The sequence below is a fragment of the Medicago sativa genome, chromosome 4 (assembly GCF_051527215.1).
Source record: "Medicago sativa cultivar Bolivia chromosome 4, Bolivia_mono, whole genome shotgun sequence".
Classification (NCBI taxonomy): Eukaryota; Viridiplantae; Streptophyta; class Magnoliopsida; order Fabales; family Fabaceae; genus Medicago; species Medicago sativa.
This window is the reverse complement of record NC_140752.1, coordinates 82,725,870-82,786,817: the sequence shown is the minus strand read 5'-3', so window position 1 is coordinate 82,786,817 and position 60,948 is coordinate 82,725,870. Positions and strand designations below refer to the sequence as shown.

At 34.2% G+C, this 60,948-nt stretch overlaps 5 protein-coding genes, 1 long non-coding RNA gene and 2 pseudogenes across 26 annotated transcripts; 3 read left to right on the top strand and 5 right to left on the bottom strand.

Moving 5' to 3' along the window:
* The first annotated feature begins 7,710 nt into the window (after nt 1–7,710).
* ATSLY1 (Sec1/munc18-like (SM) proteins superfamily) lies at nt 7,711–10,077 on the top strand. The gene is made up of 2 exons (XM_085704497.1): nt 7,711–7,795; nt 7,872–10,077. Exons 1-2 carry the CDS (start codon nt 7,765–7,767, stop codon nt 9,701–9,703), a joined length of 1,863 nt encoding a protein of 620 aa, XP_085560623.1. The 5' UTR covers nt 7,711–7,764; the 3' UTR covers nt 9,704–10,077.
* A 2,870-nt stretch (nt 10,078–12,947) lies between these two features.
* Nucleotides 12,948–16,497, bottom strand: MEF9 (mitochondrial editing factor 9). Of its 19 annotated transcripts, none has more exons than XM_085704492.1 (5): nt 14,376–16,497; nt 14,238–14,293; nt 13,792–13,955; nt 13,603–13,668; nt 12,948–13,515 (listed from the first exon to the last, which is right to left on the bottom strand). In XM_085704492.1, exon 1 carries the CDS (start codon nt 16,474–16,476, stop codon nt 14,512–14,514), a length of 1,965 nt encoding a protein of 654 aa, XP_085560618.1. In that variant the 5' UTR covers nt 16,477–16,497; the 3' UTR covers nt 12,948–13,515; nt 13,603–13,668; nt 13,792–13,955; nt 14,238–14,293; nt 14,376–14,511. The 19 variants fall into 19 exon arrangements, with proteins under 19 accessions (XP_085560618.1, XP_085560616.1, XP_085560622.1 ...); XM_085704490.1 differs by having other exon boundaries at nt 12,948–13,512; XM_085704496.1 differs by having other exon boundaries at nt 12,948–13,512; nt 13,755–13,955; nt 14,238–14,280.
* A 2,440-nt stretch (nt 16,498–18,937) lies between these two features.
* Nucleotides 18,938–37,996, bottom strand: LOC146932750 (F-box only protein 8-like). 2 transcript variants are annotated; one of them, XM_085704473.1, is made up of 3 exons: nt 34,872–37,996; nt 33,677–33,886; nt 18,938–19,277 (listed from the first exon to the last, which is right to left on the bottom strand). In XM_085704473.1, exons 1-2 carry the CDS (start codon nt 36,180–36,182, stop codon nt 33,875–33,877), a joined length of 1,323 nt encoding a protein of 440 aa, XP_085560599.1. In that variant the 5' UTR covers nt 36,183–37,996; the 3' UTR covers nt 18,938–19,277; nt 33,677–33,874. The 2 variants fall into 2 exon arrangements, 1 of the variants encoding a protein (XP_085560599.1); XR_015007240.1 differs by lacking the exons at nt 33,677–33,886; nt 34,872–37,996 and adding an exon at nt 19,655–19,793.
* On the bottom strand, nt 29,897–32,092 carry LOC146932751 (F-box protein CPR1-like). The gene is made up of 2 exons (XM_085704474.1): nt 31,763–32,092; nt 29,897–30,937 (listed from the first exon to the last, which is right to left on the bottom strand). Exons 1-2 carry the CDS (start codon nt 32,090–32,092, stop codon nt 30,035–30,037), a joined length of 1,233 nt encoding a protein of 410 aa, XP_085560600.1. The 3' UTR covers nt 29,897–30,034.
* A 3,354-nt stretch (nt 37,997–41,350) lies between the features above and the next one.
* LOC146932749 (uncharacterized) lies at nt 41,351–42,282 on the bottom strand (annotated as a pseudogene).
* A 1,128-nt stretch (nt 42,283–43,410) lies between these two features.
* Nucleotides 43,411–47,589, bottom strand: LOC146932748 (large ribosomal subunit protein uL3). The gene is made up of 6 exons (XM_085704475.1): nt 47,541–47,589; nt 47,317–47,416; nt 45,186–45,296; nt 44,757–45,061; nt 43,998–44,407; nt 43,411–43,871 (listed from the first exon to the last, which is right to left on the bottom strand). Exons 2-6 carry the CDS (start codon nt 47,399–47,401, stop codon nt 43,613–43,615), a joined length of 1,170 nt encoding a protein of 389 aa, XP_085560601.1. The 5' UTR covers nt 47,402–47,416; nt 47,541–47,589; the 3' UTR covers nt 43,411–43,612.
* A 496-nt stretch (nt 47,590–48,085) lies between these two features.
* On the top strand, nt 48,086–49,079 carry LOC146932747 (uncharacterized). Its single transcript, XR_015007239.1, has 2 exons — nt 48,086–48,208; nt 48,746–49,079. It is a non-coding gene; the product is annotated as an uncharacterized LOC146932747 (long non-coding RNA).
* A 6,094-nt stretch (nt 49,080–55,173) lies between these two features.
* On the top strand, nt 55,174–57,961 carry LOC146932746 (bZIP transcription factor 12-like; annotated as a pseudogene). The gene is made up of 4 exons (XR_015008404.1): nt 55,174–55,929; nt 56,054–56,125; nt 56,420–56,449; nt 57,492–57,961. The product of XR_015008404.1 is annotated as a bZIP transcription factor 12-like (transcript).
* Nucleotides 57,962–60,948: the final 2,987 nt, after the last annotated feature.

Sequence of the window (60,948 nt, the reverse complement as noted above, 5' to 3'; positions counted from 1 at the left end):
AACACAAAAAGAAGAAATAATAAGGATGCATGATGTTTGTAAAATAAGAGGATGCATGATGTAAGAACCGATCGAATACTTACCTAACTACCGTGCTTTGAACTTTTTCTCTGGGGTTTGGTTCTTGGTTCAAGTAGGATTTCAGTGTAGAGCTACTGTGGAAGAAAAGAAAGAAAAAAAGATATAATATCCTAGCACTATCTCGATATTTATTGTACGTGGGGAGAGAAAAGGGAATAAAATTTGATTTTTTTTTTTAGAGAGGGAATAAAATTTGATTGTATAATTCCTTCAAAAAAAAATGATTGTATAATTAATTACCATTAATTTGATTATCATTAATTTTTTAATTTATTAATTTTTTAACCCTTTTATCGATTATTTCCTTTTTTAGAAATATTGTTTCCTTTTTTACGCCTACAACTAGATTTAGGGTTTCAATTTGTTAAGAAAACATGGTGGTTGTCCCGTGCTCCAAGAACAATATATTGTTATATGCAGGGGGTAGGAGTTCGAACCCCGAACACCCCACTTATTCACTTTAAAAAGTGAATTCTAGTCACTATTCTACTTGAAAAATAAAACGTGGTGGTTGGAGTTCCAAACTATGAGTATTTGCGATGTGGTTTAGATCGGTTATGAGATAAAAAAAATTATCTAATTCAAAAATCTAAGTACTTGCGGTTCAATTTGGATGATGACTTCAGAAATTTTTTGATATGATTCGATTCAATTTTAAGGGGTTTAGTATAGATCGGTTTTTGGATATGCAATTTTGTGAAAATATCTCTATTAAAATTAATATTAGGGAAAATTACACTCACCTCCCTTGAGGTTTACTTAAAAAACACTAACACTCCCTCTAATTTTCAATTAAACACTAACCTCCCTTAAATTTTATCTAAAGTGACAAACACATCCCTTTTGATTAACACCATTACTTATCTGTTACTTAACCCTTCTACTTTCATTCACATATACACCGTAATTGTCTCTTATTAAATCCCCTTCATTCTCTTTTGCTTTTGCAATTTGGGAAATATTTGATTTCTTTCTCTTGCATTCCCTTGTCCCTTAAAAAATTTAGGGGGAGATTGTTCATCAACAACTTCAAACTGTGAACCTTTATCATCACTTTCAATCTCATTTTTCAAATCCAACATTTTTTGAAGCTCCTCGTCAAGCTGGTTCAAAAGATTGAAATATGAGGTTCAATGTAAAAACCAATAAAATGTAGGATGAAGTTGCCAATTGAAACAGAAATCGAGAGCTAAAGAATGATGATGATGACCGAAGAGGTATATGTGACATTTTGTACACCAACACTCCAACACTTAATAAACAAAGTTCATCTCTTGATTAATAACCGTTCTTTTGCTTATTTTTATTAATTAAATTAATAATATTCTTGGATAATAGTTTGTATCACTTTTTAACATTTAATGTAATGAAGGATGATTCATGATGAGAGTAAAAAAATCATAACAGCCATGACGGTGGAAGTGAATGACAGAGAGTGTATGAAGGTGAATAGAAGTGAAAGGGTTAAGCAATAGATAACTAACGGTGATGTAACAGTGTTAATTCAAAGGGAGATGTTTGTCAATTAGAATAAAATTTGAGGGAGGTTAGTGTATAATTGAAAACTAGAGGGGGTGTTAGTGCTTTTTAAGTAAACTTCGGGGGAGGTGAATGCAATTTTCCCTTAATATTATAAAGACACGGTAAAATCATATGTTTGATGCAAAATATAACATATAATATACTAAAAATTATACTAATAAGTATAATTACAAAAAAAAAAAAAAAATAGAATCCAAAATCTGATCTGAGCAGTTGAAACAAAAGCACATCGAAACATATCCAATAAATTTCAATTTTGTGTGATTTTCAGTTTTTTTATTGGGTGGCAGTTCATTTTGGAACAGTTTGGATGTGAATACCTCTGTCCCCGACTACCCTTTTTCTGTTTTTTTTTTTTGTTGTAGTTTTGTTATTCTTATTTTTGAATTTTGATTTTATAGTTTGCAACTCAAAGGATATCCAATGGAAGATGTTTTGACTAATATATAAGATGTTAGGGATGACAATTGGATCCATACCTAATAGATACCCGCCAAAAATATCCACACCAGATAGAGTAAAAACTTGCATTATGGGCACGGACACGGGTATACCACAAAAACTAATGGGTATAGCCTATGGGTGTGGGGTACGGGCATCTTATTACCCACCCGCGCCCCTATATTAACTCAGTTAAGACGACTATTTTTTTTTTTAGAAAGAAATTCATTGCATTCTATTAGCGTACAATTGTCAGATACATGACGGTACATCAGAATAAATGTGGGGCTAGGATTATATGCGGCTATCTGAGCTAACTTGTGAGCGACCTTTTCTTTTATTTTTTATCAAAGCACTAAAATATAAAAGACAAGAGATGCCTGAACTAATACAAGAGTATTAATTTAATGAAAGTTTAACTATTAACGTTTTATCCAAACAAAGTAATGAATAACCATGGTATGTACTTTGTAATAGTCTTCATACATGGGAGATTATGTTAATTTAAGTGCACTATTCCATGTATATAGCAACCCAAGTCTTCATTGTTTATAGATCATATTTATATCTATTTATCTATATAACATACGTGATTGGACTATCTATTTCTTAGTTGTTCGTTTCTGCATATTAAGGATAGAGTCGGTTTCAAAATTAATTAATTTCCAGTTTAGCAGAAGAAAATGAAGTCTGCATTAATTAATTTCCAGAAATTAAAATTTTATAAATGCTGAGCAAGCAGTGGAAACTGACCAAACTCATACCTAAATTAACCTCAGATGGCTTCAGCCGACACTACTATTTTGTTTCGACGATTTTAACCTCAATCCCAACTTTAACGCACTAGATCGGTGTTAGCGTGACGTGGATTTTCGGCCGACTCTATACATTTATTTTTCTAGTAGTATCTATTGCATAATTTATGATCTAGCAAATTAATTGTTGTTTAAATGTAATAATGTAAGTTTATTAGTGGGACTCGTTTATTAACTTTTAGGAGTTATTCTTCTTCAAAAAAACTTTTTGGAGTTATTATTAGGTTTGAGTGGGGTGAAGATTCTCTCCATTTCTAATTTGTTCCATTTGTTGCAATTTGGAGAGAGATAGACACAAAAAAATTAATGATGGTGGGATCCACTTAGAGATAGGACCCACCACTTACTTTTTTGTGTCTATCTCTCTCCAAATTGCAACAAATGGAACAAATTAGAAATGGAGAGGATCTTAACCCGTTTGAGTGAATGAGTGCTTATTATATATTATGATTAAGAAATATATGAACAAGTGGCGTGTACGTGTGAGGGCCACTTGTTAAGGTTATCTCTTAATAAGAGCATCATTGGAGACGCTCTTAACAGATTTAACTCATTAAATGTGTTAGCTTAACCAAACGAGCTACCCATCCCTCATCACAATTATTATTTAGCATCCTTTTATTTAAAAATATATAAAAATATGATTAAAAAAATTGTGGTAACAAATTGAGGTACAACACTGATAACTCCTCGTCATATCATGTATTTTAGTGTCTCATCGAATCTTTTTGATATTTTCTTCTTGGATTTAGAACATTTTAGAGTGAGTTACTGATAGTTTGAGAAAAATATATCTTTTTTTTTTGACAGAAAAAAATATATCTTATATTGAAAATAGTCCTTGTGAGTCATTGTATTTTCCTAACCAGCGAACTTTATAGGATGTCGGTGTATTTTTGGTGTTAATCGTCAAGTTAATTAGTTCGATCAGATGGTGATTTGTAGGTGTTAGAGGGGTATACAAATTTAGTTACATTGAAGAATTAAAGTTTAGAGTTTATTCGGGGGAATTTTGTCTCAAACCCAAATCCCAAGCCAAATTAGAGGTGAAGTTATTTGGAAGGTGCGAAATTGAAGATCCAAGAGTCCAACTTTCATCAGCACATGTGCCACGCATGGAGCAAGGTGTTGAGGCAAAATCCCAAATTAATTTTAAAGATAATAAACTATAATGATTAAGGACTAAATGGACTTTGATTAATTCTTTGGTATTTAACTTGTGCTCTTGAGTGTTTTACTAAGACAGGAACAAGGTTTAAATCATACCAAAATACAAGAAATCAAAGGACATTGAATTCATGAACCAAATCTGAAGTTCAGAAAGTTAGTTCAGAATGTTGATCAGTGAGTTGATCAGAACGTTCTGATAGAAGTTCAGAAGGGTGTTCATAAGCAAACCTAGATTCATCAAGAACGTGAAGAACATGCAAGTACACTTGACATGAATAAAAGGTCCAGAAAAATACATCTGCATGGATCTATCAACAATAATGGCATGGACAAGGAACTACTCCCTCTGATCACTATTATAAGCAAAATTTGACTTTTTAGATACATTGAATAATTAATGTATCTAGTCTATAATAAAGTCTAGATACATTAATTATTCAATGTATCTAAAAACTAAAATTTTGCTTATAATAGTGACAGGAGGGAGTATGTCAAAAGGATCTTTAATGTTCATCTAAGACTATGAACATTAAAGTACTAGGAATATTCCAATGAGAATATTATCTTAGATGTTGCATTCACTCCACTTTAGTTGTGTCTTTACTATTAGGATTGATTACATCAAAAGTTAAGTCTTACAAATCAACCTAAAGTAAGAACAAAAGAAACATTCTGATGGTCAGAATGTTCATCTCTGCACATGCTTCCAGCTATGAACAGTGTAGTTGGTGGAAAGATAAAAAAGGTAGCAAAAGGAGATCTTGCATCAGAGATAACTTGTCCTCTGATTTGAATCAAGCAAATCTCCTAGAAGCATGGGCCTGAAGCTGCGGATTCACTATCCTTTCTCTCTCTCCTGCACAATGTCCAAGACAGATTTGGTAACTTTATCCTACTTTATCTAGTAACTTTTGATGCATATGGAGAAGTAACTTTTTAAGGATAAAACCTGAACAAATCTTATGTTATGCATTGAACAAACCAAGAAACTCATCAGACATTCATCATTGATGAACCCAGATGAAGAACATCATGAATATCAACATTCTGATGAAGAACACAACAACATTCATGATGTTCATCCTGGAAACACAACAACATTCTGATGGTCAAAATGTTCACCCAGATTTTCAAGTAAAAGTTAGTGGGGCCCAGGACACATGGCATAACACCATTGGACACCTTACAACGGCTATATGAGCCTAAAAACTCTATAAATAGAGATCAAAGGTTCAACATTACTTGCAGCATTGCAAAGCATACAAGAAAACAACTAAAATTGTTTGAAGCTCTTGCAATTAAAATTGATCATCGTTGAAGGCTCTTTTTACCTTCTTTGTAGTGTAAATCAATTCTCTTTGTTATCTCTTTCAAAGATAACTTCTTCTTCCCCCTCTTCTGTTTGATTCTCAAACATTCAAACTTCTCATAAATTGTAATCAAGTCTCATCTAGCTTTAGGGGTACTAAAGTGTTAGTTTGCGCAAAGGTTGTAAAAGTCTAAGTGGTAAACTTAGCAACAAGGTGCAAGCCTGCTGAGGCTTAGAGAATACAGAGTTGTAAGTGTTCAGGTGAGCACAGATTGTAAGGTGCAGGATTTGAGAGGTTATCTCAAGCATCTTAGTGGAAACTCTCACAAGATTGTGAGGAGTGGACTAACCCTCATTGGGGGAACCACTATAAATCTTTGTGTGTTTATTCTCTCTTCCATATACTCTTTATTTACTGCAAACACAAACACACACATACACATTTATCTTGTTAAACTGTTTCTGCACTCAGACATCAGAACGTTTTGAAGTCTATTATTAACTTAACCATTCCAAGTTTCAGCTTGAGAATTACTTTTTAAGTTATAGGATAATTTTTAAAGGGTCACAATTCAAACCCTCCCTTCCTTGTGACTATTTTATCTACTTCACTAGGCAAGGTGCACGTATCACATATGATAACCCTAAACCTCTCGTTAAGAAGTGTGGTGTTCGTGGAGCTAGGATGGTGTGCATCACTAGAAAAACATAGTAGGTCAACACATTAATGAAGATCATGTGTGGCGCTCATTCTCTGAATTTTGACAACTCTGGAGCGAGAAGTGTGATCTCGCAGTCTGAAGATGTTTTTTCAACCCTTGGCAACAACAATGAAGACCTATTTCACGTTTTTGAAATACCTTGTTAACTTTTAAGGGACCAAATTCGCACTTTTATTGTTTTTGTTGATCATCTTCTTCGATCGAAACAGTCGTTGTCGGTGCTAATACTCTTCGAAAACAGAAGCAAGAAACAAAAGATTGTGCATTTAGAGTTTTCAATTTTTCAACTCATTAACTGTTTTTGTGTTAAACAGTTCATTTATTTTATTTGTGCGTTAAACACAACCATTCATTTTCTTAATGTAAAACCGTTCAATTTCTTGCTTATTTTGTTTTCTTTTTTAAATGAGTGATTAATTTGTCCCTTAAAAATTATTTTAATACTACGTTGACATTTAACTGACACTGTTAACACCACTGGTCAATTCAACAATATATGTCATAGATTCAACGAAAGAAATTGATTTAAATATTAAACTGTCTCGGTTTAATTTTGTAAGGGAGTAAAGAATGTCTTTTTATTTGCCGAGGACTAATTTGACTCCAACACATTTTGTGAGGAATCAAAATGAATCTTCACTTCAATTTGTTTGAATTGATTCATATATGTCACCAAAATTTACACACTAATATGTATTCACTTGTTCAAATCTTGCAAATTAATCTCTATAAGTTTTTTAAAAATTCCAATTTTGTTGATATAAAGTTATGAAAAATTACAAATTAAACTCTATAAATTTTGAAAAGTTAGGCAGTTGTACCCTAAGTTTTTGCAAATGATTATTCCATCCAACCACACTCTTAACAAACACTCGAGAATATTTGAATGATATGATAAATGATCTTTTCAACTTAACTAACAATCTTGAGTTTGAATCCAGACAACTAATGAAGTTCTATCTATCTAAAGTTTGAATCCAGACAACAAATGAAGTTCTATCTATTTAAATGGATCAGACTCTGCAATTGCGTGCAGAATATATTCAGAGAGAAACAATCATTTTGGTTTCTGGATGTGTAACAAGTAGTCAAAATGGTCTTTTAATGTATCAAAATTCCGAAATAGTCCTGATTATGCAACGCAGACATTAAAATGGTTTCTGACTTAAAACACAATGTTGGTATTGTCATATAAGTTCTTCAATATACTTATTTAGTGTCATATACACTATAAATACTTACTTTCATGTCATATACTGTCATCATTGACAGACTGTTTATTTTATTTTTTGACGAAATCATTAAATACTTACTTTCATGTCATATACTGTCATCATTGACAGACTGTTTATTTTATTTTTGACGAAATCATTAAAAGACTTTTTTTTTTTTTTTGATGTTATTAAAAGACTATTATGGCTAACAAAATACGCTAATTAAAATCTATTTTTGAATTTCGATTCATTGAATAATTATTGGGACCAAATGACTATTTTGTCGTACATTGTTAACAAACTTTTGTAAATTATTAGTGAAAATAAAGGATTAATTAAAATTTCATCTTTAACCAAAGTAATTATTCTCCCACACATGTAATAAGTGTAAGAAGAGTATAGATCTGAAAACCCCCATCCCAACTCACTCTGCATCATCAGAAGAACGAAACTGCAAGCAAAGCAAAACCATGTCTCTCAATCTTCGTCAGAAACAAACAGGTAAGTAATTCTCAATTCCCTCAATTCCATTTTCAATCTCTTCATCATTTTCACAATTCCATTTTCAAATTTTCAGAATGCATCGCACGAATGTTAAACCTAAACCAACCAATAACAGGAACAACAACAACGAATGAAGAAGCATACAAGATCCTTATCTACGACAAATTCTGTCAAAACATTCTCTCACCGTTAATTCATGTCAAAGATCTTCGTAAACACGGTGTCACTCTCTATTTCCTCATCGACAAAGATCGTAAACCCGTTCACGATGTTCCCGCCGTTTATTTCGTTCAACCAATTCAATCCAACGTTCAGCGAATCATCGCAGATGCCTCACGATCGCTTTATCAATCATTCCATCTCAATTTCTCAACATCGATTCCTCGTCCGATGCTTGAAGATCTTGCTTCGGGGACCATAGCTTCGGATTCGATTCAGCGAATTTCGAAGGTTCATGATCAGTATCTTGAGTTTGTTACTCTTGAGGATAATTTGTTTTCGTTGGCTCAGAAATCTTGTTTTTTGAATCTTAATGATCCGTCTGCTGGTGACCGTGAAATTGAGGAGATTGTTGAGAGGATTGTTAATGGGTTGTTTTGTGTTTTGGCGACGCTTGGTGTTGTTCCGGTTATTAGGTGTCCGCGTGGTGGGCCGGCTGAGATGGTGGCTACCGCGTTGGATCAAAGGATCAGGGATCATTTGTTGTCAAAGAATAATTTGTTTACTGAAGGTGGGAATTTTGTTAGTTCGTTTCAGAGGCCGGTTTTGTGTGTTTTTGATAGGAATTTCGAGCTGCCGGTTGCGATTCAGCATGACTTTAGGTATAGGCCGTTGGTTCATGATGTGCTTGGGTTGAAGTTGAATAGGTTGAGTGTTCAAGGGGAGAAAGGTGGGATGAGATCTTATGAGTTGGATAGTGCTGATTCGTTTTGGGTTGCAAATGGTGGGTTGGAGTTTCCTGAGGTTGCGGTGGAGATTGAGACTCAGCTGAATAAGTATAAGAATGATGTTGATGAGGTCAATAAGAGGACTGGAGGGAATCACGGTGCGGAGTTTGATGGGACGGATTTGATTGGTAACACGAAGCATTTGATGAATGCGGTGAACTCGTTACCTGAGCTGACTGAGAGGAAGCAAGTGATTGATAAGCATACTAACATTGCTACTGTGTTGTTGGGTGAGATCAAGGAGAGGTCGCTTGATTCATATGCTAAGAAGGAGAATGACATGATGGTTAGAGGGAGTATTGAAAGGAGTGAACTTCTCGGTGTGCTGAGAGGGAAGGGAACCAAGATGGATAAGCTTCGGTTTGCCATCATGTATCTGATTTCATCGGAAACTATTAATCCGACTGAAGTGGAGGCTGTGGAAACGGCGCTGAGAGAGTGTGAGGTTGATACTGCTGCTTTTCAGTATGTGAAAAAGATTAAGTCTCTGAATGTTTCGTTGGCTAATGCAAATTCTGCTAGCAGAAGTAATATTGTTGACTGGGCCGAGAAGCTCTATGGACAGTCAATAAGTGCAGTGACTGCTGGTGTCAAAAATCTGTTATCTAGTGACAGACAGCTAGCTTTGGCGAGGACTGTTGAAGCCTTGATTGAAGGGAGACCAAATCCTGAGACAGATATGTACCTCGCTTTTGATCCCCGTGCTCCTAAGTCTGGTTCAGGAGCAAGTGGCAACCATTTAAAAGGTCCATTTAAGGAAGCAATTGTTTTCATGATTGGTGGTGGTAATTATGTTGAATATTGTAGTCTGCAAGAGCTTGCTCAAAATCAGCAGCCTCCCAAGCATATTATATATGGAACGACAGAACTTTTGACTGGAATGGACTTTGTAGAGCAGCTTACGTTGTTGGGGAAGAAGATGGGTTTGGGTAATGCTGGTTCTGCCCCACCTCAGTAGTTCAGATGTGAATGTATCCACAATTCAGCTTGCCAAATTATTCTTTAGTATACAGAAGAAAAGTCTCAGACATTGCGAGGTAAAACAGGAAAACTAAATCTGCTTTTGATGTTCATTGTCTAAAAATGATGAAGGATTTTGTGCTTTACCAGTGCCTTCTTGATTATAAAGCAAGAGGATCACTCCTTTGTAGTTTTTTGTAGCATAGTCAATTATGTTTTATCTTCATTGCAGTGAAAAGTTTTTTTTATTGACAAGCACGACGTGCCGTTGATGTTCTGTTTTCACTCTACAAGTGAGATGTTATTGTTGAAAATCATCATGTATTAATTAGCGCATTCGTCTAATTGGAAATATTTTGCTGTTCTTCCCAACGATTCTTGAAGCATCTTGTTTATATTTGATCTGTTTAGGGTTTGAGCATCCTGTTTAGATTGATCTGATTGTCAGATTTGTGAGTATTACTTACAACCTAAATATTATTTGTATCCAATCAAGTCTATGGCCATTTACATCTTTTGTCCGGCTGATGTTTTAGTTTAATTATTATTTCCTTTTTCCTGTTGAACCCAGCATCAAGTCAAAATGAATGTATCTCATTTGCATTCTGAGGTGTTATCCTATAAGTCTAATGACAATTGTTCAACTCTGGAATGTAATTCTTTATTCATCATTTCAAACTATTGTTTATGGCATTCAGGATATTTTCATTTCAAGCTAAGCTACTATCGTTCATGATTTGAAATTACATCACAGCCACCTGCTTTTTTCATAATTGCATCAGTAATTCTGCATTCAGCTAACCTGTATTTGGTGCTAGCTGCCAAATAGATGTGCAATCATGATGGTGTTAAAATTTCTGTTCAGGAAAAGAAGATCTTGTATAGTGAATTTGGTTTTAAAGGAAGAAAGTAAAGGTGCATCCAACCATATATTTCAATGTTTTATGATCCCTCCACATTGCATTTCAAAATTAAATCACAGTTGAATACACCCCTACGATAGAAAAACCTCTGTTTAGGATACACTTTATGGAGCTTTCGTATACTTGTAGTCTATGTCAAACTGAGTTGGTTGCAAGACATTGTTCTGAAAATGAAGTTGGTTTGAAATAATCAACTTTCCTATGACAAAACAACCACTTTTCCACAGATAATTATGATCTGCTCTGTCTCTAGTTCAAAGACTCCCCCCACCCTTTGAGAAAACCTGAGAGCAGACCTGTTGATTTCATTTTTAATGACAAGTTTTCCTATTTTATGACATGAAGTTTTACATGGTATGTTTTAGATGCTTAAATTACACATTCAGATCAACAGCTAGCTCTGTTTGTCAGTTGTTTTGTTCGAAGCAAATATAGGAGTTAAGTTGATGATCATGATGCTCTGGAGATGAATCAGATGATTTTGATAACAGATCCAAAAATTATCAGTTACTAAGCTTAAATGGCCATTAATATTTAATTTCACACACGAGGCTTTGCAAATGTGCAACAGGCTCGAGTGTCTTGTGTCCATTTTTGGGTTTGGTCCTCCTTATATTACTTCTCCATGATAGTCCCTCATTGTTTAGAAGCGCTCAATTTAGTCCTTGTTGAAAATTGTTAAATGTGGTTTGTCAAATGATGTTGTGGCAAACATAATGTTGCATCATATGATGTACCGACAACTTTGTATCCGTGGATTTTGAATGAAATGAACTAGTGTTGCCTTTGCTATTAAGAAAAAAAAAACAATGTCGCATCTTAACTTGCCACATGTATTACACTCTGGCATTGAACATTGCCTACTTCGTGGCTTTCTTCCTCCTCCCTCTCTCCCACGCTCTCTTCCACACATTTTCTCTCGCAAAGGGTCTGCCAGTTAGGGACTTGAATTTGTTGAATTTGTAATTTTCTAGTTTTGATAAAACTTTGGCATATGAAACTCATGTACCCACGCTTTGCATTGTCAAGTTTCTTTACATTTAAGCTATATTTTTTTTCTGCATTCATTTATCCTTAAATTTTTTAAGAAGATCATTCAACTATTTTGGTTAAAGGGTCAACTTTTGAAGATAAATTGAATATTAGAAATAAAAAAAAGAAAGATATATAAAGCTTATGCCACAACTCATCTATTTTCTTTTGAGCATATTGTCAATCAGACCTAATGTGTAGTCAAAAATTATTTGAACATTTAACTTCAAACACTGTAACTAATGACAACTTTCACACTTCTCAAACAGAATGCAGCAGGAACCAAGGTGAGAAATTATGCGGAGAACATTAAAGAACGAGAGTTTTAGAGAGAATAAGATAATTGTTAAAATATTGATTGATTATCAAATGAGACAAAAAGCCTTGTTAAATACAATCATCAAGGTTAAAAAGATAAAATTACATAAGGTAAAACTAGTGTTTAAAATAAACTAATATGCTAATACTTTATTCATGTGACATTCTACCCATGCATACAAATCTCCATTATGACACGGGTACAAAAAACACCTAAGGCCAAACCTCTATACGATTCTTGTTATATTTTCACGTAATCAACTTTATCGGTGGTTGAGCGGAAAGCAGAGACCAGATATGAATGTCAAGACTTGGGCAAGAAGTGGTTTTATTAAATATAAAAGGATAATCAAATTGAGTCTGGTACAAAACAAATCCAAGCTTGGTTGCAGATCTATAGGGTGGTTGGACATTCCCTTAAAAAGGACTGAACAAAACACTTCAAGCACATTTCTTATGGAGCTTCTGATTGCGTAAATAGAGCTAGAGATCAGAACATCTTACTAAAGGAAACACGACACGACTTTAGTTTGAGGAGTTGGGAGCTGTAGGAATGTGGTTTGTAAATGGACATGTGAATTCCCAAGCCAAAATAAGATTCTTATGGTTACAACTTTCAAGTGACATCATCTGTGTAAACCTTTTCTTTTGACCAAAATTATCGTGTATTTCTCCTTACTATTTCTTGCAAGGGTCCTTAAATTTGAATCAAAATTGAACAAGCCAAAATAAGATTCTGCCTATTACATAGCATGCCTTTTCAATTTGTTTTGCACATGATTACTGTTAATGGAAGCAATTTTAGTTAAAAACTATCTAGTCTGCATATTTTGTGCAGTCACAGATTTGGCACAAATTCATTCTTATTCAATCTGGAAAAATCTGTTTGGTTTAAAGTTTGAAACAGATTTGGTTTGCACTCATAAAATTGAAGAAGCTAACTCTACATTTGAGTAGGTAAATTCCACGTCTTCCAAAAGAAAATTAATAAGTTTGAAAAGATTTACATTAGAAGCAGAAGCTGCCGTAGCCTGCCAAATTCATTCACCGTAGCTAGCTCATTATATGAGTGCCACATTGACACGTCAGTGTCGCAAATAAGTCATACTGTTGCAATACAACCTAAATCAATAAATAATCACGAGTTCCTTACAACTTTACAAGCATCTAAAATTTTGCACTCCATTCCATCTTCTCTTCTCTCATGTCATTGCTGAAATCCACACCCACTTGCTTGACTGTTTGGAAACCAAGCAGAAGCTCCCAATTGTAGTTCTCCATTTCCATCGATGCAGTGGCAGTTGCACCATGCCATAGGCCCATAACCATTATTACCCATATTTGCCCCACAATAGGCTTTCCTTTTCTTTGCAAGAGCAACCACGGTAATAATGCAACAGAGAACAGGAAATACGTAGCATCGAGTCATTCACTGGTGTGCATGGAAACAATGAACTGGAAATCCAAACTTTGTATCTCTTCTTCAAAAACAGGAGGATGCGCAAATAACTGAAGATTGTGCATTTTCCCTTTTCTGCTGCACATTTTGAATAAATTCGACACTACTACTCTACACATCAAATTCTGCTATTCAGATATTAATATGCGCCAAACTATGGTTTACCTTGTTCAAAGTGCTATCTGCAAGTTCATCAGAATCCTGGGCAGCAGCTTGTTCTTTTCCTTTTATCTGAAATACATTTTTGTAAAAGATTTAGATATCAAGTTGTCCAGATATATTAATGAATAAGAGCAAAGGTATACAAGATTGTCTACTTTTGCAATGCAACAGAGTGTTCCTTGTCTTTTTTACCATTGCATATGGTAGAGTGAGTCGGACACAATAAGTGGCAAAAACTCAGAAATTTAGTTCCTTTTGCCTTTTCAAAATCTACGAGCTTGTAAATACTTCATCAGATTGAGCACCTTCGGTATCGGCATTTTCATTCCCTACTGCTACATCAGATGGTGGCACAACTGGTGGATTCATTTACATATCAGTTATCTCATATGTTACATTGACAAACTTGAATTAGCCACTAAAACAAAAACCCACTCAATGTTTCCCTATATTTTCTTCTTTCTCACAAGTAATGGAATTGAATAGGTTTTCTTATATCAAGCTTAGGACTGCATTAGTAACTTGTATGTCTAATTTATGAAAGATTCCACGTATAAGGTCACATATATTTACCAAAAGATACATAACTCGTCAACAAATATTTAATCGAGAAGCAGGTTGAATTTGTAATAACATACCAATCTTGCAGCCATCAAAGGCTGGAGTCCCTTGCTGCCGACACTGGCAAATAGATCTATTAGAATAAACAGAAAAGTTATAACATTTAGGACTGTCGCCAGCAGCTACAGATTTACAACGTTTTTACTAGTCCTTACCTCCAAATATCAGCCCGAAGACATACTATTTCTTCGATATCAAGTTAACATTTATGTCATTATCTACTTAATCAGTCAAGACCAATTTTCCTATCTGACCATATGAACTTGAACTTGACCAAAATGGAAAAATTTATCATTGACGATTGGTAGAATCTATCCAACTATACCCTGCTTGCTTCTTGACATTATTTTCTTCCATCAACGCTTTTACTCTCTCGGCATCATCCCACTGTCCTAAATCAGCATAAAGATTAAATAACAACGCATAAGGAGCTGAACTTTCTGGCTCAAGACCGATCAAAGCTTTGGCTGCTACTTGGGCCAATTCTACATTACCATGCACTCTACAAGCCCCAAGTAGAGCACCCCACACAGCCTTATCTGGTTTAACTGGCATGTTATCAATCAAATCCATAGCCTCTTGAAGCTGTCCCTGCCGCCCCAAGATGTCCACAAGAGAGGCAAAGTGTTCAACCCGTGGCTCAATACCATGGTCAATAATCATGGAATTGAATTGCCTCTTTCCTTCTTCAACTAATCCTGCATGTGCACAAGCATTCAAAACCGAAATAAAGGTTATATAGGTAGGTTGAATTTTAAGCCCCTTCATCCGTTCGAAAAGCTCTAGAGCCTGTGCAGCAAAGCCATGAAATGCATAACCTCCGATCATTGCATTCCAAGTTATCACATCTTTACAGAGTTTCATCTCATTAAACACATCGCGTGCATCACCAATTTCCCCACATCTCGAGTACATGGTAATGAGGGAATTATTTATTGGCAAATCAGGAACAACAGTCTTTGTTACAAGCTGATGTATCTGCTTACCAAGGTAAAGATCGACCAACCCAGTACTCACACTTAGAATTGAAGACAAAGTGTGCCTATCTGGTCTCTCTCCCTCAAGCTGCATCTGAGAAAATAGCCCAATAGCACCCTTATAGTCTTCATTTTTCTCGTAGCCAGCTATTACCGAGTTCCACGAGATCAAGTTTTTGTGGGGCATCCTTTCAAAGAACTCTTTCACATGTTTCAAATCACCAATCTGAGAAAACCCGGATATTATTGAATTCCATGAAAGCACATCAGGAGTTGGCATTTCCAAAAAAAGCTTTGAAGCCTCTTCCATGTCCCCCATTTGAACATAGCCACTAATCACAGTATTCCAAGAACAAGCATCTCTCTCCACCATCCTATCAAAGAGTTCCCTAGCAGAGACAACATCTCCTGCTTTCACATAACACATCATCATCGAATTCCACGATACCACATTTCTCTTAAATCTCCTTGTACCCTCATTTCCCTCACCTTGATCACTCATAACCCCATCAAAAACACGCCGCGCCTCTTCAACCATTCCTCTCTGACCATACCCTGCAATCAACGTATTATAAGCATACACCAAATCATCTTTCTCATCACCCTCATTCCCATACTCAACCAAAATCTCAGCGCCCATATCCAACTTCCCATTTCTAACAAGCCCCGATATAAGCCCACTAAGAGAAGCCGAGTCACGCTCTCTCATCTTCCTAAAAAACCCAACAGCCGAATCCACATCACCATTCAACAAAAACCCATTTACCACAGCATTACACGACACAACATTGCGTTCCGGCATAGATTCAAAAATCTCAATTGCTTGATCCATCCTCCCATTCTTCGCATAACCACTAATAACCGTATTCCACGACACACAATCCCTTTGAGGCATTATATCAAACAGTTTCCTCCCTTCCTCCACAAACCTACTTCCACGGCAAGAAAAGTAACCCGATATAATGAGGTTCCAAGACACAATATCTCTATGGGGCATTTCATCGAACAGTTGGCGTGCTTTTGCTATTTCGCGGCGTTGAACGTAACCAGTGATCATGGAATTCCATGTCACTGTGTTACGGTGATTAGTGGAATCAAATAGTGTTCTTGCTGCGGTTAATCTACCGGTTCGAATGAAATGGGAGATTTTTTTGTTCAATTGGTATAGTGATTGTGGTATCGTGTCGTTGGTTTTGGTCTGAGAAGTGAATGAACGTATGTGAGGAGCAAGTTGCAGTATTTTTGTGATGTTCCTCAGAGTGAAGTATATAGTTGACATTGTCGAAACAAAAAAAAGCTCAGAAACACCAACAGGACGCACAATATATATACAGTTCACAGTAACAATATAAATATTCCTTCAAAAAATAACAATATAAAATTTATTTTTTCTAAATTTTTAATATTCATGCTAGTGAATATTGAATATATTTTTACATAAAATGTAAAAAATAGTACAATGCTTAATGTGTTTTTTAAGAAATGATATTTCCTAAAATACAAAAGTGATAAATAGGTTTTGATTCATTCGTTAATTTATTGGGGAATTAGTCACTTTAGTCCCTGAATGGCGAACGATTCGTCAATTTAGTCCCTGAATGCAGATAATATGCAAAACAGTCCCTGCATGGTCAATTTCAGGGACTAAAGTGACTAACGAAGTCTACATTCAGGGACTAAATTGACTAACGGAGTCTGCATTCAGGGACTAAATTGACTAACAAAGTCTACATTCAGGGACTATTTTGCAATTTATCTGCATTCAGGGACTAAATTGACGAATCGTTCCCCATTCAGGGACTAAAGTGACTAATTCCCCTTAATTTATTGGTTTAGAAGAGCAAATGTACAAAAACTCTTCAATTTGTAAATGTAGTGTAGAAATTCCATTCTAAAATATGTAATGATTTTAGAGTAAATAGGCAATTACCTCCCTGAAATTGTAAGTTTCGTCAATTACCCCCATGAAATTAACAAAACTTCAATTACCCCCTGAAATTGCACAACGTTAATCAATTTACCCCCTCCGTCAAATTTTTCTGTTAGTCAACATGATGTTTTGCAAATACCCACCTGAAGTTTTGCACTTATGTGCAAAATGCCCCATGAACTTGAAAATTTATATTTTTTTTTTCTTATTTTTAAAAGTGACTGCATTATCACTGAATTGTGGAGCATATTAGCTAAGTTTTGATGGTATACAACCATATATTGGCAGTATGGTAGAACAAATTGACAGTATTTGGTAAACCCTACAATAATGTTCAAAACTCAAGAATATTTACAAAACAAACAAAAGCATTTCTTTTTTCCAACATCAGATGTTGCTTTTCTTTTTCAAGTTGGTCCTTCACCCCATATTAGAGATCAAAAGGTTAGTAGTTATCATGTTTTTTTTTATTCTCTTAAAAAAAACATAATGAAATATATATATAATATTATTACCATTCCTTTGAATCCTAACGGGGGGAAGAAGACCATGATTCCTTCAAGATCTTTTATAAAGTGAGAGAAGTAACAAGTTCATGTACATAAGTTTAAGGATAAGAAAAAAAAATATAAATTTTTAAGTTCAGGGGGCATTTTGCACATAAGTGCAAAACTTCAGGAGGGGTATTTGCAAAACGTCATGTTGACTAACAGAAAAATTTGACGGAGTGGGGTAAATTGATTAACGTTGTGCAATTTCAGGGGGTAATTGAAGTTTTGTTAACTTCAGGGGGTAATTGACGAAACTTACAATTTCAGGGGGGTAATTGTCTATTTACTCAATGATTTTAAGAAAAAAAGCTATTTTGAATTTCCTTTCATGTCTTTTGCAAAATCGCGGAAGAAAACTGCGTCAGCATGAAAGCTAAGTTTTCTAGTTTCTCTTTTTTCATAATCGTAACCCATTGAGACGCACATTTGACACTTCATCCGCCAAACCAAATAGTCGCTTAAGTATTCATGATTTGTTTAAATCTACAATCTTCTCACTGTTTTTTTTTTTTTTAAGGAAATCTTCTCACTGTTTGTTATTTCCACAAAAATGTGTTTTAAGCTAAGACTCTCAGAAATAATTTGTCATGATGGAGAGAAGATGAAATGTTAACAAAAGAAGATGCAATTATGAAAATAATTCATTTGACATTTTCACTGTTTTTAAAATTAATTACTTTTCCCCTCAAAAATAAAATAATTACTTTTAAGAGTCTAATGAGTATGAACTCCTTATTCACACCAACTGAAAATACTCAAAGAAGAAATAAATTGCAAGGACAAATTTAGAAACACTGAAGTGCTCCACAAACAATTTTCCAACATCACATTTCTGTTCTGTTAGGTTCACTTCCTTTGATAATTTTATGAACCACATGATAAATATTAGTACTTACAAACATTATTAATAAGAACCACGTGATAACATCATCACAATTCTGACATGTAGTAAAAATACATAATTGGGTCCTGAAAAGATATGAGCAACTACACAAATTCAACTCAGTCCTTTTGAATTTTCTTTATATTAAACACTTCCATCTTTGAATTTAGCTTGAAGTTATGAGCTTCGTTGTCTTATGAATAACATATAGGAGCAGCGAGAGTTTTATACACTATACCAACCAAGCTATGCTTGGAGAAATATCTTGAGTGCAAAAGAGGATGAGGTTGTAGAGGAAGGTCCACATCCAACTTGACACACTCCATCATTGTCCACATGGTTTCAGCCATTAAACAAGTTGTTGATAATAGTATGATTCATTCAAACTAATAAGTTCATTACAAGTCTCGGATAATAGTATAATACATTCAAACTTACAAGTTCGTTTTCGGATAGCAGAGAATCCATTCAAATTATTGAGCATACAAATCACAAGATAAAACACAATCTTCCTCACCTCTCACCATATCAGCACCCCACAGTTAAGACATAACACCACTGAATCATAATCTCCACCTTTCTCCATCACCATTACAACAAACATCAAAAGCCATAAACACCATAACATCAAAAACCGCACACGCCGGAAGAACAACATAATAAATTGCGCGAGGGAGGAGCAACATAGAGAGCCGGACACGCCGCCATCAATAACCCTGCCAAAATAAAGATGTAACCAATAAAAAAAAGTGAGTAGGTTATATAAATAGTGCAAAAAGTGAGCTTCTACTTCAATGCTTCCAATTCAATTGCTGATGTTTTCAATTCCATGACGATGGAAACACCAATGCTCAAAGTGACACTAAAAAGCTACCTAAAATCAGGCCATACCAATTAAAATAACAGTAAAACAAAAATAAAAGATATCTAAATACCAGCCAGACAAAGGACAAGTAAAAATTCAGTTTGTCAATCGAGTAACTAAGTAAGGGAAATCACACAAGAGAGGTGACGAGGCAGTAAACAAATGCTTGTAAAGAAATTTGAATTCATAAAAAATGACATCCTTTGAAATAAAAACTAACGAGTCTACCATGAGAGGAAAGACACTTGCAGCCTTTCCGAGCAGTGGAGTAACCAAGAAAAACAACAATCCAATATACGCTTATTACAGGACGTTTTCGGACACAACCAAAACCTCGTAGCAAGGTATAGTCAGGTGGCTGTTTGGAAATAACAGTATAACAAACAATATAATTGAGTGATGAGGAAACTACGTTGGAAACTTATTAACTAGATGGCAGAATTCATAGAGGCCATTCAGTCCAAGACCTCATGTGAACCCTGAGATTTGACCAGACAAAAATCATAATGGAGTCCAAAATAAACAACCAGTTTTGTGTGAATTAGATGAAACTGATATCATTCCTTGTAGTAAAGGGGACAGGAAGAAGAATAGTTCATTTGAACTAAACCATCAATCTTGAACAAACCCAATTTATTAATTTGGATTTGAAATGTAAACTGAAATATAAAGCAGAAAGCCAAACATAGTAAATAAATATTGCTAGCAGAATGTAATGAAAATTGAAATAGAGATTTGTTGCTCATTAGAATATCAAGTTTTTTTTTCATAAAACTAGAGGCCAATAGGTGTTAAATATCATGCTTAGGATTGCTGATGTGAAGACTTTTATGTATTATGTGTTGGTTATTTTATTTTAGTAACTGCTGTTCAGTTTTCTTTAATTAATTGTGTTGTATTGTGGTAGTTATTGGAAGTTTTTAGTATTGTCAAACTATGTAAAACATAGTGTGTGTTCTGTTTGTTTTTTATCAGACAAATTATATGAATGAAAGCAGTTATTTCTCCTTTGTCTTGTTCATTTCCTGCAACTGTTTTCTTGTTCAATTAACAACAATTGGTATCTAGAGCCCTATTCTAAGGGATCTGTGTGAGTTTAACGTCATGGAAACCGAAGCAAGTCTCTCCGGCATCGCTCCGACGGTGTTCGACGGAAGTAACTACCAACTTTGGGCAGTGCGTATGGAGGCATATTTGGAAGCTTTGGATTTGTGGGAAGCAGTGGAAGAAGATTATGAAATTCCTGTACTTCCAAACAATCCCACCATGGCACAAATAAAAATGCAAAAGGAAAAAAAGACAAAGAAGGCAAAGGCAAAGGCCTGCTTGTTTGCTGCTGTCTCAACCACTATTTTCACAAGAATCATGTCCTTGAAATCAGCAAAGGAGATATGGGATTATCTCAAGAAAGAATATGAAGGTGATGAAAGAATTAAAGGCATGCAAGTCCTGAACCTGATCCGGGAATTCGAACTTCAAAGAATGAAGGATTCTGAGACGATTCAAGATTACTCTGACAAACTTCTCAACATTGCAAACAATGTGAGACTTTTGGGATCAGAATTCTCTGACTCAAGAATTGTTGAAAAAATTCTTGTAACGGTACCCGAAAGATATGAAGCAACCATCACTACTTTGGAGAATACCAAAGATTTCTCAAAAATTTCTTTGGCAGAATTGCTTAATGCATTGAAGGCACAAGAACAGAGAAGATTGATGAGAGAGGAAACAACACTTGAAGGAGCATTAACAGCCAAGCAGGATAATGTGGGATCAACATCAGCCAATGCGACAGAAAAGAATGTAAATCGAAGAAAATCTTATCCTCCATGTCAACATTGTGGAAAGAAAGGCCATCCACCCTTTAGATGTTGGAGAAGACCTGATGCTAAGTGTACCAAGTGTAATCAAATGGGACATGAAGTTGTTATTTGTAAAAATAGGAATCAACAACATAATGATGAGGCAAAGGTTGTTGATCAAGAGGAAGAGGAGGATCACTTATTCGTTGCAACATGTTTCTCTAGCATCGAATCAAGTGAGAATTGGCTGATTGATAGTGGTTGTACCAACCACATGACACATAACAAAGATTTATTCAGGGAACTAAGCAATGCAAACTCAACAAAAGTTCGGGTTGGAAATGGCAATTACATTGCTGTGAAAGGAAAAGGAACAATAGCAATATCAACCTATTCAGGTACAAAGTTAATTTCTGATGTGTTGTACGTCCCTGAAATTGATCAGAATTTGTTAAGTGTTGGGCAATTAATTGAAAGAGGTTATAAAGTGTTGTTTGAAAATGAAAGTTGCTTGATTAAAGATAGTGATGGCAAAGACATTTTCAAAGTAAAAATGAGAGGAAAAAGTTTTGCTCTAAATCCATTGGAGGAGGAGCAAATTGCTTTTCAAATGAAAGAAAATGTCACAGACTTATGGCACAAAAGGCTCGGACATTATCATCATCAAGGTCTGCTGCAGTTGAAATCCAAGGAGATGGCAAATGACATTCCAGAACTTGATGACCATATTTCAAATTGCAAGGCTTGTCAGTTTGGAAAGCAAAGCAGGAAATCATTTCCAAAGACAACTTGGAGAGCAACAAAGAAGTTGCAATTAATTCATACTGACATTGCAGGCCCACAAAGAACATCTTCTTTGAATGGTAGTCTTTATTATGCTATATTCATTGATGATTTTACTCGTATGTGTTGGATCTTCTTTCTGAAGCACAAGTCAGAGGTAGCACAAGTATTTTGGAAATTCAAAGCAAGAGTGGAGAATGAAAGTGGTTGTAAAATTCAAGCTCTCAGATCAGACAATGGCAAAGAGTATACTTCTGAAGCATTTGATCGATTCTGTGACGACGCTGGCATTCATCATCAGTTGACTGTTCCATACACTCCACAACAAAATGGAGTTAGTGAAAGAAGAAACAGATTTATATTGGAGATGACCCGATGTATGCTGCATGAGAAGAACTTGCCAAAGCAATTTTGGGCGGAATCGGCAAACACTGCTGTTTATTTGCAAAATAGGCTTCCTACAAGAGCAGTAAAGGATAAGACGCCATTTGAGGCTTGGTATGGTTATAAACCCTCCCTGAATTTCCTTAAAATATTTGGATGTTTGTGCTTTACTCATGTTCCACAAATCAAGAGAGATAAACTAGACAAAAGAGCTCTACCAGGCATTTTTATTGGCTACAGCTCCGTTGCAAAAGCTTATAAAATTTTCCAGCCACAAAATGGTAAAATTATTGTAAGTAGAGATGTGCATTTTATGGAAGATGAAGAGTGGAACTGGGATGACACAAAGGAGATGGAGGTAATTTCTAAAAATCCAAAACTCCAGATTGATGAGAACATTGAAGATTGGGAAAATGAAATGGTAGATGACGTTCTTGTCAGGGGAACAAGATTACTTTCTGATGTTTATCAAAGATGCAACATTGCTGTTTGTGAGCCTGCTGGTTTTGAAGAAGCAAAACTTGATAAAAATTGGATGGTTGCAATGGAGGAGGAGTTGCACATGATTGAGAAAAATAATACATGGCAGCTTGTTGACAGACCTCAAGATAGGAAAGTCATTGGCGTCAAGTGGGTTTTCAAAACTAAGCTCAATGCTGATGGCTCTATCAACAAGTTCAAGGCAAGGCTAGTTGTTAAAGGTTATGCTCAGATTTTTGGAGTGGACTACTCTGATACATTTGCGCCAGTGGCCAGGCTAGACACCATCAGGATGCTACTTGCTGTTGCAGCCCAAAAGGGTTGGAAAGTATACCAGTTGGATGTTAAATCAGCTTTTTTAAATGGTTTCTTGCAAGAAGAAATTTATGTTGAACATCCTGAAGGCTTTATGAAGAAAGGGGAAGAAGACAAGGTTTATCTTCTTAAGAAGGCTCTTTATGGATTGAAGCAGGCACCAAGAGCTTGGTACAGCAGAATTGATAATCATCTGCTGACTTTGGGCTTTGTGAGAAGCTTGTCTGAGTCTACCCTTTACATCAAACACAATGAGGTTGATATTCTTGTTGTTTCTCTCTATGTTGATGATATTTTGGTGACAGGAAATAATGCAACATTGATTGATGAATTTAAATTGGAAATGATGAAGGAATTTGAGATGACAGATCTTGGATTAATGACTTATTTTCTTGGAATGGAAATCAAGCAAAGCAAGGATGAAATTTTCATTTGTCAAAAGAAATACGCAAAAGAAATTTTGAAAAAGTTTAAGCTTGAAGAATGCAGAGAAATGAGCACTCCAATGAATTCAAAAGAGAAGCTTTGCAAAGAAGATGGAACTGAAAAGATTGATCAAGCATATTTTAGAAGTCTGATCGGTTGTTTGATGTATCTGACAGCCACACGGCCTGATATTTTGAATGCGGTAAGCATTTTGTCTCGGTTTATGCATTGTGCAAGTGAATGTCATCTCAAGGCAGCAAAGAGGGTGCTTAGATATGTGAAAGGAACATGTGATTTTGGCATTAAATTTACCAAAAGCAATGAATTCAAGCTGATTGGTTTTTCAGACAGCGATTGGGGAGGTTCTGCTGATGATATGAAAAGCACTTCTGGCTATTGTTTCACACTTGGTTCTAGTGTTTTCTCTTAGAGTTCGAAAAAACAAGAAACAGTGGCTCAATCAACTGCTGAAGCGGAGTTTATTGCTGCAACGGCTGCTGTTAATCAAGCTATGTGGCTGAGAAAGATATTGAGTGACCTTCATCTTGACCACAAAGAAGCCACTAAGATCTTTGTTGATAATCAAGCTGCAATAGCTATTTCTCATAATCCAGTTTTTCACGGAAAAACCAAGCATTTCAACATCAAATTGTTTTTCTTGAGGGAAGTGCAGAAGGATGGTGTCATTACTCTTGTTTATTGCAAAACAGAAGAGCAAAATGCTGATATCTTAACAAAGCCCTTATCAACTATCAAGTTTGAAGATATGAGATCAAAGCTTGGTGTTTGCAGCTCCTAAAGCAAGGAGGAGTGTTAAATATCATGCTTAGGATTGCTGATGTGAAGACTTTTATGTATTATGTGTTGGTTATTTTATTTTAGTAACTGCTGTTCAGTTTTCTTTAATTAATTGTGTTGTATTGTGGTAGTTATTGGAAGTTTTTAGTATTGTCAAACTATGTAAAACATAGTGTGTGTTCTGTTTGTTTTTTATCAGACAAATTATATGAATGAAAGCAGTTATTTCTCCTTTGTCTTGTTCATTTCCTGCAACTGTTTTCTTGTTCAATTAACAACAATAGGTAAAGGCGAAATATCATTGTTTTCATTGATATAGACACCAAGTTAGCCTGCAAATAGAAAGAGACTAAACAAGGTAATGTCCCAATAACCACAATCACATACCTCTTGGTGAAAACAAGAATAACCATTAATTACTTGCTCCTCCAACTGGAAGAATGTTTTCCATGTACAATATTATCCGCCCGAAACGATTACCTCCATTATAACAAAGCTCCTCGATCATTTGTGTAATATCCCGCTGAATTTGTAATAAATTGTCGTATTAGTTACATGTCAAAAGATAAATAATTGTTAAAGGGGTTAATTATTTATTGAGAAATGAGACATTAGTCTGTAAATGTCTCGCTTATTATTCCAATGAACTCGAAGAATTTAATGGTTACATATTAATAGAGGGTAAATGTGTCTTTTTCCCTGATGGGACTCAAGATTTTTTTTAAAAAGAAGAGGGGACCATTTATTTTTATTTTTTTAACCACTTTCTTCATTTTTCCAAACCATTCTAGAGAATTCTCTTTCCCTTCTCCTTACCAAAAAAACCGGTCCTCTCTCCCTCCTACACCCAAATCATCATCTTCATTTTTAACCTTTTGAAATCAACATACAAGCATGAATCCTCTATCCTTGTAACATAAGAATTCAATTGACAAGTTTATCCCATCTTTTCTCCTCCTTCAGCTGATTCTCCATCACCATCACAATTTGTGGAGTTTTTTTATCAAGCTTGAATTGAGGGTCTTTGCAAGTGCTTGAAGCTGAAGCCACAGTCCCTGTAAGTGAGTAATTAGTTGTGATGTTGGCTTTGTGATAAATATATCATGATAATATGTTGAAGTTGTTGTATGAGTTAATTAAGAACCAATTCTACATGTTTGGATAAGTGGAGTAGAGATGGGAATGATGTTGAAATTGGTAGAAGCTACAAGTTGTTATTGAGTTATTTAAGGTGTTTGGTTATATGGGCTGTTATGCATATATGTTTAGTGCTGTTATAAAGAAGGAATGAGAAGCTTCTACATGTGTAATTTTGGTACTAGAAATGCACGTTTGAAATTGTGGGAATCATATGGCTGAATTTCATGAAAGTTAGTAAGCGCGGGTTCTGGTTTTGTATTCGTAAATCTGGTTGTGTAACTTGGAATGAAGTGATTGTTAAAGTTATGGATTCCTCATTTAATTCCCTACAGTTTGGACACAAACTTTGTATGATTCGGATTTGAAACGAGTTTGGAAAATGCGTTTGAAGTTGGACAATGTTGCTGGAAAAGCTGCAGAAAAAGGCTTACGGGTTTTGCCATGATTTTTGCGAAATGAGCTAAATTGTGGATTTAGACTAGTTAGAAAGGTGCAGAATTGAACGCCTATGATTAATAAGAGTTTTGATCAAAGTTTGGAATGAATTCGGAACACGCAGAAGCCATAAGCTGCAGTTAAGATGTTTAGGATAAAAGTGCTTACGGAGCACACCGAGAGCTTAACTAGGACTCAAGCAGCGCGGAGACTTCAGAAAATGTTAAGGTGAGTTGATGACGATCATTATCACTTATTTTCATTATCGTCATTATTGATATTTTTATGAATTTATATGTTAAAGTGTTTATAAAAATGGGGAACACACCCTTCGAATATTTTTCTCGTCTTGATACATGTTTAAAGTCAATGATATTATTGTGGTCTTTATTTGGATTTTATTTATGACTTATAAGCAAAGAATTACAAATTGGGATTTGATTGTGTGCTTTGACATAAGTTTGATATTTTACGAATTGTGATTTTAAAGCTATATGTTTTGAGAAAAATGGTTATAATGACGACGACCTAGGTGCACCTAGTATGTGATTTCAATTAGGTAGAATTACCCCATTAGATGGAGCCGCCCCTATGGAAAGGCCGCCATTAGGAGGAGAGGGCTATCAATGAGAGGTAAACTCCCTAATTGAAAATGTTTTACACTTTGTTTTGAGTCGAGAGAAAAGAGCTATCCGTTAGATGGAGCCGCCCCTATGGAAAGGCCACCATTAGGAGGAGAGGGCTATCAACGAGATGGAGCTAGTTCTCGATTCACCCATTTTGATTATTTTCATTAAACGGAGTTTTCTATATTTTTACACTTTGTTTTGAGTCGAGAGAAAAGAGCTATCCGTTAGATGGAGCCGCCCCTATGGAAAGGCCACCATTAGGAGGAGAGGGCTATCAACGAGATGGAGCTAGTTCTCGATTCACCCATTTTGTTTATTTTCACTAAATGAAGTTTTCTATATATTTTTAAAGGTTATTTATCAAGATTTTCGGCAATATATTTTTAAAGGCTTTTATTTTGATTTTCGGCAATTTATTTTAAAGGCTTGTAATGTTATCTTCATGTCTTTACGATGTTGGACTTTTCGTTGAAGTATACCTATTTGATTGGAAGTATATACAATGTGTGGATTTTCATGCGTATAAAGGTTTGCGGATTATTAGAATTTTAGACGATTACTATTTTTGTAATTGACAATAGATTTGATAAAGTAAATATCGTGCCCTGTGTGTTTCCCTTCTAGTTGGTAGTGGTTGTTGTCTCTCACTAAGTCCTTGTGACTTACCCTTTTTCTTATATTTTTACAAATTCAAAGTCAATTGTGTAGAAAGCTTCTAGCAGGGTTAAAGATCTATCAATGTCAATCTTTTGGTAGGTTTCCTATGTGTATAAATTGAATGATCAATGTATCTGCAGCTATTGGTTGTTTACAAATGTTTTGTTTGAGTTGTACAAACATTTAGTTATGTCGCTTGAGATTCTAATGGTAATACAAGTATGAGAAAAATGTTATTTGAGATACTGAATGTTGAAACAGGTTTTTAAAACAGGATTCATATCTTGGAAATGTTGAATTTACAGAGGAAACTCTGTCGAAATTTCAGTAAATATTTTTTTTAAAAGTGAAAACCGAATTGGAATTGTTTTTATTTTATAGTTTGTCAAGATGATTCAATAGGCTTGCCGGGCTAGAATGTTCTAGTTCGTGCGCCGGTCACGATTAGTGTTTTGGGTCGTGACAATTTGAGTCCTTAAATTCAAACCAAGCTAGTTCTGCATCTTTTCTTTTGAAGAATATTTCCCCCTTCGCCCCCACTCCCATAGGACGCTCAACACAAGGAAATGGTCCAAAAGTGAAGAGTTTGGTCCACGATTCCTTCATACCAAGTTTGCCCAAAACAGATACGTGAAAAGTAGTCGTCTCTTCATGATATGAGAACAATGCAATGGACTCATATAACACCGCCAAGTTTATCCACAATGCTTCAACATCAAAACAATCATCCAAGTCTGAGGGTATGATTGTTACAAAGAACACATCATTGCTCAAGTAAAATGACACCAGACATGGTCCATCTTCTTCATCTTCTTTACACAACCAATGACACACTCCATCCAAGTAGACTTGGGTGGGTGCCCTCAGCATAGTCCAAAGAAGACGGCATGTTAACATCAAGTTCTCTCCACGAGTAACTTCTTAGGCTATATACCTCCCATAAGGGCGCTAAAGAGATGTCTCCCAACCAATCTGAAGATATGATATCCTCAAGGTCACTATGGTATTCACCTGATGATTCTGTAAAAAACCGTACCTGTCGAATGACCTTATAGTCATTTACAACATGAAACCAGAAATGAGAGGGAGACAGAGAAAGAAAGAGTCCCTGAAACAACAGCATGTCAAAGAGCGTCGTTCTACACTAATGTCATGCCCCAGTTCCGTCATCTCTCCACCAATGTTGTGTCTTTTGGCAGTATGTTAGTAGTTGCTCAATGTCCAATTTCATGTTTGAGTTAAAAAAAAAAAAACAATTTAATGGAATATCATCATTTTCAACTCACACATAAGGGTGTCACTCATGCACCTCCTCCAAGTCACAGGATCAAATTATTGCAAGTGTTTTTGTTTAGAGAGGCATCCAAAATCTTTCCCCCTGCATCTTCCACATGTTGTTTGCAATTTTTTAATCAAAATATAGATAGATACCAGGAAAACATAAAGTATAACTGCCAGCTTAATAGTGAGAAAGTTATCAGAAAATATAAAGTATAACACACTTCTTAAAGAGGAAAGGACTATTTTGAAGTTTCACTAGCCTCATTTAACTAACATATAGCGCTATGGTTTCATAGCTTCAGATGATATGCGTCTTTTGCAAAAGACCAAACATCCTGCAAAGTTAACATTTCAGTTTAAAGTTCCACCAAACTAACTCATTTTGTTTAGATAAGTAAAAGTCATGTATCAGAAGTTGGCTCCAAAAAATCTTAAGAGGAAAAGAGATTTTGAAGTATGGAATGGAGGGTCTTTTTTTTTTCTTTTTCCCATAGGTTCCTTCCACTGGAAGTATCCTATTTGAGGCGTGATGGGCACTAAATGTGGATACCTCTCTCAGCTCGGATTTGAACCTAGATTCGCCACATTATTGGAGTCTAGCCTCTTCAGCTAAACCCAAGATTGACACATTGAATTTCTATTGATAAGAAGTAGGAAAGTAAATAACTGAGTAATTGGATGTGTATTTTGGAGATACATACATAATCATATTTCATCCAAGCAACAATTGGCTTGAAGGAAGTTGAGTTTTTGTGATTTCATCCAAGCAACAATTGGCTTGAAGGAAGTTGAATTTTTGTGATTTCAGCCAAGCATTAATAGTTCTCCTCAACCATAACATTTGTTAGTAGCATAAATTACAAAAATCTAATCAGATTAGCACAGAAGTTCAGCTAAAAGGTTATAGAAAATGATAAAAGACGCTGAAAATATATTCCATGTAGCAGTAATATAGTTATGCCATGAACAGGCATTAAATCAAGCTTTTCTTGTTGTATGAATTCCAAAATTCAGAATGCAATACTGATATGATTCTTTACAATAAAGGGGATATGAAGAATATTAACTGATTTGAACTAAGCCATCAAGATTGAACAGATTTGGAATGCAAAAGAAAAATAAAGAATAAAATTTAACAATAGTGGCATGGATATTGCTGGCAAAATGCAATGAAAGTTCAAATGTAGATATGTTGCTCATCAGATTATAAAGTTTTCCAAATATAAGTTATTTCTACATAAAACTAGAGGTCATTCGCTAAGGCCAAAGATCACTCTTTTCATTGATATGGAAATCAGATAAGTTTGCAAAAAGAAAGAGACTAAACATTCAAAATAAAATTGATAGAGCAAGATAAAATGATTTCTTAATTTACTTGACAATAATTGTGATGTGCACAATTAACAAGTCACTTTGTATACAGGGTAATATCCCAATAACGATAAGCATATACCTCTTGGTGAAAACAAGAAAAACAATTAATTACTAATTCCTGCAATTTGAAGAATGTTTTCCTTGTATATTACTATCCGAGTAGTAGGACCCCCTCCTTTATAACCAAGCGCCTCAATCATTTGGGTACTTAAATCAAGGCAAACTATTTCTTCATCTTTTCTTATGAAGAATATTTCTCCTTTCGTCCCCACACCAATAGGACGCTCAACACAAGGCAACGGTCCAACAATGAAGAGCTTGGTCCACGATTCCTTCATAGCGAGTTCACCCAAAATTGATATGTGAAAAGTAGACATCTCTTCATGATATGAGACCAGTGCAATGGACCCATTTAACACCGCTAAGTTTATCCACAATGCTTCAATATCAAAACAATCATCTAAGTCTGAGGGTATAAGTGTTACGAAGAACACCTCATTGCTTAGGTAAAATGATACCAAACATGGTCCAGATGGACTATTATGTTTTTTCGAAGATTCATAATCATCTTTGCACAACCAATGAGACACTCCATCCATGTAGACTTGGGTGCCCTCCTTACATTCCAAAGAATAAGGCATGTCAACATCAAGTTTCCTCCACGAGTTACTTCTTAGGCTATAAACCTCCCATAAGGAGTTTAAAGATACATCTTGCAATACGAACTCTACAAGTACATCTTCATGGATATCACCAACAAAACATACATAACGAATGACCTTATAGTCATCTGTAACGGTGTCATACCCAAATCCTTGAAGATAAGAAACAACTCCAACACTAACAAGATCCTTAGCAATATCAGGGATAGATGATTCAATAAACTCAACAGGACTACGAGGAATGACCTTGAATGTGTTGGTAGCTGGGTTCCACAATACATGTTCGTTATCATACCAACATTCATGGAGACAGAAGGTGCCATTAACGCTACCAAAACCAAAAATAGGAAAATAGGCAGGGGCGTAGCCCTTCATTAGTATGAGGTAGCCAAGGCTACCCCAAAAAATTATTATTCATGAATGAGTCGGTATGTTTTTATATTTAGCTACCCCAAATAAAAAATATTTAGCTACCCCAAACAAATTTATTTGTTGAAAATTAGCATAAATAAGAAAATTACTACATGATTGATAAATTTACTTGTATTAATTTGGCAATTTCGGTCTCAACAACAAACACAGAGAACTTTTTTAAGAATAAAAATTTGCTGAACAATAGTCAGAAACAAATTAAACATATAATGAGTTTCTAAATAACTTATTTGTTTACATTGGAAAAAATATTATTAGTCTATTTAATATATAATCAATTATGAATAAAATTCATTTTTTGAAACACGTTGTGCCCAACTTTTCTAAATAGCTTGTCAATTTTTATTTTCTTTGTTATTGCTTTAATTTACATTTCATGTAAGTAGAAATTATTTTGATATTTTTGTTGTTAACATATCGGTTAAGTTTAGGATTAAATTTAGATTTAGTCTCTAAAACACTAGCGATTTTTAAGTTAAGTACCTAAGATTTTGTTTAATTTTAGTCCTTAATTTGTTGTTATCAAAATTAAATGCATGATTAAAAACACTCTTTTTTTATTGTAAAAATTTGCAAAAAATAAAATTAAATAATTTTTTTGTAGTGACTAAACCTAAAAAGTTATAACTTATTGGACTAAAATTATACTTTATCTTTAAATTTAATATGTTGGTTTTACAAATATTTTATTTTTTCTTTAAATTTGGCCCCCTCGTAAAATATTTGCTAGCTTCGCCGCTGAAAATAGGCGTTGTTTGATAATGGATTTAAAGGATCTAATTCGACTTTATTCTCCAGCCTCTCACCCGAAAGAGAATACAAAAGTTGTCCATGGGGTTCAGCCAACTTTAGGAGTAGAGAAGAAGAAGAAGAATGCAAATTAGATAAGAAATTGTTACGGAACATGTTCATGAAACTATGGTTTTGAAACAAGAGAGACCATGATTTGCGAACACATTCAAATCGCTTCAAAGATTTAAGAGGAAGTTTGGATAGAATAGAGAAGGCAATATCTTCAGGTATGTAGATACTCACCTTTTCACTTGTTGCAGCTATTGAATTCTCCATTGAAACGAAACGAGAACAACTTCGGTTGCGAATTGCTTGCTATGGTATCCCGAAATTTCCAGTTCCGGATTCGTGCTAGTGTTTGCTTCTGCTAGTAACTAGTTACCTTTTGTTACGAAAGGTTTTCGATCTCTTGATATAGTTTTTTTTAGGAAGTATAGGTTTTTTTTTGTTACTGAATCTCTTTCTTTTTATTTTTTACTAAAAAACAATTTTTTTTGAAGGAATTAAAAAACAATTGTCGATCAAATTATATTTAGTCGGACTCCAGATTTTTCGAACTATCAAAGTCTCTTTTTTGAGAACCGAAGGATAAAATTTTGAGAACCGAAGGATAAAAGATATGATAAAATATAACAATGCGATTTGAATCGGTGTTGGGGGCTTCAGGCAAAAACTCTTGTCATCTAAAGATAAGATATATGTGGTGGTTGGGTTCAGTTTTGAAAAACTCAAAAAAAAATTGATCCAACCTATTCCAAATTAGTGTGGTTTATTTTGGATCGTTTATCTAAATTACAAATTCCAATTTTTTATTGTTAATGTTAACATTATTTTTTTTTTAAGAAAATTAATGTTAACATTATAAAAGATATGATAAAATAGTAGGTTTGATGCAAAATATAACATATAACATATCAAAAATTAATATTATGTGATGCAAAATATAACATATAACAATTCTGAAATGTAGTTAAAAAAAATAGTTTGTCCTACAAAGATATGAGGAACTTCACAAATTCAACGTAGTCCATCTTAATATTTTCTATGTTAACCACTTCAGTCTTTGAATTCAACTTGAAGTTATGAGCTTCATAGCCTTATAAATAACAACATATATATAGGAGAAGTGAGAGGTTCATTTCATACACTAGAAAGTTGCAAAAGAGGTTGTAGTAGAAGGTCCTAGATGGAGAGTTTGTAATGGGTTGGAAATTAAGACTTGGCAGGAACAATGGTTTTACAAGCAATTTGATTTAAGGTCAAGAACCTGATTCAAACTAATAGGCTATAGCACCAAAAATATTGGTGCATAAAAATGGTAATCATGTTCTATAATTACAACTTTCTTCCCTATATTGCATCATGAAGACTATCAGTATACATTTTGTGTTCACATATCATGGCATTTTTCATTGTGAAGCACACTTCACCATTTTAGAAATTCTTAATAGAAATTCAATGCCAAAAATACCACAAGTGTATTTAAGCTTAGTCTGCAGTCACTCCTGTCAAATTGTAAATCATTTGATTAAATTCAACAATCAAAATTTGACAGCATAGGATGTATCATGTATATAAACACCACCACAATTCATTTTTCTTTCATACAATGGAGAATCAGTTTACTTTTCTATATGGCATCAATGGTTTTCCAACTTGACACAATCCATTGTTGTCCACATGGTTTCAGCAACTAAACAAGTCATGGATAATAGTATAATACATTCAAACTACTAAGTTCATTACGAGTTGCGGATAATCGTATAATACAATCAAACTAATAAGTTCATTTTCGGATAGCGCAGTATCCGTTCAAATTATTGAGCTTACATATCACAAGATAAAACAATTCTTCCTCACCTCTCACCATATCAGCACCCCGCAGTTAAGACATAACACCACTGAGTCATAATCTCCACCTTTCTCCATCACCATTACAGCAAACATCAGAAGCCATAAACACCATAACATCAAGAACCGCAAAAAAGAACAGAAGGCAGGAAGAACAACATAAGAAATTTTGCGAGGGAGGAGCAACATAGAGAACCAGCCACATCGTCACCACCAACCCTGCCAAGATTAAGATGGAACCGAGAAAAAAGTGAGTAGGATATATAAATAGAGCAGTAAGTGAGCTTCTACTTCAAAGCTTCCGATTCAATTGCTAATGTTTTCAATTCCATGAAGACGGAAGCAACCAATGCTCAAAGTGACACGTAAAAGCTACTTAAAATCAATCCGTACCGATTAAAATGGCATTAAAAACAAAAATACAGGAAAATACAGGATATCTAAATACCAGTCTGACAAAGAACAAGTAAAAATTCAGTTTGCCAATCAAGTAACAAAGTAAGGGAAATCAAATAAGAGAAGTGACGAGGCAGTAAACAAATGCTTGTAAAGAAATTTGAATGCATAAAAAATGACATTCTTTGAAATAAAAACTAAAGAGTCTACCATGAGAAGAAAGACATTTATAACCTTTCCGAGCAGTGGAGTAGCCAAGAAAAACGACAATCCAATTTACGCTTCCAAAACCTCGTAGGAAGGTATAGTCAGGTGGTTGTTTGGAAATAACAGTATAGCGAACAATATAATTGAGTGGTGAGGAAACTACGTTTAGAGACTTATTAACTAGATTAGGGAATTCATAGAGGCCATCCAGTCCAAGACCTCATTTGAACCCTGAGATTTGACAAGACAAAAATCATAATAAACAACTGGTTTTGTGTGAATTTGATGAAACTGATATCATTCTTTGTTGTAAAGGGGGCATGAAGAGAAGTTCAATTGAACTAAGCCAGTTTATTAATTTGGACTTGGAATGCAAAATAACATATAAAGCAGAAAGTTAAGCATTGTGGATACATATTGCTGGCAATGTAATGAAAATTGAAATAGTTATCTGTTGTTCATTAGAATATCAAGTTTTTTTTTCATATTATTTCTACATAAAACTAGCAAAATATTATTCTTTTCACTGATATAGGCACCAAATTAGTTTGCAAATAGAAAGACTGAGCAAGGTAATAACCGAATAACCACAATCATATACCTCTTGGTGAAAACAAGAATAGTAATTAATTACTTGCTCCTCAAACTGGAAGAATGTTTCCTTGTATATTATTATCCGACCAAAACGATTCCCCGCATTAAAACAAAGCTCCTCAATCATTTGAGTCCTTAAATCAAACCAAGCTAGTTCTTCATCTTTCCTTTTAAAGAATATTTCCCCCTTCGTACCCACTCCTATAGGACGCTCAACACAAGGAAATGGTCCAAAAATGAAAAGCTTGGTCCAGGATTCCTTCATGCCAAATTCACCCAAAACTGATATGTGAAAAGTAGTTGTGTCTTCGTGATATGAGAACAATGCAATGAACTCATTTAACACAGCCAAGTTTATCCACAATGCTTCAATATCAAAACAATCATCCAAGTCTGAGGGTATCGGTGTTACGAAGAACACCTCATTACTCAAATAAAATGACACCAAACATGGTCCAACAGGGCTATCTTCTTCATCTCCTTTACATAACCAATGACACACTCCATCCATGTAGACTTGGGTGCCATAGTCTGAAAAAGACGGCCTGTCAATATCAAATGGAGATTCCGAAGAAGACGGCATGTCAACATCAAGTGCTCTCCACGAGTTACTTCTTAAGCTATATATCTCCCATAAGGGTGCTAAAGATACTTCTCCCAACCAGTCTGAAGATATAATATCTTCAAGGTCAGCAGGGTATTCACCTGATGATTCTCGAAAAAAATGAACATACCGAATGACCTTATAGTCTTTTCTAACATGATCATAACCAAATCCATGAACATAATACATAACAGAAACATTAAAAAAATCCGTAGCAACATCTGGGATAGACAAATCAATTGACTCAGCCTGACTGGGAGGAATGAACTTGATTTGTTGTGTAGCTGGGTTCCACAATACAATTTGGCCAGAATGATCATATTCATGGAGACAAAGTAAGCCATTAATACTACCAAAACCAACAAGACGAAAATTATGATAGTTTGTAAATGGATTGTAGCCTTCTAACCTAACAATATTACCAAACTTCTCACCAGAAAGATAATACAAAACTTCTTCAAAGGGTTCAGACAACTTTAAGAGTAGAGATGCACCATCATAATAAGAACAACAATGCAGATTAGATAAGAACTTGGTGTGGAACATTTTCATGAAAATACGGTTTTCAAACAAAAGAGACCATGATTTGCCAACACATTCAAAACGCTTCAAAGATTTAAGAGGGAGTTTTGATAGAATAGAGATAGAAATATCATCAGGTATATACTTGCTCACCTTCTGATCCTTTTCAGCAGCTAGTGTTTTCTTCTCCATATTTGAGAGAGAGTTTTGATGAGAAGTGTTTTGTATTCAAAATGGAGTGTAGTTTTTTGCTTTATGAATGCGGAGAGTGGTGTTTGTTTCTACAATAAGTTAAGTAAATAGTAGTAATAATATATTTTAGAGGGAGTACAATATTTGCACTATTGAACGGACATTTTTCTTCTGACTCGAGCACATTTTTTTTAGCAATGCAACTTGGGCTGACGAAAAGCAACTTCATTGATTATTTTCAAGAAAAATCGTCACACAAATACTGTATAGGAATAGGATAAGCTGTAATTTTTTTACATGATGACTATAAAACAAACATCTCAAAAAAAAATGTACCAAAAAAATATATATGTATAGTCATATTTGAGTAAAATAATATATTATTCTAATTTTTTTTAATCATCAGTCGCATAGATTAATTTATCAAGTCTGATGGGATCATAATGAGTGGTAAAACTCTAGAAGAGAACTCTTATCATCTATTGGTTTATTCTAATTTAATAAGAACAGACATAATAATTTCAAATAGTATATAAATTTTAGCTAAACATCTATCAAATTCGTAACATTAAGAAAAACAAAATAAAAAAAATATTTTATTAAAAAAACAATTTTATAAATGCATGAGAGATAGGGTGACATGACCATAAGAAGTTATTTCGAGCACACCACTCTAACATGGCCATTGCCACTGTGAAATCATACTTCATAATATTAAAGTTACCAAACTCTCAACAAATACAATACAGTAATATCAAACTTACCAAACAAATCCTATCTACTAGAACTAACAAAAATGTCATGCTTAATGAACTCACATAGAAGGATGCATCACTTGGACTTGATCTACTTATGAAATGACAATCTCAAAGCCTAACGCCAAATGAAACCAGAAACGTTTTAAAATCAATCAAAGATATAAAAACCAATATTCTACCACAATGACAATCCAAGAGAATTTAAGCATGAAGACAAATGGTGGCAGGCAGTGATAGTAGGTACAAGGGTAACTTTGCAAATGAGCAACAGTACACATCTCAACTTGTAATAAATCCTGCAGTAAAGCATGACATCTGACAGCAACAAATAGTATGCTTTTCCTGAAAGAGAGATATCATATCAGCTTATTGTTCATACTCTAAAAACACATATTCACATGTAAAGCATGACAATCTAATAGCGGTAAGTGACCGGAAATGGTTGTTTGTCAGCTGCTATTTAAATTAAATTGATCAATTCATATTGAAATCATGAAATGTGTAAAATTCAAAATTATAAAGAAATATATAGGCAAGATTAGACATTTTATAACTTAATTTCATGACATTTTTATTTTTTTATCTTCTTTCTTTTTGTAGATTTTTTATGTTATAAAATGTCAACATTATGATCTTTTTTAATTAAAAAAAAAAAAAATCAAACCCATCAAACACACAAACAAACTCATATCTTCATTACGCAAATCTAGAAATCCAGTTTTTATTAAAAAAATCTCGTAAACCCATAAATCCATTTCTACATAACCTAAATCATTTTTTCCACTCATTAAAAAAAATTAACCATAACTAAATTCCAACTTAATACCCAAACAAAAAAAAAAAACAGAAGAAAAATCGAAGAACAAAAAACCAAAAAATATACCATAACTAAATTCCAACTCAATACCCAAACAAATGAAACATAAGAAAAATCGAATAAGAAAACGATGAAGATCCATGAATGTTGTTGGAGTGTAAGGTTGATTAATGAAAGAAAAAATGAAGAAGATGGAGTTTTGATGAAATTTTAGGTTTTTTTTTTTATGAAGTTATGAGTTTTGTGATCATTTATATTTTTAAGATGATTTTTATGGATTTTTTGTATTTTTATATAAAAAAGGATAATGATGTTGACATTTTATTACATAAAGAATTAAAATTAAAAAATATGAAAGTGTTAAGAAAAATATAAATCATTATTTTGTCCTGTTTGTGTTACGATATTAGTGATTACCTGAACCGGAAGGATTAATATATTGTTTGGGCTACTTATTGTAAATTATTCAATATTTGAGATAATCATATCAAGTTTCGTTTGTAAATTGTTAAAGAAGACTACAGTATTGAAATTTGAAATCACTTTGGTTCTATTATCTATTTTAATTTCTCCATGTAAAAACCTGGCATGTACTAAAATTGTTGATACTTAAGATGGTAATCATGTTATAATTACAATGTTCTCCCCTCTATTGTGTAACTCTTTTTTCCCTCTTTAATATCAAGTTGCCAAAAGACTGTCAGTTTAAACTGTTAAACATTTGTTTTTAAAGGCCTTCAGCAGAGAGTGGAAAAATCTAGGTGCAAAAGTTCACTTAACATGGCTTTTTCCATTGTGAAGCATAACTTCGTCGTTTTAGAAATTCATAATAGAAATTCAATACCAAGCATATTCAATATGTATATAACCTAAGATCTTCTACAGCCTCTCCTGTCAAATTCCGAACGACAAATTAATCTAACATACAAGAATATTATATCTCAATCATTAGATTAAATTCAACAATAAAAAATATTATTTCCTACATTATTCAAATAGAGAATCAATCTACTTGTCTATATATCTACGGTTTCTGGCCAATATCTGATGCAACAAAGGCTCGACTCGAGGAGTTCCCTTGTATAGATTATGGAAATGCCTATTTGTAGTGTACAAGTCCAGTCCTGACTCCTGAGCATGATGTGCATGATTTCAAGTATGAAAGAATGCTGTTCATCCTATTATCTAAAATAGTATCATATAGAAAATTTTGCTAAAACAATTATAGTACATCCTATAAACATACACTGCTAAGATTGCTTCGCTGTAAAGAATATGAAGAATCAATAGCATGATGAGAGCAGAGGCGCAGCAAAAGTCTTTTACATTGTTCTTGATGCAAATTATAATAGTACAAACATGTTTGACGAGTAACTAGTAACTAGTACCCTTTAAGTCTGCATGATAATTGGAATTAATAGCATTAGTTTCATTCATTCTCATTTTGATTGCACTTCCACTCCGCTAATCATTGATGAGTGTTGGTTGTTATTAAACTCATTTCCATCTGTTGACATCCTTTGCCATGTTAACTGAGATTGTGGATCAGGTGGAAGGTATTGGGGCACTTCATCTCCTTCAAGCATTTCTATCACTTCATTCATCGAGGGCCGGTCATTGGGCTTCATTTGTATGCATTTCGCTGCAATGACGATCATCTTCATTGCAATATTCTTTTCCTCCTCTGTTACATTGTTTGCATCTATTGTTTCCTCAAATTGATCATAAATCCATTTAGCAAAGTAATCTTGTGAAATTAGATTTTATCGTAGCTTAATGAAGATGAGTTTCCTTCCTCTTGTGAAAACGTGTGTTTATCAAGAGAACCATTGGGCATGAACTCGTAGACGAGAGCTGGCTTTGTTCTTTCAGCACAAAATCCAATTAATTGCACCACATTGACATGACGAATTCTTCCAATGGTTGCAACTTCGTTGATGAAGTCTTGTCCATCGGTTCGGGACTTGGTCAATATCTTAACAGCTACTTTGTGTTTCCTTCAGAGCTCTCCTTCGTAAACAGAACCGTAGCCTCCTTCACCCAACTTATACTTGAAATGTTTGGTCATTGTTTTAATTTGAGAGTAAGAGTATCTGATGGGCATGAAATTATTGTTACTTTGGATAAAATCTTCAACCGTGTCATATATAGATAAATGCTTTTTTCTCCATTTACATATCAAGACAGCAATCACAAAGGGTGACCCAAGCAAGGTTTTAAATACAGGAACGTTACCGCGATATCGGCCGTTACAAAACGGTATAGGCCATCACCGTTACCGTTATTTGCCGTTTTAACGCTGAGAAGAAAAATCACACTGAAACGCCGTTACGTAACGCCGTTACAGCCTCGAAACACCGTTACGACCGCAAAACTCACCGTTACAGCCGCGAAACCCACCTTTACAACCGCGAAACATAGTTACGGATGCAAAAACTTCATCTGTTTCTTTTCTTTAGCTTCATTATTCAATTTTCATTGCCTCCTCTTCAATCTTCATGGCCTCCTCTAACTAATTTCACTCTCACTCTTAATTTGGGTGTTGTTCTGTAAATTTGTATCAGAGATGAGATGAGATTTTAGAGGGGAAAAAATGGGACTTTAAGTTGAGTTGATTGTGTCTTTGTGTGGAATCTGTGTATGAGAGTTTGGACCTTACAGATAAAATATTCATTGTGTCAATATGTGGCTGCTTGCTTCTATTTTGTGAGAAAAAAGTGAGAAAGAAGAAGAACCTAGAAAGAAGAAGGTGAGCTGAGAGGAATTGGGCGTAGTTGGGTTAGGTGAGGGAATCCCAAACTAATGAATGTCACTAACTTATTGACTTTTAACAAGATTTGTGGTTTTGTGCAACATTGTGATTAATTCACACCGCGAAGACCGCAATATATGTACGCAACGTCCGTGACAGTCCGAAACCGTGAAAACCTTAACGCGACCGTGACCGCAACCATTACCGTTATTTAAAACCTTGGACCCAAGAACACATTTTCCAACATACCATGGGATCACTGAAAAGAAATTCAAATATTAATAGAAATATTATTCAAGTTTGTTGATCATTCATTTAAGAATTTTGAATATGCTATTGAATTTCTTGTAAGTCAGTTGTAAAACAGTGGTATTGAACAGAAAAAAGAATGCCTAAACTATGGGTGAGGGAGTAACTTGGTAAACAAACTTCAAAGAAAATAGAATAAGATTGACTTACGAAGTGATCCGATAGCAAGAAAAGTGACTGCTGCATCGGCGAGAGTGCAGCGGAGTGGTAATTATTGTTCCCTTCGCCATACCAGTCTCCGTCTTTGTCTCTGTCTTGCTCACAGCGTAATGGTCGCCAACGAAACTCAATTCCATTCACGTACTCACTGTGAACCTTGCGATATTCTCACTTGCTTTTACTATTACATTTCACCTTTCCATATTTCCACCTACTGGCCATTACCATCATCTCTATTCTGCATGACTCTCAGGGCCGTCCCTATGAATCTGGAGGCTCGGCTCTGTAGATAAAAAGAGGCCCGTAACAAAATAAAAATGCATTTTTTTAAATGAACAACATTCTATTTTAATTGAAAATGAAATCCGTAAACATAGGAAATAATCATCATTGTAACTAACACAAAAAATATTCATATTCTAATAAATAATATAAAAATACAAGCTTAGGCAAATACCTTTATCAACCTTCTAGTTACTAAAACGAGAAGAAGGAAAGTCTAGAATGTGCGTATCAGAGAAATGAGAATAAAGATTTTTTTTCAGTGGGGTATAGTAGTACCAGGCTACAAAATTTTTGAGGCCCATACCTTGGGGAGGCCCAGCTCCATTGAGCTGCTTGCTCCCCCCAAGGGACGGGCCTGATGACTCTTCTATGTCTGACACAAATTTTCCGTCAGCAGTCGCGACAATATATGAATAACATTGCTTTCCCTTCACGTCAATTCTTCCACCACAACTCTCAGAATTAATGTCTATATACCCGTAATGATCTACCAGTTTTTTGCATCTCACAACCACCATATATTCTTCATGATTAGGTTCGGTAAAGGAGACGTTTTCGTATGGAAGAGAATGGAAATTGATGATAGGACAGTTATTCTCAGGACTAACTCCGGTGATTATGTAATGGAATGATGATGATGATGAGGAGGAGGAGGAATTAGAAGCTACAACGGTGTCTGCATGACGTTCGCCATAGTTGAAGTATATTACCGAGTTGTTGTTTTTGCATATTATTTGTTAACTGTGATTGACACACCCCTGTCCAAATGAGTATGAAGATTTGTTGAATATGATTCCACAAGGTTGTTCTACTAAAATGGGGCATAAAACACGTGCCGGAAAAGTAAATAAAAACACACATACAGTGTTACAAAGGCAGCGAAAATGATTAGCCCCCCCGCACGACATAGCCATTTTGATTTTCTGGGGAATTTTTGGTATCTGCTCGACTCAGTCAGTTATAGTTAGCTGGCTGGACTGATTCATTTCAGTCACAGCTGACTTCAAATCAACCACATGAACCGTCCAATATTGCCTCGTGGGTCCCATGTTCAGTTGCAGGTCAATTTTTACTCTTTCCAGTTTCCATCACTCATATTTGATCCTTTGAAAATTGGTACCGAAATTATCTTTGTACCTACCGTCCTTATTGAACCCGCACTGTACTACATGGGGTTAATGGTCGAATTCGGGACTAAAAATTGTCTTAATCTAATATTGGGGTCTGGTGAGGGATACACACCCGATCAACCGGTCTTTTGTACAACCATATCAAAGTTTGGACACAAATTAAGTAATACTACTACCAATTAGAGATATATTTAGAAAATAAATAGTAAAATTAGTTTGAAAAGAAACTTGTATTTCGTAAAATATTTTTTTTTTCTTCCAAAAGAGCATTTTTTTCAAAAAGAAGTGTGAATCAATATGTTCATAGTCAATGCAAAACTGCATACTAATTCATTAGATGAGCATGATGATTGATCAGCAATGGCTATTTAGCTAAAAAAAAACTAATCCCTGTGTTATTGTTCCCACGATGAATGCAAAAAATAAAGTTGTGATAACGACCAAAATGGTGTGGCTACAGCAATTCCTGATTTGAGCATACAGTATGACTGCTTTAAACAACCAAACAGTGTTGGAACTTCCCATCACTTCTAAACAATTGTCAAAATTGTCAAAACCATAAACTACACTTCACAAGTCATAACAGTATCTTAACCTGAATTCTGCCTTCACAGACAGATTCCTAATTTCAATACACCCTCGTCTCCTATGCGTATATGTTAGTTTGGTTAACTAGTCAAAGTTTGTTTGTTATAGAACTTTGTAGGAGGCCCCAACTCAGTCAAAATGATGCTGGTTATTCGTTTTCTCGGTAGTTATATGAAAGTACGCAACCTTCAATAATAAAGTTGGTAAAGAGATTTTTTTTGGTCATGAGAGAAAGTATGAACCTTCAAATTCAAAAATAATGAATGTCAATAGATTTTTTTAGTCATCCGACCAAAATATAGAGGCTTATAAGGAAGCCTGCTCAATAAGACCAAAATATAGATTAACTTCCCTCCATACCAGGAGTCAATTTACAAACTCCACGCGTAACATTCGAATAAAGAAATAAAAAATTGAAACAAAATGCAAATATTCAAAACCATCAATGCTGATAAAATTATAACAGCAAAAGGTGTTCCAAAGTAAATAACAAAACTGTGTTCACGATAAGGGAAATGTAAACAGCGACTGACTCGAACAAATAACAAAAACCACTAAATGTCTTGTTTGGATGCAAAATTTGATTGACTTCTCCTAACAAATACTGATAAACGTCACAAAAGCAGAATAAATTAAGCTTTCAAACGACCATAAAACTTCTGTTTCTCCTGAGTAGTCTGGAAGCGGCCATGTCCAAACTTAGAAGAGGTGTCAATGAACTTCAGTTTGATGTCCTCAAGAGCCAATCGAGAGGTCTGCTTGAGTAGTGACTGACGAAGAGTGACAACACGCTTCTTTGGTCCAACACAGCCTCCCTTGATCATAAGATAATCATGATTCACCACACCATAATGAGGGAATCCACCCATAGGAGTAATATCCTTCTCAGTCCTGCAGGTAGCAAAGGTGTTTCAGTATAGCATAATCTTATCTTATAAAGAGAATTTGCAATTAACATTTGAACTTTACCAAGATTAAGATACAAATTTTATTGGCAATGCTTGTCTACTACAATACCTGTCAAATTCAGTGATGGCTGTATGTGACTCTTGGTCCTGCTTGCCAACCTTGTAGATCTTCTTATTCAGCTCAGTACGATGATGATATCCATTCTGACCAGCCCTGGCAACTGTGAATGAAACACGGGCAGGGTGCCAGGCACCAATACAAGCAACCTTCCTAAGCCCTCTGTGAGTCTTTCGAGGAAGCCGAGTGACGCCCCAACGAGTTACAACACCTTCATAACCTTTACCTTTAGTTACTCCAATGATATCAATCATCTCATCTTTTTGGAAAACTGCATCCACTGGGATTTGCTTTTCAAAGAAATTGTATGCATAGTCCACCTTCTGGCTTACTGTTCCACCATTAACTTGGATTTCCATCAAATGAGCTTTCTTTTGTTTCAGACCCTTCAACTTCCTTACCTTCAGTAAACAAAAAAATACATTTAGCTTACAGCATTAACAGTAGTTAAGTCTAACATTAACAAAATGACACAGCTACCACATTTAAAAAGAACAAATTACAGCATTAACAGTAGTATATTTAAGTCTAAAATTAACAAATTGACAGCTACCACATTTAAGAGAATACATATAACACAAAAGGCTAGATTTAGGTTATTTGATCAACATGAGACTTATATCAATAATAAAGACGTGTGAATCTTAATCAACCCTGATATGGCTCTCTAATAAACATTTTGAAAAATGTTGTTTCAAAAAGTTCACATAAAGAAATAAAAAGAAGATCCAACAATAGCATTTTTGGTACCTGAGTATGAGCAAGAACACGGATAACAGTGGCATACTTCTTCAATTTCTCCAGCTGAGTTTGAATATCTTTCTTTCCTTCATCAGTTTCATATTTTTTGGTATACTTGGTAAAAGCCTTCTTCTTTGATTTGGCCCAGTTCTTGTAGAATCGTCGCTTGACATCTTCACTGAGATGCTGAGCCCAAACAGTATTGAGTGTGCGAAGGCCTCGTGGAGTCTTCACATATCCTACCACTCCAACAACAACAATTGGGGGAGTTTCAATGATAGTGACAGCTTCACATGTCTCTTTCTTATGAAGTTCTACAAATTATAAAGGAATGTCATCAGTTATAGTTACCAAGAACACATATCAGGAACCATGAAAAAATAGCCAACAAAACAAACACATGTTTATCATTAAGAAATTCCAAAACATCACACTTACTTGATCCAGGTTTCTCCACCTCCCTAACTATATGGGTCATCCCAGACTTGTAACCCACAAAAGCAGTCAACCTGCATGGTTTGGTAGGATCATCTTTTGGGAAAGCTTTCACTGCAGACGCAAATTAGATAAAGTGTTCAGGGGAATAAGAACAGAACTAAACCAGGCAACTAGGTAATATATTAGGTGAATAGGTGTAAAAATAATAAGCATCGGACAACAGGATAGCACTCCACAGATCAAGTTAATCACATTATAATAAACAAAAAGATGTTAGTATCTTATAAGCATGTGAATGAACTGATTTGTATTTCAAATTTGGGCATCACAATTGATCACTAATCAAATTATCAACTTATAATAAACAACCCATGTTTCTATCATATAAGCTTGTGATAAACAAAAAGATAATAGTATCTTATAAGCATGTGAATGAACTGATTCGTATTTCAAATTTGGTCACAGCCTCACAATTGTATTTCAAAATTGGTCAAAGCCTCACAATTGATCACAACCACATAATCAAATTATCAACTTTAATGAACACATGTTTCTATCATCTAAGCTTGTGAACGAAATGATTTGTATTTCAAAGCTGGTCACAGCCTCAGAATGGGTCCCAACCTCATAATCACATTAAAAGTTGGTCACAGCTTCAAAATAGGTAACAACCTCACAAACACAATAAACAAAACAAAGTTTGTCTCATACAAGGTTGTTAATGTTATGATCTGTACATCATAATAAACAAAAAGTTTGTATAATCAAAGCTTGTGAATGTCCTGATTTGTATATAAAAATAAAATAACACAGTTTGTATCATATAAGCTTGTGAATGTTCTGATTTGTATTTCAAAATTGGTCACAACCTAATAATCACTGTATTTCAAAATTGGTCACAACCTCATTATCACATTATAATAAACAAAACAGTGTTTGTATCTTAGAAGCTTGCAAATGAACGGATTTGTATTTCAAAATTGGCAACAACCTCATAAACATTACATTAACAAAAAAGAGATTTTTAAACAAAAGACAGATAAACGAATGTGTAGTTAAAAGTAAAAATAGATACAAGTACATAACAAACAGCAGATACTTGCACACACATAATACAAACAAAACAAAGACGAGAGTTGTCAAAAATTATGATAATTCAGAAAACAAACCATGTGTCGTAGATTATAATAATAATCATAAAACTTTGCCAATTCCATAATATACTTGTAAAAAATAAAGTAACCAGCATCAAATCATGACTGTTCGAGTGAACAAATTAAAGAATCACATAAATTATGTTTAAAAGAATGCAGGCCTGGAACAGAGATATGAATTAGGAATCACCCAAAATGATCCTAATCACGACTCAATTTATTACAACACTGGAAAAACAATGTAACCCTTTAGCAATGAATTTGAGGATAAACTGAGTCATAACAACGTTAACGAATCATTCAGTCAATTTCATTTTGGAGGAATGGAGAGATTCAGATATTAAGATTTACAAATTACATGTATACATTTAACAAAAATATTTGAAAATATTATTAATTAACAAAAGCAAATAAATAAATCTTGAAAAATAAAAACAAGTTACCTCTTGTAAATGGCTCATAAAAAATAATCAAAACTTATTTGCATATTTCAATTAAAATTTGAGTTCACATAAATTTGCCACATATAGCTACAAAATAAAAGAAATTCGATCTGATGTAAAAAAAAAAACTCATAAAAACTCAATTTCAGTACACTAATCATGAAACCACCAATTTCCATGAGTGATATTGAAAAGCTTCCAAACCAAAGGCCTATGGCAAAAAATGCCAATTCTCTAGCTCATTTGTATTCCATACCAAAACCCTAATATAGGATTAAGGATAGATAAGCCATTTTCGAGATTCCAGCCTTGATTAACCAATTATCAATGGAAGCAATTTCAATAATCACAAACACGAAACGGCAATAACATGATAATGGACAAAAATTAAATCATTCAGCTTGATAAAACAAAACCAAAAAATATAACGAAGAAATTGATTTCAAAATTATATATTGATTAACTTTAGTCATTGATTTAAAAAACATAATATAAATCGAACAACATATAAATTTAAAACATAATGTAAACAACCTTTTCCGCGATGACGAGCAGCACGCTTCCTTGGGAGAAATCCAAGAGAACCGTGACGAGGATGCTCGAATTTCCTGTGAGACATGTTTTCCTGATTCAACTGAAAAAAAAAAAAAGCACAAGTAACAGTGAGTAATAAATAGTATATGAATCGGTAATCGTATACATTTACAGAAAAATTATCAGATCTATGGATCAAGGAGAGTGATATCGCGAAAGCTTACCAGCCGCGATAGATAGATAGAACGAGAGGTGAAGAAATGTTGTGAGTGTGAGGGTTTGATGCAGAGCTTCTGGCTTTATATAATGCAATGCTCTCGCCGCAGTTTCTTCCTTTTCTTTACCCTAAAAAAATACCAATGGGCTTCGGATCTTAATACACTCCATGGGCCATGTATGGACTTTGTTGTTATCCGAAATAAATTAGTATTTCTTTTACCACCCTATCAATTTCTCATGCGTTATACCAATTTTGGATCATCTGAAAAGCCTAAAACATATTAAAAAAACCTTCAACCCTAAAAAATACCAATGGGCTTCGGATCTTAATACACTCCATGGCCCATGTATGGACTTTGTTGTTATCCGAAATAAATTAGTATTTTCTTTTACCACCCTGTCAATTTCTCATGCGTTCTACGAATTTTGGATTATATCATCTGAAAAGCCTAAAACATATTAAAAAAACCTTCAAAATTGTCTATTTTTTTGGATTTTTTAATCTGAAATAAGGTGTGTGTGAGAAGGTTGTAAGGTGGTAAACTGGTAATATAAACACTCAAAAAATTTGTTTTTCTTGCATCATATTTCGAAGTTGTTGGAAAAAAAAAATTCTACACCTCCTAAAACACATATACACAACTGCAAAGTTTTAGATTCGAACTTTGATAAGGTATACAGCTATTAAATGAGCATTACCACTTGAGTTAGATTTTATGGATAAATTATATGGAGAATATTTAGTGTGTGTTTGTATTATATTTTTCAAACATACTTATTATTAAAATATATTTTCCATAATGTGATTTATATTTGAATATTTTTCTCAAATTTTGTGTTTCAAATATGTAACTTGTTTGTATCATCATATAAAACAAAAGTACGTTTAACAATCCACAAAATTTAAATTGTGGGGCATTAATTTGTATAAAAAATAGTAGGTTAAGAAATTTTTCATAATTAATTTGTTGGTTGCTAGTTTTGTATTTGCTGGAATTAAAAGGTGGATACATTGACTTAAAAACAAAGTTTGTTATATTTATTTATAGTGACTTAAAATTTATTTAATCATGAGATGTATTTTTAATCCCATGCAAGGATCACATGAGGGAGTGGGGACATATTTTTTTATATAAATGGGACGTAATACTTGTTGCATTCACGCAAGTATGTAGCTAAATTGCTTCTTATTTGTACCCTTCATTGGCAGCATCTTGAAGTATGATACACATTCCACAACTAGGGATAAGGCCAGGTGAGTGTTTTATTGTTCAAGCACACGTCGATTCCATCAAAGTGAGAGGCTCGTTTTCTCTCTCACGATGCAGTAATGAAAGAATGTAGATTGTAAAAGTGCAGGTTTGGTATCATAGTTGCAAAAGAAAAGTGGGATAAGTCAATGACACCATTGACAAAACCAGCATGTAGGGAGAGCTCCATAATAATTTTTGTTAAATGAAACTAAATGTCTCTTCTTTGGAAAAGAATCCTCTAAAAGAAATTCTCTCATATTTTCTCAAGTTTCAAATCTCAACTCTAACCAACCTTTCAGCATTATCTTCTCATGTTTATTCGATGAGACCATTTACCTATAAATTGTCTAAGTTTTCGTTTAGTAGCGTTGGCTTATTGATGATTATTCGATAAGTCATTTTTAAAAACGACAAATGTTGTTTAATTTTAAGGTTGGAGATGAAGATCGAATCATTGACCTCCTTTTTTTTTTGAAGGAAATCATTGACCTCCTTATCACTTCACTCTTTAACTTTCTCATCGAGTCACCAAATCATCAGGGTAATATAAACTCCATTGGAAAAGGGGTATAAAATCAAGAAATCGAGTGTTTTACTTTGGCACCTCTAAAGTTGATAATTCCCATGTTTTGGTAATTAAGAGAACGCCAAGATTATCCTGAGGTAAAGTTTAGTTGGCAAATTAAAAATTAGGCGCTTTCTAGCCTTACATTCTAATTTTGAGCTAAAGTTTGTCCGGAGGCAAGTCAACATGGTGTTCATTCTTTATCTATAGTGGTCTTGTCTTATGTTAATCGCCAAACTTTCGATTACGCTCCTCGTTGTATTACTCCGTGTTTGATTAATGAAATAATAGGATTGTTTGGTTCAGGGAGGGAAGAAAAAAGGAAAGCCAAGAAGATATTTTTCTATCCTTGAATATATATGTGAATTGAAATGAATTGATGAGATCTTCTCAAACGTACTTAATGCAAAGAATGGTTTTATTTCCAATCTATACATGTAATATAGTATAAAATTTAAAATGTGCAAACTCATTTGAATCTTTAAGATCAGGCCAATACCGTTCCCAATTTCAAGCAGACTGAATATTTTTTGGCTACCCATAATTGTTTCTTCTGTAATCTCATGGGCACCGTGCTCCACGACAGTAGTAGAACAGTTTTTGGAAGGAAGTACTAGAACAGTAAAAGTTGAAACAGTTTTATTAGCCATATTCATAACCAGGTCGATGTTTACTAACTCATGGCCCCTTTTATACCATAGTGAAAATTTTATTCATGCCAAACAACATAGTATATATATACACATACACACAAAATAAATATAAAATTAACAAAAGATGCAAAGGTTCGATCAAATTTCAATTGGGTTCTAATCACATCTAAATCTGCCATATATTTTCCAGAACTAGTAATCTTCACATTATTTAAACCAAAACAAATATATGCAGTATAAGAAAGTGAAATATTAATATATACATAATCCACACATCAAAAGTTACAAACATTGAAATTAGTAACTAATCTATTAAAACATGATTCAGCAAAGAACAATATATACATATGTTATATCTATAGGTTAAGACATCATTCATGAGTTATCACTTTCTTCTCTTGATCATCTTGGCTTTAACAGGAGGCAAAGGAGATGTAACTCTATATAGCTCTTCAATATTAACGTAACGATACCTCTTATTTGTTCTTGCAACGCAGCTTTCAGAATCTGACAAAACAGTACATGGTGATAGAACATCACCACCGGAATCAACCTTGTTGTTGTGACTCACGCTGTAGCTATTGCTATTGCTGTTGTTATTGCTGTTTTGATCTTCTTCGAAATCTCCGCTGCTGAGTTGTACGAGAAATTTTGCTGCTTCGATCTCCGATAGGGAGAGCTTAACCGGCCTCTTCTTGTTCCTGCCCTTTTCCATGATATTTTTTGAGAGGAAATGTCTTGATCAAGAATTTATGTAAGATATTTTTAACTTTTTCATTTACATATACTTAAGGTAGGTCGGTTACTATGGATATTTATTTTCTAATTATTTCGATAAATTGTCATCTTGGATCACTTACCCATAGAAATTATTAATTTAACATCTCTTTGTAACAAACTTGTAGCTTAAGAATGAGGTCGAATGATAACTATTTGGTGAAAAATATTACCGCATTATGGTCACACAAAAATATATTTTTTTAGGAAACTTACACGATAATATATATTATTTAACTATTTTCTTTTTTATCTTTTTCGATCTTTTTTATGCAAGACCTTTTCCTATTTAGTTGCATTTTTCTCTCATTAATTAATTATTTTTTTAACAAGCTCGTTGCACTAGTTGATATGGCAAAACCACTGGTTTATGTCCTCGTGAGTTTAGCTCAGTAGGTAATGACAATGTATGATGTATGAAAGGTCTGGGGTTCAAACTCCGACCACCATCAAGAAAACCACTGGTTTATAAAAAAAAAAAAAAAAAAAAACCCTCGTTTATATTAAAATAATTAATTTACAAGATATATAGTGCAAAACCTCTCGTTTATACATGTATTTAATTCAAAAGATATTTGCTTCCCAGATAAAAAATGTTAGGACATGCATACAGAAATAAAAAAGTTATAAAAGAGAAAAGAATTAAAGGAGGTGATTGAATTATTTCACTTTTTCTTCTTCATGCGTGTGGCCTATACAATTTTTATTTGGGGTCGTGCTTGTTTAAGACATAGTGCATATTATCCAATCACATATGGCGTGTTTGATTTGATGCATGTGTAACAAAATTTGACATGGTCGGTGCATATAAATTAGTCTAAAAAAAATAGTTTAGCATATAAACTTATATATCTTTCATCTTGTTTCGCTCATCTGATGACTGTCTTCTCTTTACTTAAGCTAAATGTTCTCAAGTTAAGTTAGCTCGAAATGTAATGTAACAGTTTGTTTTGCGTCCGGCTTGAAGGTTAATATCTAGAAGTCTAAGTTCATAACTTACTCTAACGTACCTCGGTTCGAAACGCATAAATTGGAGTCTCTTGTCCACTTTAGCCATACCACACAACTTGGTAAGTACTTGGGGTTTTCTATGCTTACGGGTAAAGTCAAAAACTCGGATTTTCATTTTATTCTGGATAAGATCAATGGTAGGTCAACTAGATGGAAGATTGATATTTTTATTGTCGATTTGTTCATGAACACTTGTTTTTATTGTCGATTTCGATCATAGGTATTTGATTGTACCCGGAATAAGCGCCCATATGCGATATAACTTAAAGCCACACGAATTATCTACTAACTTATTAAGGCCAGTGAGTGATACCTATCATTAGGGCAACAGCGGCGAAGCTAGCTATGTTTCCACGTGGGGGCCAAATCTAAATAAATGAAATAAAATATAATTTAACTGTTTTTGACAATTTTATTGTTAACTAAGCTCTATTTTTATTTGTTTAAGAGATCAAAAGTGTCAAAATAATACGAAATATATCTATTAAACAAGTGAATATATTTTGGTTTTCCTATTTCTGCTGATTTTTAACAAATAATCTCTTTTGCGGTAGCTAAATATATATTATTGGGGTAGCTAATATCAAAATATACTTAGTCAAAGAAAAATATATTTGTTGGGGTAGCCAAAGCTACCCCTTGGCAACAAATAGCTTCGCCCCTGAGCGCAAACCAAATAAGATCAATATAGTCAACAAACATTTGTCATTTTCCATTAATTTTTTTTAACAAATATAACAACATTAAAGAACCAAATGGTACTTGGCCTCAAAAATGAAATTTTTCTCTAGGAGGTATCTTCCAACATTTTCGACAACCTCTTCTTTCTCGAAGAACTGCTTCCTACGTCGTTGGGCCAGTGCTTTTGTCGAGGGTCTATTGTCAACTAGTGGCAAGATATTTTATGATTGATGTCAGATATATTTGTTGTTGTCCATGCGAAAAATGTCGACATTCTTTCTCAAGCACGCAATCAGCTCCATTTTCACGAGCTTTGGAAGGTAAACTCATATCTTGATGGTATACTTATAGAAAACTCCCCATCTGAAATGGGTCGTAGAATTTCATTTTTTTTTCTTGTTTTCGTTTTGTAGGTCCAACTAGATGAATTAGGATTCGATCTCAATCATGCTAACTTAAAAATGTTTGGTCTTTGTTCTTGGCTTTGCAGTTAGCTTTTCCCATTTTGGGCATTTTTGTAGAAGTAAGGTGTCATGCTTATTTTACGCAACCATGAAGCATCTTCCTGCAGCTTCGATGTTGTCGTGGAAAGTGGCTATCTCGCCTGACTGTTTATGGTATTTGATTTATAAAAGAACCGATGAAAAGACAATTGAAAAGGAAAGTGTCACCTCTATCATCATCCTTTTAACGATACAATTATACGAAGACATGCAGTCTACAACGAGAAATTGTGCCTTAACTGTTCTCTTTTATTTTTTTATATCTGAATGTGAGCAGGACCTCGACATACTCCCATGGTCTAGTGGATCCATTGAAGGCTTGTAAGTTGGACCCGATATATGACCCATAATTTGTCTCGATTCCTTGCAATATGCATAATAGATCTGATGACATGATATCACAAAAGCAACTTTAGTCTATGAGTACTCTCTACATATGGAAGTTGAGCATGTAGGCTTGAATTAGTAGTGGAAATTTAAAATTTGGTGTTCCCCCGAGTATCTCTTTATTGTAGAAAGATAAATGGGGTCTTCTTGTTGTTTTTACAGATGTTATCGAATGGCGAGTGACCTTTTTCAATTTCTGAAATTTTCTTTTGATGTATCTCATAATGATGTTGTTGGGACCTCCACTGACACGACCATTGCAACATGGAAATTCTACCTAAAACTTAAAAATGGGCCTCCTATTATCTCCATTATTGCAGGAAGATGTATCCATTGATTTGAATCTTCTTATCTTGTTATCACCATAACTATGAGATTATGCTCTTGTAGGCGTCGTTCCTTTCGTTATCCTTTGTTGATGTTAAAGCATTAGTGTCCACTGCCTTGCAGGGCTGAGGAGAATTCGAGTGAAACTTTCACTTTTGAGTATAGTTTTGCTAGTATATTGCCTTAATTTTCTTAGTTTTATGAGAAGCTCAGTCACATCCTTGACATGGATGCAATCGCCAATATTATGCTTGTGACTTTTGTGAAACGAGAATTCTTTGACTTCTCGGATTCTGGTTTTGGGACGAATGGTCAAGGGAGGTGAATTGCACTATATTTAAACTTTGTGTTGACACATTCGACAATAATACATTCCCTGGATGATACCATGGGCATGTACTTACTAAAGCGGCTTTCTAGGCCCCAACTTTCTTTCACGGGTTTGTCGTCTCTGCGCTTCTTTTAATTTTTTCGTGAGGACTTGACATGTGTGGTTCCTCCCTTTGTCGGGACTTCCTTACTTCCACGACGCTAAGTTCTGACTATTAAAATTGATGTCCATTAATGAAATATACTATCCTCATTCTTCACACACACAATAATCAATAAATATTTTATCGTAAATTGTGGACAATTTATCCAACATTAATAATCATTGATCAATAAGTATATTTATAAAGGGAAATGTTAACATGTGCCCTCAAGGCACAAGTTAATAAGCTAAAAATATAAGTATTTTCTTGAAACTTGTGTATTCAATGATGTAAAAGTTGAAGAATTTATATTTTCAATACAAAATTCATTTATTATTTCTCTTTTTAGTTCCTTAACTTGTGCACTTAAGGCACAAGATAACATGACCCATTTATAAAAGCATCTACCAAGTAGATGCTACACCTATTTAGCACCGAAATAAATAAGCACCACATTGTACAAAGAAAATGTTTGGTGCTTATAGAGAAGGGTGACTATGTAAGCACCCTCTCTCTTTGATTTTCATGGGTCATATGTAATAAATTGTACACAAAATAGATGATGTGTACAGTACGGCCCACTTAAGCACCCAAATCAATAAACTTTGTTGAAATACAATAAAATTGAGTTATTAATAGGACATATTCAACAACCTTTAATGTTTATTAAATAATATCATTGAAAAACATAAAATATATGATGTGTACCCACTTAAGCACCTAAAATGGAATGCTCTGTTGATGATCTAAGTCATATAAAAAAACTAATTTGTACCCCATTTATTACACATAAATTTACTCATCGAACTAATTTTTATCAATCATTAGACAAATTACCTACGGCTTTTTAAGTCAATCTAGAAAGAAAAAAAACCAACACAATTTAAAAATCTAAACAAAAAGTAAATAAATAAAAGATTGGAAAGAACTACAAAAAAAAAAAAAAAAAGTAGTAAAGTTTGGAGACTTTTATATATGGAAGGGGAAGAGAAGAAAAGGTATATAAAGGATTAGCATGCATGTGATTATTAATGTTAAAAATCCAAACTCAAGTAAAGGCCATAGCTATTGTTTCATTGTTGTGCTATTGCTTCTGAATCTTTTCTTAGGGACGTTGAAGCCGAAGCCGAAGCAGAATGAAGCTGAACAAACAAAACGAACTCTCCTATAAACTCGGCATGGCGTCGTCGAAGGTTGTTGTTCTCTCAACAAATCCGGATCTGCCACGCGCCTCTTCTTCTATATCATCTCCTTCTTCTTCTTCCATCATTTTTTTTCTTTTCTTCTCTCTGATCTTGATCTACCACCACCATGGACGAAATTCTCAAGAACATTTTCCCTGCTGCAATTGAAGCTGCAAAACAACATCATCAAGAACATCATCAGGAAGAACAACAATCCAACAACAACAACAACATTGACGATGTTTGGACGGACATCGTCGCTGAAGGTGGTGCAAACCATCTTCATCATCAACAACATTATCATCATCCTTCTTCTGATGAAGGTTTTTCCGCTTGCGGTGCCGGTGGTGGTGATGAAGTTACTCTTGAAGATTTCTTGGTGAAAGCTGGTGCTGTTCCTTACCCTCATCATCAATATCCTTCTTCTTCTTCCGCCGTCGATGACGGTTCGCATTCTCTTCAAGTTGCTCTGGGAAAACGAAAGACTGTTGATGAAACGCTTGATAAAGCTGCTCTTCAGAAACAGAAAAGAATGATCAAGAATCGTGAGTCTGCTGCTAGGTCAAGAGAACGCAAACAGGTTTCTTTATCTCATTCTTTCCTTTCTTTGTTTTGTCATTTCTTTATAAAAAGTTTATTATAATATATACATTGTTTAATCTTGAATTGCTGTTGAATGATTGAAATTGTGGTGTAATTTACAGGCTTATACTACTGAGCTTGAGAGTCTGGTTAAGCATTTGGAGATAGAAAATAAGCAGTTAGAAGAAGAACAGGTGCGGTTATATTATATTGGTTATTGTTATTGTTATGCATTTCATTTATTAATGTGTTGTGTTTTTTGGTAAAATATTGTTATTGATACCACCTTTCTATAAATTTCTCCCTCTTTTATGGTTTTTTGACTATAAAAGTTTGAAACTTCCTTGGTGAATTGAATTTGAGTAACATCTTTTTGCTATAATAACTCTTTAATTTTCCTTACTAGTTGATTCTTTTTTGCTGTTCTTTTGTTTAACTTTTGTGCCTTAAATCTTATAATTTATTGTAATATTGTGTTATGAATGCAGGCTGAGAGGAAAAAGCTGAGGCTCAAACAAGTATGTATATCTGCTCAATTTTTTACCACTTAATTTGATCTATTTGAAATTGTCATGCATTTCTATTTATATATTTCAATTTTCTACAAGAACATGTACATAACTTCATCTAAGTAGGTAAATTCAACTTATAATATTTTAATAACTGTGGATTCAGCTGTACACAAAAGTTGAGGCTTGAGGTTAAAATGAAAAATGTTGTAAATTTGGATGTTATCAAATCAAATATGAAAAAAAGTGACCAGGTGCATGAGAGTGGACCATACTCATTATGTTTTTCTACAACCTTCCAAAAAATGGTCAGGTGCATACAGTATACACAATAACTTTACTATACTACACATGTCTTAACTATACATGTGTCATCACAAATCGATCTAAAAATTGTCTTATCAATGTTAATATTTTCCAATAACTACTAGTACATAGAGCAGGGGGCATACATACATCTTGAGCATTGAACTTTCATTGAAGTACCATTGAAATATGTTCTGTACTTTCAAGAATGCCAAAATAAGTTCTTTGACGTGTACTGTACTCTATTTCACTTAAAACTTTACATTTAATTTCATTGTCATCTTAATTACTTCTGTTAATATGATTATTGTCTTAATCATAATTACTTCTGTTAATATGACAACATACTATTCTTCCTTCCTCTATGAACTAAACAGCACCATGACCAATGACCATGATTTTTGTTGTTCAATATACAGGGCTTAGTATATTGCATTGTAGATCATTATTTTTGTTTGGAATATGCAAAGCTCACTTAAACCAAACAACTAAATTAGACTTGTTAATTGTATACCAAAAAAAAAAAAAATAGACTTGTTGTTAATTAAGTTGGATCTGCAGTTTAATGATACCTTTGGAACTTTGGTGGGATGTGATATTTGCAATACTTCATCACCTAAATTTTAAGACAGTGTTGTTCACATGCACCGGTTTTTAGCTTTATACAAAAGATTTTCACATTTTGGCTATATATGAATCTAACCTCTTATTATTGTTCAATTTGTTTTTTGTTTTTATTTTGTAGCTCCAAGAGTTCCTCATTCCAATTACGGAGCAGCCAAGACCAAAACGGAAACTGCGGAGATCGAATTCATCTTAAACATTGTGAGTTGTTTGTCTGTGATTAACAGACAGTAGGATTTTCAGCTAGCTAGGTGTAGATATGAGGAAACAGGGTTAGAATTTTGTTTGTAGGTTACACATGCTGCTGGTTCTCGGAGTTACATTGTATAAATAGTACCAGCAGTCAAATAATATGGGTGGCTTTAAGGGTCGTAGGAATAGTTTGAAGTTGCTAGCATTATTCTTTTAGCAATCTGAATTTCGTGAATAAGGAACGACCTGTTAGATTTTATATGAACATGAAAAGATTAGTAGAATTCACAGGTTTTAATTTGCATATACAATCATTCTTGTACGTGACTTTAAAAATAGTTATGAACTTTATGATTAAAGTTAAATATTTTCCATGATCTAATGATTATGATTTGTTAAGATCGTGTACATAAATTAAATCCATAAATCATCAACCGTGATATAGATGGCAAACAATGGAAACAAATTAAAAAGATGGCTAATTATTTTTCTTTAGATGGCAAATAAAGTTTCACACAAACAGACTTTATTTTTAGTGCATGAGTTCACAATCAACTTACACATGTTGAGATTGAGATTTTAATATTTCAAGCATAAAAATAGAGGTGTCAAAATAAAATGAACCACCGCTAAAATAAAAGAAATCAACCAACCCAAATATTTTTTTTGGTTGCATGAGAAAATCGAATGAAAAAACACAAAACAAAAGAAAGAAAACTAATGACCTTGAGGATAACTAACACTCATATTGCCTGCCATAAGAAGCAAGTGAAATTTAGTTGAAGGATCAAGTATGCATATGGGATAACTAGTAGACTTTGTTCCAAGCTTAAATAAAAGGAAAATGATAGGTTGACGGCCTTTATGTTGTACACCTTTTGTACCACTGCTGATGTGGCATGTGACATTTATTTTATTTTTATTTTACAAATCCAATCCATCGTCTCTCCCTTCTCTCAATTCTCACTCCTCTGTCTCTCCCCACCGACCACCATCTCTCACCACCATCTCCCCCGTCCTCACCCTCTGCCCCACCCCCCGTCATCTTCTTCCCCCTCTCCCTCTCGTTTTGTCTCTAACCTCTGTCATCTTCTTACTTCCTATCTTAGATCTTAGGTCCAAGTTCTCACCTCCCCCCCTCCCCCCTCTCTCTCCACGACCCACACCATTGTCATCGCCCTCAGATCTCGTTATAGAAATCGTCGCACGTCGTCCTCGCATCAGACTCATCAAATGCCTCTCTGTCCCCCATCATTGTCGCAAGCCACACTAATATGAAAACCGCCAACACATAGATGATAGATATAATTCTGAGAGGAGAGAAAGCAACTTTCTCACAACCATCGTCTTTGACCTTCAATCCCTTCAAAGAGAATTGGTCCACCAAATGGGAAATCATTTTTTTATGAAGTCAAATTGGTCCACCAATATTGTCATCGAGAGAATCGAACTTGAGACTTTAAGAGAAAAGTACATTCTAAGTTGTCAAGCAAACACCACCATAGCTTTTGAAATTGTAAGAGTTGGTCAATTAATAATTTAAAGGCTTAAATGCATTTTTCACCCCTTATGTTTCAAAAAGTTGCGATTTTGGCCCCCTATAAAAAAAAATGGATATTTTGACCCCCTAACTTTTGGCCCTCTTTTGATTAGCTGATTTTATGTCAATTTCTCAGTCTCTGATGATGTAAACTGACATGGGGATAGAAGGATGCTGATAAATGGAGTCCAAACTCGCATGGTGTCCAAGCTGACATGATAAGTGGAGTTCAAACTGATAAGTGGATCCTTCTTTAGGGGGACCAAAAGTTACATCATGTCAGTTTGGACTCCACTTATCAGCATCATTCTATCCCCATGCCAGTTTACACCATTAGAGACTGAGAAATTGTCATAATCTCCATCAAAATCAGCTAATCAAAAGAGATCCAAAAATTAGGGGGTTAAAATATCCATTTTTTTTAAAAGGGGTCAAAATCGCAACTTTTTAAAACATAGGGGATGAAAAGTGCATTTAAGCCTAATTTAAATTATGAAAATAACAATTTATTTTCTTATATTGAACAATCTTCTTATATATAAAAGTTAACCCCGGTGATTATTTTAGCCCTAATTTTAACCTAAAGTCTAATGCTTGGATTTACTGTTTTAACCCTAACGCTTATTTTCAAATATAACCTTATCTCCTTCTTACTCTTTCTCCTTGATCTTAAACAACTTCACTTCTTATCTTCTTATATATAAAAGTTTTCTTATATATAAAAGTTAACCCGGGTGATTATTTTAGCCCTAATTTTAACCTAAACCCTAATGCTTGGATTTACTGTTTTAACCCTAATGCTTATTTTCAAATATAACCTTATCTGCTTCTTACTCTTTCTCCTTGATCTTAAACAACTTCTCTTCTTATCTTCTTATATATAAAAGTTAACCCGTGTGATTATTTTAGCCCTAATTTTAACCTAAACCCTAATGCTTGGATTTACTGTTTTAACCCTAATGCTTATTTTCAAATATAACCTTATATGCTTCTTACTCTTTCTCCTTGATCTTAAACAACTTCTCTTCTTATATATCTTCTTATATATAAAAGTTAACCCGTGTGATTATTTTAGCCTTAATTTTAACCTCAGCTGTAACGCTTGGATTTACTGTTTTAACCCTAATGCTTATTTTCAAATATAACCTTATCTTCTTCGTACTCCTTCTCCTTGATCTTAAACAACTTCTCTTCTTATATATAAAAGTTAACCCAGGTGATTATTTTAGTCCTAATTTTAACCTAAACCTTGATGCTTGGATTTACTGTTTTAACATTAATGCTTATTTTCAAATATAACCTTATCTGCTTCTTACTCTTTCTCCTTGATCTTAAACAACTTCTTCCTACTCTTTCTCCTTGATCTTAAACAACTTCTTCCTACTCCTTATCTTTTATTTATTTAGGTTAACCCGGACGCTAACTGTTGCCCTAATTTTAACCTAAATTCTATGCTTACTTTTATTGTATTACCTATGTTTAATTAAACCTATTGAATTTAGTTAATTTAATTAATTTAATCAAAATCTTACTTTCAAACGGGGAGATTTAAACCTATTGAATTTAGTTAATTTAATTAATTTAATCAAAATCTTATTTTCTAACGGACTCTTATCTCTTTATTATTAAAGTTAACACGGACGCTAACTGTTTCATCCTATAATCGTTGCTCCTATTTTCAACTCATCGTTGCTACTTTGTTTTTACTAAACGGAGTCCATCCTATAACAGTTTCCTCCTATTTTGTTTCCCTGTTCCTACTTTGTTTGCAAGATAAACAATAACAAATATATATACTACTAAATCTTGAGGTGTGGCGGTACTTGAAATTTTTAGGAATTGGAAC

Excerpts from the sequence above, each read along its gene's own strand:
- ATSLY1 (XM_085704497.1), top strand. The coding sequence starts at position 7,765 with ATGTCTCTCAATCTTCGTCAGAAACAAACAG. Across the intron at positions 7,796-7,871 it reads TCTTCGTCAGAAACAAACAG|AATGCATCGCACGAATGTTA; the intron begins GTAAGTAATTCT and ends TCAAATTTTCAG.
- MEF9 (XM_085704480.1), bottom strand. The coding sequence starts at position 16,476 with ATGTCAACTATATACTTCACTCTGAGGAACATCACAAAAATACTGCAA.
- LOC146932751 (XM_085704474.1), bottom strand. The coding sequence starts at position 32,092 with ATGGAGAATTCAATAGCTGCAACAAGTGAAAAGGTGAGTATCTACATA. Across the intron at positions 30,938-31,762 it reads CAAACAACGCCTATTTTCAG|ATTTTTGGTTTTGGTAGCGT; the intron begins CGGCGAAGCTAG and ends GCCTATTTTCCT.
- LOC146932750 (XM_085704473.1), bottom strand. The coding sequence starts at position 36,182 with ATGGAGAAGAAAACACTAGCTGCTGAAAAGGATCAGAAGGTGAGCAAG.
- LOC146932748 (XM_085704475.1), bottom strand. The coding sequence starts at position 47,401 with ATGTCTCACAGGAAATTCGAGCATCCTCGTCACGGTTCTCTTGGATTT. Across the intron at positions 45,297-47,316 it reads TGCTCGTCATCGCGGAAAAG|TGAAAGCTTTCCCAAAAGAT; the intron begins GTTGTTTACATT and ends TTGCGTCTGCAG. Across the intron at positions 44,408-44,756 it reads GTGTTCTTGCTCATACTCAG|GTAAGGAAGTTGAAGGGTCT; the intron begins GTACCAAAAATG and ends TGTTTACTGAAG.